Source organism: Syngnathus scovelli, chromosome 8 (genome assembly GCF_024217435.2).
Source record: "Syngnathus scovelli strain Florida chromosome 8, RoL_Ssco_1.2, whole genome shotgun sequence".
NCBI lineage: Eukaryota > Metazoa > Chordata > Actinopteri > Syngnathiformes > Syngnathidae > Syngnathus > Syngnathus scovelli.
This window is the reverse complement of record NC_090854.1, coordinates 3,263,570-3,335,658: the sequence shown is the minus strand read 5'-3', so window position 1 is coordinate 3,335,658 and position 72,089 is coordinate 3,263,570. Positions and strand designations below refer to the sequence as shown.

At 46.5% G+C, this 72,089-nt stretch overlaps 1 protein-coding gene across 3 annotated transcripts; it reads left to right on the top strand.

The window, feature by feature from the left end:
- The first annotated feature begins 28,527 nt into the window (after nt 1-28,527).
- Nucleotides 28,528-60,574, top strand: ndufv3 (NADH:ubiquinone oxidoreductase subunit V3). Of its 3 annotated transcripts, none has more exons than XM_049728443.2 (4): nt 28,528-29,064; nt 34,351-34,444; nt 42,813-43,874; nt 56,770-60,574. In XM_049728443.2, exons 1-4 carry the CDS (start codon nt 29,020-29,022, stop codon nt 56,934-56,936), a joined length of 1,368 nt encoding a protein of 455 aa, XP_049584400.1. In that variant the 5' UTR covers nt 28,528-29,019; the 3' UTR covers nt 56,937-60,574. The 3 variants fall into 3 exon arrangements, with proteins under 3 accessions (XP_049584400.1, XP_049584398.1, XP_049584399.2); XM_049728441.2 differs by having other exon boundaries at nt 28,936-29,064; nt 42,816-43,874; XM_049728442.2 differs by having other exon boundaries at nt 28,936-29,064; nt 42,813-43,868.
- The last annotated feature ends 11,515 nt before the right edge of the window (nt 60,575-72,089 follow it).

Below are 72,089 nucleotides of genomic sequence, written 5' to 3'. Positions count from 1 at the left end.
AACACTCCCGTGAAAGCCAAGGCACTCAATGGACAGGCACTCTTTGAGATAACTCACATAACAGAACCAGTCTCGCTGTCAATTGGTCCCCACCAGGAGAACATACGGCTACATGTCGTGACCTCTCCAATGAACCCTCTCATTCTCGGGTATCCATGGCTTCAACGCCACAACCCCGCTATAGACTGGGGATCAGGGGAAATAACGGGATGGGGGTCCGACTGTCATGATTCCTGTATCAAGTCTAACCCGCGCCCTGTGCCTCCTGCTCCAGACGCGCCAACCCCAGACCTAACCGGGGTCCCTGCGTGTTACCACCAATGGGCCGAGGTATTCAGCAAGGCCAAGGCTACCTCTCTGCCTCCGCAACGTCCGTATGATTGCGCCATTGACCTCCTGCCGGGTTCAACTATACCCAAGGGGAGGCTTTATTCTCTTTCGGGACCTGAGAAGCAAACCTTGAATGAATATATAGACTCCTCCCTGCAAGCAGGACTGATTCGACCATCGTCGTCGCCTGCGGGGGCGGGGTTCTTTTTCGTGGGCAAGAAGGACGGCACCCTACGTCCCTGCATTGATTATAGTTCCCTCAATCAGATCACCATCAAGAATCGGTATCCGCTCCCACTGATGTCGACCGTGTTCGACCAATTACAGCAAGGCCGGGTGTTCACAAAGTTAGATCTGCGCAACGCCTACCATCTGGTGCGCATCCGGGAAGGGGACGAATGGAAGACAGGGTTCAACACCCATCGAGGACATTTTGAATACCTCGTCATGCCATTTGGCCTCACCAATGCTCCCGCTGTGTTTCAGGCCATGATAAACGATGTTTTGAGAGACTGTTTGGACCGGTTTGTGTACGTATATTTGGACGATATTTTGATTTATTCCCCAGATCTGAAGACCCATAGGGTTCACGTCGAGACGGTGTTGCAACGACTCCTTGAACACCAACTATACGTAAAGGCCGAGAAAAGTGAATTCCACAAGAGCACCGTTTCTTTTCTCGGCTTCATCGTAGCCCCGGGCAAGGTAGAGATGGACCCGGCGAAAGTAAGCGCGGTAACGGAATGGCCTACCCCTGACTCACGCAGGAAGGTGCAGCAATTCCTGGGCTTTGCCAATTTTTATCGGCGGTTCATCAAGGGCTTCAGTGCCACAGCGGCTCCCTTGCACGCGCTCACGTCTCCTAAAGTCACCTTCCGCTGGTCAGCAGAGGCGGAGGCGGCCTTCCAGGAGCTAAAGAACCGTTTCAGCACCGCTCCCATCCTCACGCTTCCTGATCCGTCGCGGCAGTTTGTGGTGGAGGTGGACGCCTCCAATCAAGGAGTAGGTGCCATCCTTTCACAGAGGGCCAAGAGCGACAACAAGCTCCATCCGTGCGCGTTCCTGTCTCGACGGCTGACGCCCGCCGAACAGAATTATGATGTGGGGGATCGCGAACTGTTGGCAGTAAAGCTGGCATTAGAAGAATGGAGACATTGGTTAGAGGGAGCACAGCAGCCTTTTTTGGTCTGGACAGACCATAAAAATTTGGAATACATAAAGTCAGCTAAGAGACTGAATTCACGCCAAGCCCGCTGGTCACTTTTTTTCAATCGTTTTAACTTCACTCTGTCTTACAGACCGGGATCCAAGAACACCAAGCCTGACGCCCTCTCCCGTGTTTTCAACTCGGATCCAGAAATTAAGAAGCCCGAAACCATCCTGCCTCCTCATTGCCTGGTTAGAGCAGTGACCTGGCCTATCGAAGGCCGGGTACTGCGGGCCAATGGTAACAAGCCACCCCCTAGTGGTTGCCCTGAGAACCGGCTATTTGTCCCTGCTCAATTACGATCCCAAGTCATCCATTGGGCTCACACCTCCAGACTCTCCTGCCATCCGGGCATGCGCCGAACGCTGTTTGTCATCCAGCAGCGATTCTGGTGGCCCTCCATGAGGGCAGACGTCAATGAATACGTTGCAGCCTGCCCCGTCTGCGCCCGGAATAAGAACTCCCACGGCGCCCGTATGGGGTTGCTGCATCCCCTACCCATTCCTTCGCGCCCATGGTCAGAGATATCCATGGACTTCGTCACCGGGCTTCCGGCCTCGCATGGGCGAACCACCATACTCACAGTGGTGGACAGATTCTCAAAGATGGCTCACTTTATCGCCTTGCCCAAGCTCCCGTCCGCTAAACGAACGGCCACCGTGATGATGGACCACATATTCCGGGTTCATGGGTTCCCGAAAGACATTGTTTCCGATAGAGGGCCCCAATTCGTATCCAGGTTTTGGCGGGAGTTTTGCAGGCTCATAGGGGCAACCGTGAGTCTCACGTCAGGCTATCACCCGGAGGCAAACGGACAGACGGAACGTATTAACCAGCAGTTGGAGACAAGTCTCCGCTGCCTGGTCTCCCAGAACCCCTCCTGGGTGGAGTATGCCCACAACTCCCTGCCCACCACGGCTACAGGTATGTCCCCCTTCAAGTGTGTGTATGGCTACCAGCCCCCTGTCTTCCCTGACAGTGAGCCGGAGGTGACGGTGTCTTCAGCCCACGCCTTGGTGCGCCGCTGTCGTCGCGTCTGGTCGGCGGCTCGGGCCACGCTGGTCCGACAGGGGGACCGGGTCAAGCGGATGGCTGACCGGGGAGACGTCCGGCGCCCGTGTACCAGAGAGGTCAACGTGTCTGGCTATCCGCCAAGGATCTTCCCCACCGGGGGGACTCCAGGAAACTGGCGCCTCGCTTCGTGGGTCCGTTCCCCATCGCCAAGGTCGTGCACCCGGCCGCGGTGCGTCTCCGCTTGCCCAGGTCCCTTGCAGTCCACCCCACCTTTCACGTTGGGAAGGTCAAGCCGGTGGTGGACAGTCCGTTGGTGCCAGATCCTGCGCCCCCTCCGCCTCCGCGGACTGTGGGAGGTGGGACGGCCTACACCGTTAAAGAACTATTGGATGTGCGCAGAAGAGGCCGGGGCTGGCAGTACCTGGTGGACTGGGAGGGTTATGGGCCGGAGGAGCGGCAATGGGTGCCGCCTAGTTATATTTTGGACCCGGGACTTTTTGAGGACTTTTATGCGGCTCACCCTGGGGCTCCTGGGCCGTCTGGGATCCGGCCCTAGGGGGGGGTTCTGTCATGCGGTCGCGTTTATTTTTCCGGGTTTCTGTCTCGTCGATGTCGTAATTTTACTTCCGGTTTTATTTTGTCGTTCCTTCCGGTTCAGTTTGTGTTTCCTTCCTCGGTGTTGGTTGTCTTGTCTTCCCTGATCCCGATTGTGTGCACCTGCGTAATCGATACTAATTGTCATCACCTGTGTCCCCGCCCTTTTGTGTGTATTTAGTCTGTGTCTTCCCCTTGTCTTGTGCCAGTGTGTCTTGCCTCGTCCCGACCACCAGCGATCCCTTGATGTCCGAACTCTCTGTAAGAACCCTCCTTTTTGTCTCGCCACCGAGCGACGCTTTTGTTTGTGCCTTGGTCTCCAGCGCCTTTTTGTCTCGCCCCAGTGCGACTCCTTTAGTTGGTACTTTTTGCTACGCGTTTTCCCTCGTAAGAGGCGTTTTGATTTGTACTTTTAGCCTTTTGACTCGCCTCAGTGCGACACCTTTTGTTTGTACTTTTTGCCACGTGTTTTCCCTCGCAAGAGGCGATTTGATTTGTACTTTCGCTCTGTGTGCTTGCTGGAATAAATCCAAGATAGAAACGACTCTGCATCCGAGTCCTTCGCCTTGTTCCCGGCCTGACAGTCCCGTTATAAATAATTACACCCTGTCAGCAGGAGCAAAAATCACAAGTGTGCTCCTCACTGATGTGGACAGCTATTTTTTTAGCCTCCACGGGAATAAGCGGTCAAACCAACAACTGGTTTCCTATGGTTGAGCAAGCCGCAAAGATGGCTAACACCAGTTGCATTGCATGTATGGGTCCAAGACCTCTTTTGAAAATCCATCCATCCATCCATTTTCTGAACCGCTTAGTCCCCACGGGGGTCGCGGGCGTGCTGGAGCCTATCCCAGCCGTCATCGGGCAGTAGGCGGGGGACACCCTGAACCGGTTGCCAGCCAATCGCAGGGCACACAGAGACAGACAACCATTCGCACTCACACTCACACCTAGGGACAATTTGGAGTCTTCAATCGGCCTACCAAGCATGTTTTTGGAATGTGGGAGGAAACCGGAGCGCCCGGAGAAAACCCACGCGGGCCCGGGGAGAACATGCAAACTCCACACAGGGAGGGCCGGAGGTGGAATCGAACCCGCACCCTCCTAACTGTGAGGCGGACGTGCTACCCAGTGCGCCACCGAGCCGCCTCTCTTTTGAAAATCATACCTGCAAATATAGTTCCTAGGTGTGCTGTTGTTTTAATGTTAAACTCATCCATTTCACCCACTCATGATTGTTTTAATTGGGATAAGGTTTACCCTGTTGCCTCTATGACAAAACGTAAACCCCTTTTTTCTTCCGATGTAGCTAAGGGTGATTTTACATGCATTAGATTACCTGGTACCGGTGAGGAGCTCGGCGCCCTAGCTACTCCATGGTGTGGGTCCATGATTAATGTCACTGCCCCTTTTTTGCCTATTGCTCGTAGTGATATTTGGTTTTGGTGTAATAGTAACAAGATAATGACTGTGATAGGGCTCAATTACGACTGCACCGACATGGCAAAGTAGACGCAAGTGAGCTGAGTAAGGGATTATATGCTAAACAGTCCGCTGTAGAGTTATCAATAGGAGATTGTATCAAAAGCAGTACTAAGAGGTGAATGTGAAGATAACAGGAGGACGCAGATTTTCGGAGGTTTTATAAGGGCAGACTCCATTGGCAAAGATAGGATTAGAGCAAGTGGGAATGGGGACATTTTGGCATTTTAACAGGGATTGACAGCAAGGGAGATTGAGGATAGAAGATCTGGACAGCAATGACGTAAATTACATTTAAAACTGCTCATTCGAGGGAGAGGGCTTGGCGCTCCCTGTGTGGAGCTGCAGCTTTGCAGAGGGGGGCAGGCCCCGCGAGTGAGTGGATGAAAGGAGTGGTAATAGGCGATGACGTAAGGAAGCAGGGAGAGATGCTGTGTCAGGCAGGGGACAAGGCGAAGGACTCGGATGCAGAGTCGTTTCTTTCTTGGATTTATTCCAACAAGCACACTGATCAAAAGTACAAAGCAAAACGCCTCTTGCGAGGGAAAACGCGTGGCAAAAAGTACAAACAGAAGGCGTCGCACTGAGGCGAGAAAAAAGGCTAAAAGTACAAATCAAAACGCCTCTTACGAGGGAAAACACGCGGCAAAAAGTACAAACAAAAGGCGTCGCACTGAGGCGAGACAAAAGGGCTATGGGAATCCAGGCACAAACAAAAGCGTCGCTCGGTGGCGAGACAAAGAGGAGGGGTCTTACTGAGAATTCGGACATCAAGGAATCGCTGGTGGTCGGGACGAGGCAAGACACACTGGCACAGGAAAAGGGGAAGACACGGACTAAATACACACAAAAGGGCGTGGACACAGGTGCTGACCATTATTGTCAATTACACAGGTGCACACAATCGGGATCAGGGAAGACAAGACAACCAACACCGAGGAAGGAAACACAAACTGAAACGGAAGGGACGACAAAATAAAACCGGAAGTAAAATTACGACATCGACGAGACAGAAACCCGGAAAAATAAACGCGACCGCATGACATGCTGGATGGTGTGACAGGGAGGATTTTTAGGTAAAAAAAAAAAGGGGGGGGGGGAGTGAGACTCACCAAGAGGGGCAATAAAGAGAAGCAAACAACATATTTGAGCTAGACAACAGGAAAAAGGGGGAGATCCAAATGATGACGTAAAAAGCCAGAGGGAACAGTCTGACCCATTAGTCTGACCCATTTGATGGTTAGTTTTTATATACCTCACTATGTTACCTCGTTGTTTTGCCGTGTTTATTTACTTCGTTATGGTACCTCGTTTGTTCACCCCGTGGCATGTTTACCATACGACAATGCATTTTGACTGGTTTGTATTTGGGGTCGTGGTTCTGTTCGTTACTGTTTTTGGGGCTCATGCTACGCTTTGTGGAATGTGATGTGTGACGGAGCTCCCTTCAGCTGGCTGACGCCAGGTGAGAGGCGTCTCTGGGGGTGTAGAATGGGCCTCCCTCTTTTTCCTCGTCATTAGAATGGCCAGGTTTTTTCGACGGAGGGACGGCAACTTTTTGGGGCTTCTAACGGGCCACAGAAAAATTTTCCTGTCCAAATTGATGGCCTTGTTGATATAGTACTGAAGGGGGGTGTGCGGACGGCGTCAATCAGTTAGTGGGGTTGGGGGATTCAATCTTGGTCAAGTGTGGTTCCTGAGAGGCCTCAGATTGCTGTCAGGGAGGAATTCGATATTAAATTAGGTTGAGCTTTCCTAGTTAATGTAACCTTAAGTAGCATGCCTTGTGCGTGATTTAGGATGAGACAAATAGGTCCAAATTGTAGACGAAAACCATAAAATGGCTGGGGGAAGGTTTTTGGATGTACCGAGGTCATTTCTTGTTGGGTTGTTGTCGGGGCACTTGATGTTGCCCTGTCAGGGGGGAATGTGGTAAATTTTTATTCTGGTATCATGCAATGTATATCTCACTAGTAAGCCCAAGTGTGACCGGGTCATGTTCGGGTCAGGTTCGTGCGGGATTGTTTGGGGCTTGGTCCAGGAACGTAGACTCATTGGCACCAGACACATCTGGTTTCCATTAGCAACTGACAAGATATGCACTGTGTTGGGGAGGCTGAGTGGGGGGGTCATAGATCATCCAACAGCCCCGTGTGCGCGCACCCGAGTGAAGGGAAGCGCGGGGGTATAAGTTTTAGGGCGAGAGTAGACAAAGGGACTGGACATCTTGGCTAGGGGGCGAGACACTTCTCTTTGACATCAGTTGAATAAAATCTTTCCCCAATCAGCCATGTGTGACTGAAGTTTTCCTTCCCCATGCCAGCCACTTTTTCATCGTTTGTTTGGAAGACCAGCTGACCATCGAAGAGAATTTACCACAACAGCTAGGTGAGGAGAACAACAAAGGGAATGAATGCCGAACGATCCTCTGATTTTCCCTCTCCTTTATTTCACATGTGCAAAGCAGAAAGCTTTAAAACTAAACAGAAATACAACCATGTTTTTGCTCATATTGTCATTCAAATGATTTCCAAATAATATTTTACTTACACAAAACAGAACAGATTGACTACACTAGCAGTATGTACATTTCCTTGTCCGAATAATACATCCCTAACTTTCTTCAAGAAATATTCATCGTCAAACACATAGTTATTATTAGTCTAGGGCAGGGGTCTGCAACCTATATTATCAAAAGAGCCATTTTGACCCCTCGTCTGCCAAAAAAATATTGTAGGGAGCCGCACAAAATAACAGAACTTGTAAACTTTTAAAAGTTCTCATCTTTTTTTAATTTTAGCTGTTATAACCACTGAATACAACAAAAAGTAGCCCACTTTAAAATAAAACATTTAGCTGAGCTTTAAAAATAAACAAAATTAGGACTGTCCTTGACAAGTCCATGTCAGTGCCCTCTTGTCCTCTTCGGGTTTTTTGCTCAGCCAGCAAAAAACTGAAGCACCTGAACATACAAAAAAATCTACATCAGCTCAGAGTCTGATTTTTTTTTTCCAGGAAAAGTAATAGCTTATTAAATTCTATTTAATTCTTACCTGTTTAATGTGACTTCTGTGTCTGAACTTCGCTGCAGATCTTCCCGATGTCAGGGCTGGAGGATGTGACTTTGATCTTCATACAGGCCTGTAGGCTCTCATCTACGAGGCGGGAACGGTGTTTGTTCTTTATGAAGTTCATGCTTGAGAACAATTGCTCGCATAAGTATGTTGAGCCAAAGATGGACAAGACTCCAAATGCATTCTTTTTCATGTTAATATACATGTCAGGAATGGCACTCCATGTTTCAAAAACAAGTTTGGCGGGGTGGGGGAGTTTCTCCATATCACTCCATTTGTGCTCTTTAACGAGTGTAGCCTTCTGACGGGCGACTTCTTCAATATCCGCCGTCAGTGATTTGAACTTATTTACCCATAAATCTTTATCCGCTATGTCGGCCAGTTCAATTTCTAGATCAGGCTTACTTACTCCGGTAAATGCAACTGTGTTCAGCAGGGATGGGTCGATGTCCAGCGGTGTGACAGGCAAAGAGCATACAGGTAAGCCAGCGTTGTTGGCGGTGAATGCAAATAAATAAGTCCACGCTGAATTAAACTCTCTATTTTCTTCCGAAACTTTCCTTTTTTTTTTTTTTTCATGGCTATTCAAGGTTCACAACTTCGCACACAGGTTCACACAATCTAAAAGCTGCCAGCAGGTAAAGGCGCGGGATGTTGACGTTGATGTGACGTAGCCTATATTTTGTTGACAAATTATGAATTAGAAATAGGTCATGCTTTTTAAAAATTAGATCGCATCAACTCAAACTCCAAGATAACTGCGCAACAAAATAAAGTAATAATATGTGAATACAAATGAATAAAGAAATACTCTTTATTAATGTTCGTTTTTTTTTTTTGTCAAGGCCAAAGGGAGCCGCTATAAGGAGGCTGAAGAGCCGCATGCGGCTCCGGAGCCGCAGGTTGCCGACCCCTGGTCTAGGGTAACTTGCCAGCATTTCCCTCGTGGGAATGCACAACTGTGAAGCTTTCAAACAGACTTAACTTTTTCTCGCTGAGCTAACCGCTAGCTTCAACTGCCTCGTGACGTCTCACTGAACTCTCGTTCCAAATGGGAAGAGAACCGTAAATATACTCGCCAACATGTTAACAAAGTGGCCCAGAGATGTCGCTAACGCAGTGGTTTCTTGGCCCTGCATTGTCTCTTATCAAGAGGATGTCGCCTGAAGCTGCTGGTTTTCACTGCCCTCCCTGCCGTTCTCTGATGTCGGTGAGGGTGGCTTTGCTTTCCATGGCGATGGACGTGTTTGTCGCGCTGACATTCGGCACGTTATGGGTTTGTCACAGTTTCTTGCAATGTGTGTGGTGGAAGCACAACAGCTTCGACATACTCCTAATGAGTGAGGCTTTTCGTGGTTTGGGTGAGGTCTAAATTGTCAAGCTCACCTCTCTGGCAGGTTTCGGACACTTGAGTCTTGTGGACTGCAACAGGCTGGTTGAATTCACTCTGAAAACGTTTGGGCTTGTCTTGGGTTGTGGCAGGCGCAGGTGGCATGTTGATTCTGAAGCTGGGATTGTTTCTTGCTTTGGCTTGGGTCTGGACGAAGTTAATAAACACACTGAATGGAGGGAAGGACACTGTCAGGCAGGGGACAAGACGGAGGACTCGGATGCAGAGTCGTTTCTTTCTGGGATTTATTCCAGCAAGCACACTGATCAAAAGTACAAATCAAATCGCCTCTTGCGAGGGAAAACTCGTGGCAAAAAGTACAAACAAAAGGTGTCGCACTGAGGCGAGACAAAAGGCTAAAAGTACAAATCAAAACGCCTCTTACGAGGGAAAACACGTAGCAAAAAGTACAAACCAAAGGCGCCGCACTGAGGCGAGACAAAAGGGCAATGGGGATAAAGGCACAAACAAAAGCGTCGCTCGGTGGCGAGACAAAAAGGAGGGTTCTTGCAGAGAGTTCGGACATCAAGGAATCGCTGGTGGTCGGGACGAGGCAAGACACACTGGCACAAGACAAGGGGAAGACACGGACTAAATACACACAAAAGGGCGGGGACACAGGTGATGACAATTAGTGTCGATTACGCAGGTGCACACAATCGGGATCAGGGAAGACAAGACAACCAAACACCGAGGAAGGAAACACGAACTGAAACGGAAGGGATGACAAAATAAAACCGGAAGTAAAGTTACGACAATCGACGAGACAAAAAACTGGAAAAATAAACGCGACCGCATGACAGAACCCCCCCCTAGGGCCGGATCCCAGACGGCCCAGGAGCCCCACGGTGAGCCGCATAAAAGTCTTCAAACAGTCCCGGGTCCAAAATATAACTAGGCGGCACCTATTGCCGCTCCTCCGGCCCATAACCCTCCCAGTCCACCAGGTACTGCCAGCCCCGGCCTCTTCTGCGCACATCCAGTAGTTGTTTTACGGTGTAGGCCGTCCCGCCTCCCACAGTCCGCGGAGGCGGAGGCGGCGCCGGATCCGGCACCAATGGACTGTCCACCACCGGCTTGACCTTCCCGACGTGAAAGGTGGGGTGGACTGCAAGGGACCTGGGCAAGCGGAGACGCACCGCGGCCGGGTGCACGACCTTGGCGATGGGGAACGGACCCACGAAGCGAGGCGCCAGTTTCCTGGAGTCCCCCCGGTGGGGAAGATCCTTGGCGGACAGCCAGACACGTTGACCTCGCTGGTACACGGGCGCCGGACGTCTCCTCCGGTCAGCCATCCGCTTGACCCGGTCCCCCTGTCGGACCAGCGTGGCCCGAGCCGCCGACCAGACGCGATGGCAGCGGTGCACCAAGGCGTGGGCCGAAGTCACCGTCACCTCCGGCTCACTGTCAGGGAAGACTGGGGGCTGGTAGCCATACACACACTTGAATGGGGACATACCTGTGGCCGTGGTGGGCAGGGAGTTGTGGGCATACTCCACCCAGGAGAGGTTCTTGCTTCACGAGGAGGGGTTCTGGGAGACCAGGCAGCGGATACTTGTCTCCAACTGCTGGTTGACACGTTCCGTCTGCCCGTTCGCCTCCGGATGATAACCTGACGTGAGACTCACGGTTGCCCCTATGAGCCTGCAAAACTCCCTCCAAAACCTGGATACGAATTGGGGCCCCCTATCGGAGACAATGTCTTTCGGGAACCCATGAACCCGGAATATGTGGTCCATCATTACTATGGCTGTTCGTCTAGCGGACGGGAGCTTGGGCAAGGCGATAAAGTGAGCCATCTTTGAGAATCTGTCTACTACTGTGAGTATGGTGGTCCGCCCATGCGAGACCGGAAGTCCGGTGACGAAATCCATGGATATCTCTGCCCATGGACGCGAAGGAATGGGTAGGGGATGTAGCAACCCCATACGGGCGCCGTGGGAGTTCTTGTTCCGGGCGCAGACGGGACAGGCTGCCACGTATTCTTTGATGTCAGCCCTCATGGAGGGCCACCAGAATCGCTGCTGGATGACAAACAGGGTTCTGCGCATGCCTGGATGACAAGAGAGTCTGGAGGTATGAGCCCAATGGATGACTTGGGATCGGAATTGATCTGGGACAAAAAGTCTGTTTTCCGGGGAGCCACTAGGGGGTGGCTTGTTTCCATTGGCCCGCTGTACCCGGCCTTCGATTGGCCAGGTCACTGCTCTCACCAGGCAATGAGGAGGCAGGATGGATTCGGGTTTCTTGAGTTCTGGATCTGAGTTGTAAACACGGGAGAGGGTGTCAGGCTTGATGTTTTTGGATCCCGGTCTTTAAGATAGAGAAAAGTTAAAGCGATTGAAAAAAAGGGACCAGCGGGCTTGGCGGGAATTCAATCTTTTCGCTGACTTGATGTATTCAAGATTTTTATGGTCTGTCCAAACCAAAAAAGGCTGCTGTGCACCCTCCAGCCAATGTCTCCATTCTTCCAGTGCCAGTTTAACTGCCAACAGTTCGCGATCCCCCACATCATAATTTTGTTTGGCGGGCGTCAGCCGTCGAGACAGGAACGCGCACGGGTGTAGCTTGTTGTTGCTCTTGGCTCTCTGTGATAGGATGGCCCCTACTCCTTGATTGGAGGCGTCCACCTCCACCACAAACTGTCGCGACGGATCAGGAAGCGTGAAGATGGGAGCGGTGCTGAAACGGTTCTTTAGCTCCTGGAAGGCCGCCTCCGCCTCTGCTGACCAGCGGAAGGGGACCTTAGGAGACGTGAGTGCGTGCAAGGGAGCCGCCGTGGCACTGAAGCCCTTGATGAACCGCCGATAAAAATTGGCAAAGCCCAGAAATTGCTGCACCTTTCTGCGTGAGTCGGGGGTAGGCCATTCCTTAACCGCGCTGACTTTCGCCGGGTCCATCTCAACCTTGCCCGGGGCCACGATGAAGCCGAGAAAAGATACGGTGTCCCTGTGGAATTCACTTTTCTCGGCCTTTACGTATAGTTGGTGTGCAAGAAGACGTCGCAGCACCGTCTCGACGTGAATCCTATGGGTCCTCAGATCTGGGGAATAAATCAAAATATCGTCCAAATATACATATACAAAACGGTCCAAACAGTCTCTCAAAACATCATTGATCATGGCCTGAAACACAGCGGGAGCATTGGTGAGACCAAATGGCATGACTAAGTATTCGAAGTGTCCTCGATGGGTGTTGAACCCTGTCTTCCATTCGTCCCCTTCCCGGATGCGCACTAGATGGTATGCGTTGCGCAAATCTAACTTTGTAAATACCCGGGCTTGCTGTAGTTGGTCGAACACGGTCGACATCAGTGGGAGCGGATACCGGTTCTTGATTGTGATCTGATTGAGAGGACTATAATCAGTACAGGGACGTAGGGTGCCGTCCTTTTTGTCCACGAAAAAGAACCCCGCCCCCGCAGGCGACGATGATGGTCGAATCAGTCCTGCTTGCAGGGAGGAGTCTATATATTCGTTCATGGCTTGCTTTTCAGGGCCCGAAAGAGAATAAAGCCTCCCCTTAGGTATAGTTGAACCCGGCAGGAGTTCAATGGCGCAATCATACGGACGGTGGGGAGGTAGGGAGGTAGCCTTGGCCTTGCTGAATACCTCGGCCCATGGGTGGTAACACGCAGGGACCCCGGTTAAGTCGGGGGTTTGCGCGTCTCGAGCAGGAGGCACAGCGCGCGGGTTAGACCTGACACAGGAATCATGACAGTCGGGACCCCATCCCGTTATTTCCCCTGATCCCCAGTCTATGACGGGGTTGTGGCGTTGAAGCCATGGATACCCGAGAATGAGAGGGTTCATTGGAGAGGTCACGACATGTAGCCTTATATTCTCCTGGTGGGGACCTATCGACAACGAGACTGGTTCTGTTATGTGAGTTATTTCAAAAAGTGCCTGTCCATTGAGTGCCTTAGCTTTCACGGGGGTGTTCATCAGCTCAGTCTTTACCCCCCACCGGCGAGCAAATGCCCAGTCTATCAGGCTTTCATCTGCTCCTGAGTCTATTAGTACTTCGAGTTCTATTTCTCTTCCCAACTGTGTAATCCTGCCCTTGGGAAGCACTCGCTCCGGGGACGGAGCCGCAGAGAAGGCGCTCACCTTCAGGGTCCTCCTTACTGGACAGGAGAGAACGAGGTGTCCAAGCTCACCGCAGTAGTAGCATCTTCCCTCTCGGCGTCGCCGTAACTTCTCCTCCTCGGTCAACTTAGCTCTGCCCAACTGCCTCGGTTCTGGCTCCTGGCGCTGCCGATCCCCGTCCAGCCTGGAGTGGTGAACGTCAGGGCCGGCTACTGGGACGAAGGCGGGGGTGTTCCTGCTTCGGTGCTTCCTCCACTCTTGCAGCCGGTTGTCAGTGCGGATAGCCAGAGCGATGAGGGTGTCGAGGTCGGTGGGAACGTCTAAGGGGATTAGCTGATCCTGTATGGACCCAGAGAGGCCCCGGAGGAAGATGTCATATAGTGCCGTCGCGTTCCAACCGCACTCCGCGGCCAGCGTGCGGAACCGGATGGCGTAGTCCCCGACGGTGTCTTGTCCCTGTACTATCTGACAGAGTTGGCGAGCCTTTTCTCGGTCAGCGGAGATTGGATCGAACACCGTTCGCAGAGCCTTGATGAAAGCGGGGAGAGAGTGACAGGAGACGGAATCCCTGGCCCATTCCGCGGTGGCCCACGTGCGGGCCCTTCCCGTCAGGTATGAAACCATGTAGGCCACCTTGGAGCGCTCGGTGGGGAAATCTGCTGGGGCCCTCTCAAAATGCATCCCGCATTCTGTAATAAATGCCCGGCTAAGGCCGGGTTCACCGGAGTAGCGCTCTGGAGGAGCCAGTCTGGCACCGCCGGTCATGGGAGCTATGGCAAGGGGAGTAACTGAGGAAGCAGCGGGTGTACTGGAAGTCGCTGCTGGTCCCGCGTTCAAGAGCGAGAGCACGTCCTGCATTTGCTGACCCAGCTGTGCTACTTGGGTGGCGACCGCTCCTCTGAATTCTTCTTGACACTTAGCGATTCCTCGGATTTCTTTCCCCAAGTCGCCCACTTGCTTCTGGTGCTGGGCGAGCTATGAGGCATGGGAACGCACTGCGGCGCACAGGTGCTCCGACTCTGCCGAGTCCATGACTGGCCAGTGTGTACTGTCAGGCAGGGGACAAGACGGAGGACTCGGATGCAGAGTCGTTTCTTTCTGGGATTTATTCCAGCAAGCACACTGATCAAAAGTACAAATCAAATCGCCTCTTGCGAGGGAAAACTCGTGGCAAAAAGTACAAACAAAAGGTGTTGCACTGAGGCGAGACAAAAGGCTAAAAGTACAAATCAAAACGCCTCTTACGAGGGAAAACACGTAGCAAAAAGTACAAACCAAAGGCGCCGCACTGAGGCGAGACAAAAGGGCGATGGGGATAAAGGCACAAACAAAAGCGTCGCTCGGTGGCGAGACAAAAAGGAGGGTTCTTACAGAGAGTTCGGACATCAAGGAATCGCTGGTGGTCGGGACGAGGCAAGACACACTGGCACAAGACAAGGGGAAGACACGGACTAAATACACACAAAAGGGCGGGGACACAGGTGATGACAATTAGTGTCGATTACGCAGGTGCACACAATCGGGATCAGGGAAGACAAGACAACCAAACACCGAGGAAGGAAACACGAACTGAAACGGAAGGGATGACAAAATAAAACCGGAAGTAAAGTTACGACAATCGACGAGACAAAAAACTGGAAAAATAAACGCGACCGCATGACAGACACCTGTTACACACAAATGAAGAATGCGCCAAGCCTTGATGTCTATTCATATGCAAATGAGTTAGGGGTCATAAAATTTTATGACCTTTTTATGACTTGTTACGGTATCATAAATCACCCCCTTTTGGATTGGGGCGGGGTTGGGGGCATCAAGATGGCGCCAGTCATGACGGCGCCATCTTTGACTGTCGCCATGTTGGTTTGCTGGCGCCATTTTTAGATGTGGATATGTATGGGCATGTATTTTTATGAATCAAAACAGGTGTAGCATCTGAGCTAGCTTTGCCACCAGCCAGTACGTGTGGGTTGAAGGGGGCCGTTTTGTTGAGAAGACGAAGGGGAGGGGTGTTTGTGTCAGTGTGGGGGTCGTGAGAGTCGTCATTATTGGTGCCAAAGTTATCTGAAAGAGAGTCGCATGTAATTTGACAAACAATAGTTTAGCCAAAGTTATCTGAAAGAGAGTCGCATGTAATTTGACAAACAATAGTTTAGAGGATCAAGGGGGGTTTTGTTGAGAAAATCATTGAAGTGTCGTCAGCATGGTGCCAAAGTTATCTGAAAGAGAAAAAATCAAGGTGTTGTCCCATGTAATTTGACAAACAATAGTGGAGTCAGCATTATTGGTGCCAAAGATATCTGATGAGGTAGAGCCTGCTGGAATCGTTTAATTTTGGAGGGAGATAGATGAAGGCCTCTGTTTTTTATGAAAGTTGTCTAAGTTTAAAACATATCCTGATTAAAAAAAAAATACACGTGATACACAGAGGTGTGGTTTGAGAGAGGGGCTGGACCTGTTGTTGGTATATTACGCCAGAGTACTAGTTCACAGAAAAGAGCTAAGCTAAACCCCTCCGTGAGTCGTCACCTTATCGTGGTGGAGGGGTTTGCATGCCCCTATGATCCTAGGAGCCATGTTGTCGGGGGCTTCATGCCCCTGGTAGGGTCACCCATGGCAAACGGGTCCTAGGTGAGGGGTCAGACAAAGCACGGCTCACCCAAGCCCCTTATGACGAAAAACACAAATGGACTTTGTTTTCCTTCGCCCGGACGCGGGTCACCGGGGCCTCCCTCTGGAGCCAGGCCTGGAGGCGGGGCTCGAAGGCGAGCGTCTGGTGGCCGGGCCTTCGCCCATGGGGCCCGGCCAGGCATAGCCCGTAATGGAAACGTGGGTCCCCCTTCCCATGGGCTCACCACCTGTGGGAGGGGCCGAAGGGGTCGGGTGCAATGTGAGCTGGGCGGCAGCCAAAGGCAGGGACCTTGGCGGTCTGATCCCCGGCTGCAGAAGCTGGCTCTTGGGACATGGAATGTCACCTCTCTGGCTGGAAAGGAGCCCGAGCTGGTGTGCGAGGCAGAAAGATTCCGACTAGATATAGTCGGACTAGCCTCCACGCACAGTTTGGGTTCCGGTACAAGCCCTCTCGAGAGGGGCTGGACTCTCTTCCACTCTGGAGTTGCTCACGGTGAGAGGCGTCGAGCAGGTGTGGGTATACTTATTGCCCCCCGGCTGGGCGCCTGCACATTGGGGTTCACCCCGGTGAACGAGAGGGTAGCCTCCCTCCGCCTTCGGGTGGGGGGACGGGTCCTGACTGTTGTTTGTGTCTATGCACCAAACGGCAGCTCAGAGTACCCACCCTTCTTGGGGTCCCTGGAGGAAGTGCTGGAGAGCGCTCTTTCCGGGGACTCCATCGTTCTACTGGGTGACTTCAATGCTCACGTGGGCAATGACAGTGAGACCTGGAAGGGCATGATTGGGAGGAACGGCCCCCCCGATCTGAACCCGAGCGGTGTTCTATTGTTGGACTTCTGTGCTCAACACGGATTTTCAATAATGAACACCATGTTCAAACATAAGGGTGTCCATGTGTGCACTTGGCACCAGGACACCCTAGGCCGCAGTTCGATGATCGACTTTGTAGGTGTGTCATCGGATTTGCGGCCGCATGTTTTGGACACTCGGGTGAAGAGAGGGGCGGAGCTGTCAACTGATCACCACCTGGTGGTGGGTTGGCTCCGATGGTGGGGGAAGATGCCGGTCCGACCTGGCAGACCCAAACGCTCTGTGAGGGTCTGCTGGGAACGTCTGGCAGAATCTCCTGTCAGGAAGAGCTTCAACTCCCACCTCCGGCAGAGCTTTTCCCACGTTCCGGGGGAGGCGGGGGACATTGAGTCTGAGTGGACCATCTTCCGCGCCTCCATTGTTGAGGCGGCCGACCAGAGTTGTGGCCGTAAGGTCGTTGGTGCCTGTCGTGGCGGCAATCCCCGAACCCGCTGGTGGACACCGGCGGTAAGGGATACCGTCAAGCTGAAAAAGGAGTCCTATCGGGCCGTTTTGGCCTGCGGGACTCTGGAGGCAGCTGACAGGTACCGGATGGCCAAGCGGAACGCGGCTTCGGCGGTTGCTGAGGCAAAAACCCAGGCGTGGGAGGAGTTTGGTGAGGCCATGGAGAATGGCTTTCGGACGGCTTCGAGGAAATTCTGGTCCACCATCCGGCGTCTCAGGAGGGGGAAGCAGTGCAACGTCAACACTGTTTACAGTGGGGATGGCGTGCTGCTGACCTCAACTCGGGACGTCGTGAGTCGGTGGGGAGAATACTTCGAAGACCTCCTCAATTCCACCTACACGCCTTCCATTGAGGAAGCAGGGCCTGGAGACTCTGAGGCGGATTCTCCAATCTCTGGGGTCGAAGTCACTGAGGTAGTTAAAAAACTCCTCGGTGGCAAGGCCTCGGGGGTGGATGAGACCCGCCCGGAGTTCTTAAAGGCTCTGGATGTTGTGGGGCTGTCATGGCTGACACGCCTCTACAACGTTGCGTGGACATCGGGGACAGTGCCTCTGGATTGGCAGACTGGAGTGGTGGTTCCCCTCTTTAAGAAGGGGGACCGGAGGGTGTGTTCCAATTACAGGGGAATCACACTCCCCAGACTCCCTGGTAAGGTCTATTCAGGGGTGCTGGAGAGGAGGGTCCGTCGGGAGGTCGAACCTCGGATTCAGGAGGAGCAGTGTGGCTTTCGTCCTGGCCGTGGAACAGTGGACCAGCTCTACACCCTCGGCAGGATCCTCGAGGGTGCATGGGAGTTCGCCCAACCAGTCCACATGTGTTTTGTGGACTTGGAGAAGGTGTTCAACCGTGTCCCTCGGGAGGTTCTGTGGAGGGTGTTTCGGGAGTACGGGGTGCTGAGCCAACTGATAAGGGCGGTTCGGTCCCTGTATCACCGATGCCAGAGTCTGGTCCGCATTTCCGGCAGTAAGTCGGATTTGTTCCCAGTGAGGGTTGGACTCCGCCAAGGCTGCCCTTTGTCACCGATTCTGTTCATAATTTTTATGGACAGAATTTCTAGGCACAGCCGAGGCATTGAGGGGGTCCGGTTTGGGGACCTCAGCATCGTGTCTCGCGATGACGTGGTGCTGTTGGCTTCTTCAGGCCGTGATCTCCAGCTCTCACTGGAACGGTTCGCAGCCGAGTGTGAAGCGGTCGGGATGAGGGTCAGCACCTCCAAATCCGAGTCCATGGTCCTCGATCGGAAAAGGGTGGAATGCCCTCTCCGGATCGGGGATGAGATCCTGCCCCAAGTGGAGGAGTTCAAGTATCTTGGAGTCTTGTTCACGAGTGATGGAGCGTAAGATTGACAGGCGGATCGGTGCAGCGTCGGCAGTAATGCGGACCCTGTACCGGTCCATTGTGGTGAAGAGAGAGCTGAGCCAAAAGGCAAAGCTCTCAATTTACCGGTCGATTTACGCTCCTACCCTCACCTATGGTCACGAGCTATGGGTCGTGACCGAAAGAACGAGATCTCGGATACAAGCGGCTGAAATGAGTTTTCTCCGCAGGATGTCGGGGCTCTCCCTTAGAGATAGGGTGAGAAGCTCGGTCATCCGGGAGAGACTCGGAGTAGAGTCGCTACTCCTCCACGTTGAGAGGAGCCAGATGAGGTGGCTCGGGCATCTTATCAGGATGCCTCCTGGACGCCTCCCTGGGGAGGTGTTCCGGGCATGTCCCACCGGTAGGAGACCCCGGGGACGACCCAGGACGCGCTGGAGAGACTATGTCTCTCAGCTGGCCTGGGAACGCCTTGGGATCCCCCGGGATGAGCTGGATGAAGTGGCTGGGGAGAGGGAAGTCTGGGAGTCCCTCCTAAAGCTGCTGCCCCCGCGACCCGACCCCGGATAAGCGGAAGAAGATGGATGGATGGATGGAGCTAAGCTAAAGCTGTGGTGTTAAACTACAAACCTGAAGCTCAAATCATGATAGCAGAAACGCCGGTCAGTATCCATCTTTGCCGTAAAGGTCCTGATGGCTTGTTAGATGCCCCTACGAAGAAACAGATGTATCTAAAGCGTATGCAACAGAGGCCTACAGAAAAACTTGAGCGGAGCTGGCATCTAACACCGGAGACTCTATGGGGATTTACATTTTTTTTACGAGACTGGTGAGTTGTCTTTCTTTATGAGAAATCAAGAGAGCTCTGGATCAAACAACAGCAACTATGAGCAGGCCGGTGCGTATGGTACGTTGAACTCAAATGACTGGGGTGTTTTAAATCAACTCCTGCCCGAGGTTTTGACTGAATTTCTCAATGAATACGGGTTAGAAGGTGAGCTGAATGTAACTTGGATTTCAAGAATTACAGCCAGCGGAAGATGTTTTTTCCGGCTTAAAGTTTCTCCTCAAACTGTTGATGGGACAGAAGATGGGGAGCTAATCGATCTAATGTATCTAAAGCTAGAAGTGTTTAATAGCGAATGTGGAGTTTTCCAGACAATACTGAATATACCATTGACTGCCTGGTATGAAAGGATGCAAGCATTTGGTGAGAGTATTACGGGACTTTTTCTATCAAGCCGTGTCTGGACAAACGTCGTCGGAGTGAAACGTAAACTGACTTTAGATTAACCCTTACTAAAAAAATTAACTTTAAACTACCCCCTCCTCAGCACACTAGATTGTGCTCCTCCTAGCCCCTCTCGTTTTCTCACCTGCAGTCACAGAAAGGTGGAGTTGTAGTCATTAGCATAACTATCTAAAATGTATAAGAGCGGACTTGCAGACGCCTCTTTCACACACACACACAACAGAGAAAGAAGATGGCTCAAAAAACCCTAGCCAGACGACTTTTACCAAGTTTTGTACCTATGGCATCACATTCTGGTCCAGCCCTGACAACTCTGATGCAGAAACAGATGATGCGGACACGGCCTTCATAGCGGCACCACGGCCAAGCACGGCGGCTGAACAACCGGGACCAACGCCAGCGACAGGGGTGGAAAGGTTTGAGATTCTTCCATTGCCTACTCCCGACCCGAGCGAACGCATGTCACCGATCTGCTTCGGCGATCTGCAACCCGATTCTCTCTACGGAGCTTTGTCATCAACCTTTGATGTGTTTGAAACCCCTGAAACCTCGGGGTACAACCTAACAAGCACGATGGAGCAGCAACAGCAGCAGCACCAGCAGCAACAGCAACAGCATGAACCGTGGTCCTCGTCACGAGCCATCGAGCTGTTTGACGACGCATGCGCACGCTATCCTGAAAATGGCATGGATTTGCCCTGCTTGTCTGCTGCTGACATAAGAGTCATGCTCAGAGAGACAGAGACAGAGGTGCCCGGTGGTTTTGAGGAGGCTGACGACACGATCGTTGACAACTACCCCCCGCTGGACCTTGAGTTTGGCATCGTTCCTACGGTGATGTCGACACCTGTGAGAATCAACACACAACAGGACGCAGAATATAATATGACGGTAGAGCCTCTTAAATGGCTGGTGATTGAAGATAACACACGCCTGAAATTGATGGTGGCTAATCTTTTGTACGATGCCTTAATTGAAGCATGCTAAATTAACATGTGACGGATGTGCTCTTGACGATCTTAGCCAGATGCATCATACGTGCTTGTATGTTGAGGATTGAAGCTTTTATTTCTACGCGAATTATGAAGCAGTGACGGCTGAGTTGTGCAATGCTGACTTCCTCCATACGTTGTCGACAATGCTTTTCTATTTTAAAACCTCAGCATCTCTTATAAACATTCGCAATACTGTTTCTGCCATTCTACACGACCTAGCTCACGAGTGCAAGAACTTTACGCGGCTCCGTATGATAAAACAAGAAGCTCGTGACACTGTGTTGAGTAACAACGAAGTAGCGCTATTATTTAGAACGTTTGGAAAAACACAATGGGAAATATTGTGAAAAAAATGTGGGCCCAACTGGTGACTATCCTAACAGTGTTTCTAGATATAACCGGGGAGCAGCTAAAGAAGTTTAAAACTCTAATAGGGTCCAAAGTAACACCATCTATGTTATCTTCAGTCATGCGTTATGATAAACCTTAGGAGTTGTAGAAATTTTTTTTTTTTTACCATGTTTTTTTTTTACCATGGTTTTATTTTTACCATGTTTTTATTTTTACCATGTTTTATACCTGTTTCTGCTTATTAGTAATGTTTTTAAGAACTAGTTGAGTTTTTTCTGTAATAAACTATTGTGACCAGAAAAGCGATTGTTTCTCTGTGTTTATTCAATTAAGAATCACAAGACGTCATACCTGTTTGTTTCATTAACAGCGTCACACTCTGATATCCAGCAGAACTTACCTAACAATGGGTGGCGAGAGATGTCTTCAAAGACTCTATTATTGTGCTAAGAATCCAGTTAGTTTTGGTGGAGAGACACGCCTACACAGAACAGCGGGTGTTAGCTGTGAAAACACTAACATTAAAAAAGTGAAAGCTTTTTTATCCGATCAAGATGCTTACACTTTACACAAACCAGCCAGAATAACTTTTCCTAGAAATAAAGTTTTTGTTCGAGGTCCTATGAGACAATTCCAAGCAGATTTATGCGATATGCAATCACTAGCACGCTACAATGATGGATATAAATATTTACTAACCGTAATCGACATTTTCTCGAAACGTGCATATGTACGCGTTTTGAAAGCTAAAATAGGTACGCAGGTCACCAAAGCATTTGAAGATATCCTATCAGTTAGCGGTTCGCCAAACAGATAAAGGGGCGGAGTTTTTTAACAAACATTTCCAGAAATTAATGAGAAAGTACAATATTACACATTTTGCAACATCTTCCAATACAAAAGCGCAAACCGTTGAACGATTCAACAAAACGTTGAAGACGCGCATGTGGAGGTATTTCACAGCTAAGAACACGCAACGCTACATTGATGTAATTCAGGATTTTATTGTCAGTTATAATGACAGTTTTCACAGTAGTATAAAATGACACCAAATGCCGTAAACGAGGATAATAAAGATATTGTTTTTACCAACCTGTATACAAACAACCCTTTTCAACGCGGGGACAAGTTCTGATTCGCTCCAGGTGAAACTGTACGGCTTTCAAAGCTGAGAGGGGCTTTTGAGAAAGGTTATTTACAGAGTTATACAGATGAAATATTCAGAACAACAAAACGTCTCCATCGCGTTCCTCCTGTCTATAAAATATCGGACTTCGATGGTATGCCTATAGAAGACAGCTTTTACGAAGCGGAATTACAAAAAGTAAAAATAAAAAAATTTTCGCATACAGAAAATTATTAAATCACGCACCGTGTCAGGCAAACACGAGTCCCTCGTCTACTGGGTTGGGTGGCCAGCCAAATTCGACAGTTGGGTACCCGCAAAGAGTATTAAAAACATTTGACGATAAAACGGCCATTCTGTGAAAATTACAAGATAGGTGAAGGCCAGAGAGAATTCTACGTAACATTAGCGTCAAATGCTAGTATGCATCTTTTTAGCGAGAACAGCCTCACAGAATTTAAAACCAAACTAGCGCAACATATCGATTTAAAAGGTTCGTGGGAGGTCGGTTTATGTGAGATTTCATACATCAACTCAATCCCTAACGTTCCTGAGAAAAAACGGAATTTCTATCTGAAACAGCCTAAGATTCTGGTTCATAGAGGGGACGTGTTCCAAGATGAATCATAAGTGCGGACCATGCTTAAAACGCGAGGCGGGCTCTATAAAGATCATGAGTCATTAGCTTTGGACATTCAAACTCTATTAACTAAAGCGAGTAACAAAAAGATTGATGTCCAATTTGATCAACATAAACAGAGGTTTTTGTTTTCGGGCGAAGAAGGGTTGAGAATTATGTTCAAGAGCCCCCTAGCGTACATTGTTGGAATGAACCCTGAACATTGGCTCTCACTCAAGCCGGAAGGCGTAAACGCACAACATCCTGCCGACAGACGAGCCGGATCATATTTCATGTTCATCTACACTGACGTCATACATCATCAGACAGTTGGTGACGCCTACGCTCCAATGCTTAGGACCCTACCTATTGAGGGTAGTTACGGCGACGTTGTAAACAAAACTTTTAATTCTGTTTACTATTTAGATGTGTGCAGAAGCCATATTGAAACCATTTCGGTTTACCTGCGAACAGACCAGAACAATCCGATAGATTTCGAATACGGGAAAGTCATTCTCATTCTGCATTTTAGATCGAAATAATAAAAAATAATAATCGACAAAACGATACAGGTCGGGATGCGTTGTTGATGCCATCATAATTTTCAACCCGCCCCAATCCAAAAGGGGGTGATTTATGATACCATAACAAGTCATAAAAAGGTCATAAAATTTTATGACCCCTAACTCATTTGCATATGAATAGACATCAAGGCTTGGAGCATTCTTCATTTGTGTGTGTTGTTGTTTTATCTGAGAGTCGTAGGACATCCACTTCTCTTGTAGATTGTACGGAAGCTTATTGAGTGATGGGGGCTACTCCCCTAGCAGTGTCTAGGTAGCCAATCCTGGAAGAAATCCATCCTGCTTTGCTGCATACGATTCTTGTAGGAGGTCGGCGAAGTCGGCTAAGTAGCTTGGCTGGCTCTTTGTTGGTGATCTTCGGGAGGTTTTCCAGCCTGGCGAACAGCGCCCCTTCGATTGCTTCGGGGGTGCCGTAGCAGTCTTCAATGCGCTACCAGATGGCTCTGAGGGCACCTTACGGTTTTCTGATATAGGCCGCTTTGAGCCGGCGCGCTTGATCAGACGACTCTTTGCCAAGCCATGGACAACACCTCTCACCCCCTCCATGAGATTGTGCGGTCCCTGAGCAGCTCCTTTAGCGGGAGACTTTTGCACCCTCGGTGTAGGAAGGAACGGTTCCGCAGGTCCTTCATTCCCTCTGCTGTCAGACTTTACAACATGCGTGGCACCTGATAAAATGAATGTTTTTCGTCTCTACTTATTCACCACGTGGTGAATATATTCATTTGCACATGCCAGTGTGGGCCAAGTTTGATGGGTGATGAGTCAGGGGGTGTGGCAAGTTCACAGGAGAGGTTTGATTCCATGGGAGTGGGTGCTGGTTCGGTGAGAGCTGGTTCCGTGGGGGTGGGTGCTGATTATGGGTGATTCGGTGTGTGTGGGGGCTGTTGTTTTCCATCCCGTCTTTTGACCTTGGCGATCACCTTTGGCCGGGTTCTTGGTTGTTTTCCTCCTGCTGCTCTTCCTCTGGCACCTCTACCGGTTTTATCTCCATGTGTCCTTCCTGTAAACCAGGGGTGCTCAATACGTCAATCGCGATCGACCAGTCGATCGCCAAGCTACTACTGGTTGATCGCATGACGTTTAAAAAAAAGAAAATAAATTACTGTATGCTAGAATCTAGCCCATCGCTTGATTGACATACAGGTAGGCCTGTCGGGAGGCGATCACAGTGAACCGCACATGTGCAATAGACAGTGACTCCAACCCCTCACCGAAGCATGTTTAACGGCCGCGCACACACAAACCGCCAAAGTTTATAAGTTAATCAACGCACGCACTCGCTTTTTTCTTTTAAACAAAAGAAAGTTTATGACCATCAAAAATGAGTGGGGTTGCTGGACCAAGTAAGAAGCCAAAAACGTATCACTTTCATACGGAATGGGAGTTGGACTTTTTTCTCACAATGTCATTTTCTAAGTGCATTTCAAAAATACACGCACTATATTATATTATTTATTTATTTATTTATTTATTTATTGTAGTTGGTAGATCTTTGTGACTTGGTCATTTTAAAAGTAGCTCGTAAGCTCAAAACGTTTGAGCACCTCTGCTGTAAACCATTCTTGCACATACATCCACTTCGCCCACTGTCGCACACCGCCCATTCATCATTCTTTCAATTTTGTCATTTGGTACGGGATTATGTGAGCTTTTGGCTTTGACATCATCAATTTATTAATGTTCCCTGACCATGCAAAGTTTGTACTCACCACTTACCATGTTTTTGTTTGTTTGTTCTTTTGATACTCCATGTACTTGCTTACGTCATCATATTCTTAGTTTAGTCATGCTTCCAACCATATCTTTTCTTTGTTAGGCAAAATATTTCCCTCTGTCCAGAACGTTCAGTAGTAATTGAAAACTGGCGTCTAAGCATTAGTCAAAACATAAGATATAACCAAGTACTGAACATTTTTAGATGACTTTGGCAGTGTCCGTTATTTAGAAAATCATCAGGCATGCATTACACAGTTCCTTGAGGGTCATTAAGCTATTCAGACAATATATCAAAAACATTTGTTATTTCAAAGTGCTCAGAAATACATATCAGATCATAAAGTTATAAAAACCTTTGTCATTACCACCTATCAAAAATGTCTAGTTGTGTCTTCTTTATTGATTTGGTGTGTAGGTATAATTATATGCTTAAAATGTTTCTTTTATTGATTTAATATGTGAATATACATACTTGTCTGCTTATGTACTTTATTCAATGAGGTTTGAGCATAACTGTTTTTGTAGCTAGGCAGGACTTTTTGTATTTCGACCCCATTCCTTAACCGAAGGCCAAAACCTTTTTTACAATGACCTTTACATGTTTATATTACTTCACACAAACACTACATCCATCTGCTCCTGGTTCGGCCCTCCGGTCAAAATTTAGAACCCAATTCGGCCCGCAAGTCAAAAAATTTGCCTACCCCTGGTTATCTGTAAGGGGGAGGTGTAGTAGTAGTTAGGACTACTATTCCCATAATGCATTGTTTGTAATGTGGGCACGAGGTTTGGAAGTAATGAGAGCTCGAAGCAACACGCCAGTGTCTAGTGTGATCATTATATTATATATATTACACATACAGTGCCAAATCTGGCCTGCGTCTAAATTTAGATCGGCTCGAAGCATTGTGTCATAAAATCAATAATAAGTGGCCCGCTGGCACTGTCGCTGGGACCTGCGCGCCCCAGAGCGAGCCACATGGCCGAAACTCTTCTGAACGGGAACGTGAACATGAGCGAGCGCGTCTCCCCCGTCCGTCCCTTCCCAGTTCACACGCACTCAGGTGTCCGTTTGCAAGATAATCAGTGACACAGACACTTCCTCATTCAAATGTCCACACACCAAGGACTAAAGCGACGCTAAAATCAGACGCTGCAAGTGTTTTTTTAATTTTTACTTTAACAGATGCACTGATCGGGTGGCACTTTTAATTTCATTGTACATGTGATAATGACAATAAAGATCTATCTATCTATCTATCTATCTATCTATCTATCTATCTATCTATCTATCTATCTATCTATCTATCTATCTATCTATCTATCTATCTATCTATTCATCCATCCATCCATCTATCCATCCATCCATCCATCCATGTGACGCTGAACAGGGAAAGGCAAAAAAAACAAAAACACGCACTACTGGTGAGAGCTGTCTCCTTCGTACTAACTCGACGCACTACTATGCGTCCGCGCCGCCCACTCACAGTGATCGAAAACAACAAAAAACTATTTATTATTATTTTGTGATTATGATGTAATTTGTTGCGTATGAAGTTGAATTAAAAAATAAAATGGAGAATGATTTAATTTGGATTAAAAATCTGACAATAATAAAACAAAACTTAATACATCTAATAAAAACTGAATTCACCTTTAATAAAATTGTTCATTTGTACGTATTTAATTTTAATTTAATATTTAATTATTATTTTAATCTTTAACTTTTCTGGTAGTGCAATTGACAATAGATTCTCATTTGCAATATCAACCTATCTGCAGACAGCAAAGGATATAGTTACATATTTAAAGGCCTAGAGACATCCCCTTTTTTTTTTCAATTAGAACGGAATTTGATAGAATGTATAAAGTGAACACATTTGCCGCATTGGAAATTAAAAATGGACACCGATTACTAAGAATAAAGCTAAAATGAAATGCCAGTTTATCGATCGGGTCCCGCAAGAAGCCACACTGGCGGCGCCATTACTGTGACGTCACAAGTTGTACATCCGGATGTCAACAAACCCAAACAACATGGCAGATGATAGCGACAGCTCCGTTTCTAGCGGCAATATTAGCATCATTTTATCCGATTCAGAAACCTCTTTTGACGCAGAATATGATGAATCCAGCAGTTCACTTGGGCTGAGCTGAGCACATTTTCTGAATTGTGCCCCTCCCGTCACTCTGGTTAGGTTGGCATAGTAAAAAGTGCTCTTGGGGGCTTTAGTGTGCCGAGTTGATCTCGGCACATGAAGACATGACCACCTGCAACGTTTGGTTTAGGTTTTATAAGCATTTTTAATTTTATTGCTTAAATCGCATTTTCTCGACGAGCTGAGCACGTTTTCTGAATTGTGCCTCTCCCGTCACTGTGGTTAGGTTGGCATAGTAAAAAGTTCTCAGGGGGCTTTAGAGTGCCGAGTTGACCACTGCGCATGGAGAAATGAACATCTGCAGCATTTGGTTTAGGTTTTAGGCGCATTTTTAATTTTATTGCTTAAATCGCATTTTTTTCAACGAGCTGAGCACGTTTTCTGAATTGTGCCCCTCCCGTCACGCTTCGACATACTTTTCAAAGTCAAAGTCTCAAAGTATCCTTTATTGTCAATTCCTCCGCATGTCAAGACACACAAAGAGATCGAAATTACGTTTCTCACTATCCCAGGGTGACAAGACAGAGTTCACAACGCACATACAAGTAAACAACACAGGAAAATTAAAACAAGAAGATGAACAATAAGAGTGATAGCACGCTAGCCGCTCCCGATGCACAGCAGAGTCCGGAAAGATGACAGTCAACCAGGCCACTGTGAACACGAGCACACAGCAGGCACGCACTGTCCGGTTCGTGGATCCTATCAGGCGAACGCAACCCATCTTGTCGTCCCGCGAATGAACGTACGCCAGGAGAATGGAAGGCACGGCTAGGCGAGCTGGGTTGGCCGCAAACCTGGCCCGATGGTCTCCGCGCTGGCCCCTCTTCTCTTTTTGTTTACATTCACTGAAGCTAAACGCGTACAACTTGAGACGTCATGAGACGTCACTTCCGGCTGGCGGCTCGGTGCAGTCAAACTCGTCTGCGCGGCAAATTTAAATTCTATTTTTCAGAGTAACAGCTTCCTTTTCGTTGTTTCGATCGTCAATTTATATTTATAAGCCCATAAGCTAACTAAAACCGATTTATACATATACCGGTGTCACTGGGCCTTTAAAAGTTCAATTACAATGGTAATGGTTCAAGGAATGTCCATTTTCAGTGAACCAAATCTGCAAACAGTTTGGACACTTCTGGCCTGCACCATCGGCGACTCGCATCGCTCCGCCTGTTTTCGACCGGTTTTTAGACTAAAATACGTCACTTCCTCTGTGACTCGGCAGCACGTCACGTGACACACGAAAGCGGCCTTAAACAGGCCAGTTTCCTTGCATGGGTAACACATAAGTATCCCCACTCCGTTGTTTAAAAAAGATATTTGTGTCGGCAGCTTCGTAGCAGCTTTTGTGACGCCCACATTGGTCCACTTTCCACTACTGCAACGCATTTGACATTGCTTGACACGCGCACTCGTCCAGCCTTCGAACTGGCCATGGAGGACGCAGTCATTGAATTTGGACACGGCCATGGTACCTACACCGGAGCCCGGATTGTAATTTACTACTACTTTACTGTAGTTTTTAAAATTATTTTAAGCAACAAAACTGGCGAAACAGCAACCTTGCAGGTCAATGACGTGGCACGCTCTGTCTCAATTCTGCTAATTTCGTAGGCTTGTAGCCTGTGCTCCGAAATACGGTGTGCACTTCTATTGAGCATGTATATGTAGTTTGAGAATTTGGACAGGGCCTTCAAAAGAGGTGGAGGAGGAGCAGGATATTACGACAACGAGACACGCACGCGACAAGAAGGTCAAAAAAGACGAGGAAAATGTCGATCGCTATATTGCTTCTAAGGCAACGATGGACATCAAAGGTAATTGCCAATTCACGTCATCGTGTAATAACTTAATTTGTCAGTTGATATTCCCCACTAATCATATTCGGTTGATCAAGGCTTACATTCTTGGTCAAGTCCAATAAGATTTGCACTACTAATATGAATTAAAACGACCACAGATAACCGTACATCAGAGTTGTCCTCTTTCTGTCGCATGTCACACTCGCACGCTTTATTTTAATTTTCCACCCCAAGAAGTACAGCTGGATCAAAAGGTTTTGTCATTTTTAAAAAGGTAGGGTGTTGTTTCGGCGCTCTGATTGGTTGTTGCTGCTGCGTTACAATGTCGAACTCATTTTTGTCGCGGGCCACATCGTAGTCATAGTTTCCTTAGGAGGACCATGACTGTCAACGCCTGTTCTTATACAGTAAAATTAAAAACAGTAAAAACTTTTTTCTTTTTTAAGCATTTTAAAAAGATGAATGGTACTAATAATTCCCAGAATTTTTTGTAAAAGTGAAACAATTTATAATTATAATTTTAGTATTAACACATGAAGTCGTTGCACAATTTGTCTTCGCAGTCTACATAAAATGATGTGGTGGGCCTCATCTGGCCCCCCGGGCCTCGGGTAGAGTCTACAGTGTAGACATGGGCAAACTACGGCCCGCGGGCCACATCCGGCCCACCGGGCCGTTTAATCCGGCCCGCCAAACTTGAATAAATTGTATTATTGAACTTTTTTTTGGGTAATTTTCCCTGCAATTACTATGTTTCCCCAATAGATGGAGAAGCGCTCTATTTCCATTGGTGCCGAATTTCGAGTGTGGGCTGTGACGTCAGCATTCTCGTAATTCGCGCTCTGAGCTTTCAGATACAATTTTACGTTAATGCCACCCACAAACCTTCCCTTGGAATCCTTCCACTAAAATGAGTGGCCCGAGGAAAAGAAAGGTGGACGAGTGTTTAAAAAAAAAAAAAAAAGAGAGGACAATTTGGCTCGACCTACGTGTGTGAGCAGACGTTCAGCCACATGAACGTCAACAAAGCCCGTCACAGCTCTAGGTTAACGGACCGACACCTCGGCTCTATCCTAAGAATTACCACAACAAATTTTACTCCAGACCATGATGCACTAGCAAAATAGGGAGACCAACAATACTATTGATTTCTTTATTACTTTATTTAGAGGTATTCTTTCACCGATTCTTCAAGATGATGTATTTGGTCAGAATGTTTGCTGTTTGATGTGATTTCGCTTCATTAGATAAACATATTTCATAAATTTGACCTGCAGGCGCTGAAGTGATGGAAACTATTATTCATAATAACAGTGTTGTATTTAATGAGAATCAATGATAGTAGTTTTTGGGTGAAATATTTTTTTAATGCTGTTAATAAATGCATTTGTTTTCAAAAAGCTTTTTTTGAATATCTATGCTTTACTACCTACTAAAAGCACAAACCTTTTATGCAATGACCTTTACATGTCATTGCTATTACTTCACACAAACACTCCATCCATCTGCTCCTGGTTCGGCCCCCCCGATCAAAATTTAGAACCAAATTCGGCCCGCCAGTCAAAAGGTTTGCCCACCCCTGGCACTGTAGAGATTACAGTCTTCAATAGGGTTGGCTATCATTGGACGATTCCGGTTCCGATTCTGTTTCTTCAATTCATTCCGGTGTAGGTACCACATCTATTCGGATGTCACGGAGAAAACTTCTAAAAACAGTTCTAGATAATTTTATTCATGGTGTACAGTCTGGGATTATTTATTTACTGGACCCAATTAGTTAAATTGTTAATGTTTGGAAAAAATACGTCGCTATTGTGTTTATTTTTAATCAAGCAATCTACCATTGACTCACTCAAAACGTTTAAAGGGAGGGTAGCGAGCCCAACATTGGCTCTTTTGTGATAGAACATGTAATAAAGATGATGCCAGTGGTAGAATTCGCCCCTGAAAAATATCCAAAGAGATTCAACGGTATTTTGGAAAAGAAGGGCTTACTGATGTCTGCTTTTTGGGCAGAGTCTGCTTGATTTGATACATCAGCCTGACTACGTCACGGAAGGAAGAGATCACAAGTTCTCGCTTGGAAATCATTGTAGAGGCTAATCCTTGTCATATGTTGCAGTTGTCATAAATAGAAACCCATCCAGCCATCATCTGTACTGCTTGTCCCCATGGGGGTCGCGGGCGTGCTGGAGCCTACCTCATCTGTCATCGGAGAGTAGGTGGGGAACACCCTGAACTGGTTGCCAACCAATCGCAGGGCACACAGAGACAAATAACCATCCACATTCCCACTCAAACATTGCAATTTGGAGTGCTCAATTGGCGGCCTACCTATCATGTTTTGAGGATCTGGGAGGAAACCGGAGTTCCCGAGGAAAACCCACGCAGGCGGTGTTACTGTTCATCTGGCTTCCAGATTAACTGGTTCCCCATTCCCAATATGGCGGTTTGGGAAAAGTCTCATAATATATATATTTTTTCTGGTGATTTGTCACAAGCTATGTCAAAATTGTTCAACTGCACAACTGTTCAATTCTTCAATATACACGTGAAAGAAACCATCTAACCCCTAACCCTAACTTTTGACTGGCTGCAAGAAATTATACACATGGTAAAAATATAAATATAAGGTGCCGAGCGATTTGAACCCATGATGTTTTTCAAGGACATATTTTACACAATACAATATTAGTATATAATGAGTGTCTGATGGCTGAGTGGAAGAGCAGCGGAAATTAGCTGTTTCTTTATTCCTTAGCATCATTGGTTCAAACCCCAAAGCTGGTTTTGAGTTGTTTTATGTCTTCAAACCAACGTATGGCACCACAGCCGGTGTATCTGAATATGCTACTCTTTCTACATCAATCCATAATTCTGAAATTGATTTTCCTTGAGTTAATGAGCAGGTCAATCAATCAGGTGTTAGGACCTGCCCACCAAACTTTGATGGGCGAGATTGACAGTTAAAATAAATTCATGACACACTGCAACATTATTAACCATGTTAATATTAATGAAATAGAAAATAACCACATACTGTATATTTCTCGCCATAAACAATGGTAGTTTCAAGGCATTGACACACCCGAAAACTGTTGGCTTCCTGTCAACCCCTGCCGGGTTTTTATATGCATCCCAGTACAATGCATGACGATGCATAAGAGTCTAGTGACATGGAGCTAAATTACAACAATGCAAAAAAATAATGCAAAAGGAAAAAATGGCTCATACAGCGTGCAACTCTGGCCGTCTCTCTCCTTTAACAAGCCAATTCAAATGATCCAGGATTGTTATCAAGTTTCTGAAGCTCTTGCTGATGACCTGATGATTTGAACCAGGTGTGTTTGAGGAAGGAAATATCTAAAACATGCAGGAAAGTGTCCCTCAATTACTAATTTAGATGATCAGACTCATGAGCAAATTACAATATCTCACAAAAGTGAGTACACCCTTCTCATTTCTGCAATGATTTAATTATATCTTGTCATGGGACAACACTGAAGAAATGACACTTTGAGACAATGTTAAGTACCCTAATTTCCGGACTATAAGCCGCACCGGACTATAAACCGCACCAGCTAAAATTCGGGGATAGTTTAGTTTTTTTCTTACATAAGCCGCACCGGACTATAAGCCGCACGTGTACATGAGTTTTTTACAAAGAAAGACAGTACACAGAAAGCCATAAAAATCCATAAATACGCTGCGCCGCCATTTAAGCCTCAGGGTTCAAAGTAACCTTCTGAAAGAAATGCATTAAAAGTTCACATTCATTACAACTTCTTTTTGGTGAGCAAAATGTCAGAAGAATTTAATTGAAATGCTGATTGATTGGGTTTTAATACAATGCAGATGGTCCAAACAGCGCCACTGCTTTGTGTAATCTCTGAGTCACATGGCAGAGTAAGAGAAAGGGTTAAGAGCCCTTTGACGCAGGTCACCTAGCGTGCATTCCTACTAAAGCTCATAATAGTCACAAGCAACACAGCCAGAATAAGCAGCAGCCATAGTAGTGTTTCAAAATAGTATTTTTGTTGTTTTTTTTTTCTTCAAGATACCGCACAACAGTGGTCCACAGCCTTTTTACGAGTGTATAAAAGTGATCAAGTCATCACAAAAATCACGAAAAAAATCTTATATAAGCCGCACCTCCGCAGGGTTCAAAATTTTGGAAATAAGTCGCGGCTTATAGTCCGGAAAGTACGGTAGTCTACTTTAAGACAATGTTAAGTAGTCACTGTAGAGCACAGGTGTCAAACTCAAGGCCCGGGTGCCAGATACGGCCCGTCACATCATTTTATGTGGCCCATGAAGACAAATTGTGCATCAAATTCACGTCATTACTAGAATTGCAAATTATCTTCACTTTTAATAATATCTTTATTTTTTTTATTATATTTGACCAGTTTTTACTAATCTGATTTCAAAGTCAAAAGTCAAAGTCAAAGTCTGCTTTATTTTCAATTTCTTCACATGCCAAGACATACAAAGAGATTGAAATTACGTATCCCACTTTCCCACGGTGACAAGACATAGTACACAATATACATACAAGTAAACAACACAAAAAGTAAAAACAAGAAGGCACAAACAATGACTAAATAAGAGCGATGAATAAATAATAAATAAACAAACAACATAATAAATAAGAGGAGCAAAAATGGAGCAAGTGTGCATACAGCAGGCAGTCAGAACAGCGCAAAACTACAGGACGTTACGCAGGAGGGGGGAGAGAGTTCAGGATCCTAACAGCCTGGAGTATGAAGCTGTTGGTGAGTCTGGTGGTGCGGGAGCGCAGGCTCCTGTACCTCTTCCCAGAGGGCAGACGATCAAACAAAGAGTGAGCGGGGTGACTCACATCACACACAATCGTGGTCGCCTTGCGGGTGAGATGGAAGGTGTAAATGTCCTTCAGGGAGGGGAGCGAAGCACCAATAATCCTACCAGCTGTGGTCACTATGCGCTGCAGGGCCTTCATGTTGTAGTCAGTGCAGCTGATTTGAAACTTAGTTATTTGTCAGTTTGTTTTGTAGCTTTTACTGTATATAATGTGAGGTGCTCATACAATGAATGTGTAAAATGCTGGCAACAAAAGTGAGTACACATTAACTGAAAATGTCGAAATTAGACCCAAATGTCAATATTTAGTGTGAGGTACTGAATGCAGAATTTGAAGAAAATGAAAGACTTCGCATACTTTTTCCTCCCTCTATATAGTTGTGATTTAGCTGAAACTTGAAACTTTGTCCTAGATTAAAATATGTCCTACTTGTACCAATGTTTGCGCTTTTTTTGTAGTGTTATTTGTTGAAGAGCTGGGGCACACTGAGGACCTGCATGTCAGCGTTGTGCACCACTCAGACTGGAGAGGCTGTAAAGAGCACAGCAAAAGGTATGTTGGAAAATGAACTATTTTTCAAGTTTGCTTTGTGTTTGCATGAGGTTTTGAGTATTTTCCGTTTTTAGATAAAAACACACAATTTACATAATTTTTGAAGATTTGGTCTACAGGTCTAGGTTTGGTTTGATATTTTATTTCTTGCAATACAGTGGCACAAAAGGCCAATGATGTACCGTATATTCCGGACTATAAGTTGCAGTTCTTTCATAGTTTTGCCGGGGGTGCGACTTATAATCAGGAGCAACTTATATATGAAGTTATTAACACATTATTACTTAATCATTAACACAGTTTTTTTTTTGTTTGTTTGTTTATTTCGAACATTAAAAGAAATACAAGAAAAAAAGTAAAAAATACAGAAAATGATAACTCCATAGTACAATAGAACATAAAAAAAAAAGAAAAAAATGATATTGCATTATAATTTTCCCTTTATAGTAATTTCATATTTGTTCAAAAGGGAGTAGAAGGAAGCCTAAGCTTATCTTACTTATCGTACTTACTTACTAGTATAGTTGATCACTTCACATGTTATTTCCACTTTAAACCGCATGAGGTCGCACGAGGTCTGTGGAATAATTGGAACCGCAACTGACAATGAGTCTGAATCCATTCATTGACTTCCGGAGAAAAGAATTGTTTATAACACAGAGTACAGAGACACAGAGGACGAAGATTTCGATGGATTTAATAATTTGGAGTGACACAGATGGTTTGATAAACTTAATTATGTTATAGTTATTTGATTTATAGTTTATATCTAGTTACTATATAGGCCTGTGGAATAATTGGAACCGCAGGTGACGATGAGACTGACGTCAGCGCCGCATGTACTTCCTGAGTCCGCAGCGGTGTTTTTTGTAAGTGACATAGAGGACGAAGAATTACATGGATTTAATGATTTGGAGTGACACGAATGGTTCGATAAACTTGTTTTATATGTTATAGTTATTTGATATACACAGTGATCCCTCATTACTTCGCATTTTGTTTATCGCGGCTTCACTACATCGCAGATTTTTTTTCCAAATTAAAAAAACATTTAAAAGTCAAAATAAAACTTTCAAATTGAGGAAATGTGTCTAGCCTTTAGGACAATGTAGTATTGCTCCTAATGTTCGTTTACATTCCTTTAGAAGTCCGTTTTCGCGTGTTAGCACGATCGTGAATTAGCACGATCGCGAATTTGCATCTTTCCGCTACCTTGTTAGCCTGCCCAATACTTCTTGTTGGTGACCGTACTTCGCGGATTTCACTTATTGCGGGTGGTTTTTGGAACCAATTATCCGCGATAAACGAGGGATTACTGTAGTTTATATATCGTTATATAGGCCTGTGGAATAATTGGAACCGCAACTGACGATGAGTCTGACGTCAACGCCGCATGTACTTCCGGAGTCAGCAGCGGCGTGGTTTAGAAGTGACACAGAGGACGAAGATTTCAATGGATTTAATGATTTAGAGTGAAACGGATGGTTTGATAAACTTTATAGTTATTTGAATAACTGCTTATGTTGCATCAGGCACGTTCTCAGTTCCTCGTTTGTGTTTATGTAACGTTAGCATACCGTATCGTTTAGCCTGTTGTTGCCCATTCATGTCTGTTCTTGGTGTTGGATTTTGTCAAATAAAGTTCCCCAAAAATGCCATCCATCCGTCCGTCCGTCCGTCCATCCATCCATCCATCCATCCATCTTTTTCCGCTTATCCGGGGTCGGGTCGCGGGGGCAGCAGCTTTAGGAGGGACTCCCAGACTTCCCTCTCCCCAGCCACTTCCCCTCTGTGAGCCAAGTTGTCTGGGGCTTCATGCTCCTGGCAGGGTCACCCATGGCAAAAGGGTCCTAGGTGAGGGGCCAGACGAAGCACGGCTCACAAAAAACCCTTATGATGAATACTGTGAATGGAATTCACTTGGGATCCCAAGGCGTTCCCAGGGCAGCTGAGAGACATAGTCCCTCCAGCGCGTCCTGGGTCGTCCCCGGGGTCTCCTACCGGTGGGACATGCCCGGAACACCTCCCCAGGGAGGCATCCAGGAGGCATCCTGATGAGATGCCCGAGCCACCTCATCTGGCTCCTTTCAACGTGGAGGAGTAGCGACTCTACTCTGAGTCTCTCCCGGATGACCGAGCTTCTCACCCTATCTCTAAGGGAGAGCCCAGACATCCTGCGGAGAAAACTCATTTCGGCCGCTTGTATCTGGGATCTCGTTCTTTAGGTCACGACCTATAGCTCGTGACCATAGGTGAGGGTAGGAGCGTAAATCGACTGGTAAATTGAGAGCTTTGCCTTTTGGCTCAGCTCTCTCTTTACCACGACGGACCGGTACAGAGATGCTGCACCGAGCCGCCTGTCAATCTCGCGCTCCATCCTCCCCTCACTTGTGAACAAGACTTGTACTGACTGATTGTACTGATTAATGATTGTTTTTTTTATTTGACCTATACACCACAATTTCACATAGCTTAATATAAATATAAACAGAATAATTGTATTCTTCTAATTACCAGTACCATCCATCCATCCATCCATCCATCCATCCATCCATCCATCCATCCATCCATCCATCCATCCATCCATCCATCCATCCATCCATCCATCCATCTTCTTCCGCTTATCCGGGGTCGGGTCGCGGGGGCAGCAGCTTTAGGAGGGACTCGCAGACTTCCCTCTCCCCAGCCACTTCATCCAGCTCATCCCGGGGGATCCCAAGGCGTTCCCAGGCCAGCTGAGAGACATAGTCTCTCCAGCGCGTCCTGGGTTGTCCCCGGGGTCTCCTACCGGTGGGACATGCCCGGAACACCTCCCCAGGGATGCGTCCAGGAGGCATCCTGATAAGATGCCCGAGCCACCTCATCTGGCTCCTCTCAACGTGGAGGAGTAGCGACTCTACTCCGAGTCTCTCCCGGATGACCGAGCTTCTCACCCTATCTCTAAGGGAGAGCCCGGACATCCTGCGGAGAAAACTCATTTCGGCTGCTTGTATCCGAGATCTCGTTCTTTCGGTCACAACCCATAGCTCGTGACCATCGGTGAGGGTAGGAGCGTAAATCGACCGGTAAATTGAGAGCTTTGCCGTTTGGCTCAGCTCTCTCTTCACCACAACGGACCGGTACAGGGTCCGGATTACTGCCGACGCTGCACCGATCCGCCTGTCGATCTCACGCTCCATCCTCCCCTCACTCGTGAACAAGACTCCAAGATACTTGAACTCCTCCACTTGGGGCAGGATCTCATCCCCGATCCGGAGAGGGCATTCCATCCTTTTCCGATCGAGGACCATGGACTCGGATTTGGAGGTGCTGACCCTCATCCCGACCGCTTCACACTCGGCTGCGAACCGTTCCAGCGAGAGCTGGAGATCACGGCCTGAAGAAGCCAACAGCACCACGTCATCTGCAAAAAGCAGAGACGCGATGCTGAGGTCCCCAAACCGGACCCCCTCAACGCCTCGGCTGCGCCTAGAAATTCTGTCCATAAAAATTATGAACAGAATCGGTGACAAAGGGCAGCCTTGGCGGAGTCCAACCCTCACTGGGAACGAATCCGACTTACTGCCGGAAATGCGGACCAGACTCTGGCATCGGTGATACAGGGACCGAACCGCCCTTATCAGTTGGCTCGGCACCCCGTACTCCCGAAGCACCCTCCACAGAACCTCCCGAGGGACGCGGTCGAACGCCTTCTCCAAGTCCACAAAACACATGTGGACTGGTTGGGCGAACTCCCATGCACCCTCGAGGATCCTGCCGAGGGTGTAGAGCTGGTCCACTGTTCCACGGCCAGGACGAAAGCCACACTGCTCCTCCTGAATCCGAGGTTCGACCTCCCGACGGACCCTCCTCTCCAGCACCCCTGAATAGACCTTACCAGGGAGGCTGAGGAGTGTGATTCCCCTGTAATTGGAACACACCCTCCGGTCCCCCTTCTTAAAGAGGGGAACCACCACCCCAGTCTGCCAATTCAGAGGCACTGTCCCCGATGTCCACGCAACGTTGTAGAGGCGTGTCAGCCATGACAGCCCTACAACATCCAGAGCCTTTAAGAACTCCGGGCAGATCTCATCCACCCCCGGGGCCTTGCCACCGAGGAGTTTTTTAACTACCTCAGTGACTTCGACCCCAGAGATTGGAGAATCCGCCTCAGAGTCTCCAGGCCCTGCTTCCTCAATGGAAGGCGTGTAGGTGGAATTGAGGAGGTCTTCGAAGTATTCTCCCCACCGACTCACGAGGTCCCGAGTCGAGGTCAGCAGCACGCCATCCCCACTGTAAACAGTGTTGACGTTGCACTGCTTCCCCCTCCTGAGACGCCGGATGGTGGACCAGAATTTCCTCGAAGCCGTCCGAAAGTCATTCTCCATGGCCTCACCGAACTCCTCCCACGCCCGGGTTTTTGCCTCAGCAACCGCCGAAGCCGCGTTCCGCTTGGCCATCCGGTACCTGTCAGCTGCCTCCGGAGTCCCGGCCAAAACGGCCCGATAGGACTCCTTCTTCAGCTTGACGGCATCCCTTACCGCCGGTGTCCACCAGCGGGTTCGGGGATCGCCGCCACGACAGGCACCAACGACCTTACGGCCACAGCTCCGGTCGGCTGCCTTAACAATGGAGGCGCGGAACATGGTCCACTCAGACTCAATGTCCCCCGCCTCCCCCGGGACGTGGGAAAAGCTCTGCCGGAGGTGGGAGTTGAAGCTCTTCCTGACAGGAGATTCTGCCAGACGTTCCCAGCAGACCCTCACAGAGCGTTTGGGTCTGCCAGGTCGGACCGGCATCTTCCCCCACCATCGGAGCCAACCCACCACCAGGTGGTGATCAGTTGACAGCTCCGCCCCTCTCTTCACCCGAGTGTCCAAAACATGCGGCCGCAAATCCGATGACACGACTACAAAGTCGATCATCGAACTGCGGCCTAGGGTGTCCTGGTGCCAAGTGCACACATGGACACCCTTATGTTTGAACATGGTGTTCATTATTGAAAATCCGTGTCGAGCACAGAAGTCCAACAATAGAACACCGCTCGGGTTCAGATCAGGGGGGCCGTTCCTCCCAATCACGCCCTTCCAGGTCTCACTGTCATTGCCCACGTGAGCATTGAAGTCACCCAGTAGAACGATGGAGTCCCCAGAAGGAGCGCTCTCCAGCACTTCCTCCAGGGACCCCAAGAAGGGTGGGTACTCTGAGCTGCCATTTGGTGCATAGACACAAACAACAGTCAGGACCCGTCCCCCCACCCGAAGGCGGAGGGAGGCTACCCTCTCGTTCACCGGGGTGAACCCCAATGTGCAGGCGCCCAGCCGGGGGGCAATAAGTATACCCACACCTGCTCGACGCCTCTCACCGTGGGCAACTCCAGAGTGGAAGAGAGTCCAGCCCCTCTCGAGAGGGCTTGTACCGGAACCCAAACTGTGCGTGGAGGCTAGTCCGACTATATCTAGTCGGAATCTTTCTGCCTCGCACACCAGCTCGGGCTCCTTTCCAGCCAGAGAGGTGACATTCCATGTCCCAAGAGCCAGCTTCTGCAGCCGGGGATCAGACCGCCAAGGTCCCTGCCTTTGGCTGCCGCCCAGCTCACATTGCACCCGACCCCTTCGGCCCCCCCACAGGTGGTGAGCCCATTGGGAAGGGGGACCCACGTTTCCATTTCGGGCTATGCCCGGCCGGGCCCCATGGGCGAAGGCCCGGCCACCAGACGCTCGCCTTCGAGCCCCGCCTCCAGGCCTGGCTCCAGAGGGAGGCCCCGGTGACCCGCGTCCGGGCGAGGGAAAACAAAGTCCATTTTACAATGGAAGAAAATTGAGCAGGTTTAAGTTATCGTAGGTGTGGCCCTCTGACACAACTCAGGTTTTTCATGTGGCCCCTTGTAAAAATTAATTGCCCACTCCTGCTTTAAGAACTCCGGGCGGATCTCATCCATCCGCAGGGCCTTGCCACCGAGGAGTTTTTTAACTACCTCAGTGACTTCGACCCCAGAAATGAGAGAAAACGCCTCAGAGTCTCCAGGCCCTGCTTCCACAATGGAAGGCGTGTCGGTGGAATTGAGGAGGTCTTCGAAGTATTTTCCCCACCGACTCACGACATCACAAGTCGAGGTCAGCAGCATGCCATCCCCACTGTAAACAGTGTTGACGTTGCACTGCTTCCCCTTCCTGAGACGCCGGATGGTGGACCAGAATTTCCTCGAAGCCGTCCGGAAGTCATTCTCCATGGCTTCGCCAAACTCCTCCCACGCCCAAGTTTTTGCCTCAGCAACCCCCGAAGCCGCGTTCCGCTTGGCCATCCGGTACCTGTCAGCTGCCTCCGGAGTCCCGCAGGCCAAAACGGCCCGATAGGACTCCTTCAGCTTGACGGCATTCCTTATCGCCGGTGTCCACCAGCGGGTTCGGGATTGCCGCCACGACCAGCTGGGGGGCAATAAGTATACCCACACCTGCTCAACGCCTCTCACCGTGGGCAACTCCAGAGTGGAAGAGAGTCCAGCCCCTCGCGAGAGGGCTAGTACCGGAACCCAAACTGTGTGTGGAGGCAAGTCCGACTATGTCTAGTCGGAACTTTTCTGCCTCGCACACCAGTTCGGGCTCCTTTCCAGCCAGAGAGGTGACATTCCATGTCCCAAGAGCCAGCTTCTGCAGTCGGGAATCGGACCGCCAAGGTCCCTGACTTTGGCCGCCGCCCAGCTCACAATGCACCCGACCCCTTTGGCCCCTCCCACAGGTGGTGAGCCCATGGGAAGGGGGACCCATGTTTTCCTTTTGGGGCTGTACGGGCGAAGGCCCGGCCACCAGGTGCTCGCCTTCGAGCCCCAACTCCAAGCCTTGCTCAAGTGGGGGGCCCTGGTGACCTGCATCCGGGCAAGGGGAAAACGAATTCCATTCACAGTATTCATCATAAGGGTTTTTTGTGAGCCGTGCTTCGTCTGGCCCCTCACCTAGGATCCTTTTGCCATGGGTGACCCTGCCAGGAGCATGAAGCCCCAGACAACTTGGCTTACAGAGGGGAAGAGATCGACTCTTAGCTTTGTTTTATTTTGTGATGTCTGATTGCCTTATCCTAGTATCATTGGTGCCGACGTGTATCACTGTATGTGAATAGCTAATGTTATATGTCCTACGCTGGTGTCTAGTTATGTTGCAAGCCAGCTCCCTAAGGTTAGCTTCAATGTCGGTTGCTCTGGCCCCAGAATGCACATAACCTGGATTTTTAAGATTGTTTTGAGTAATGGCCTTATTTATGACTAAGATCAGACAGCCAGTAGACCACATGTGTCAAAGTCAAGGCCTGGGGGCCAGATACGCCCCACCACATCATTTTAAGTGACCCGCGAAGACAAATTGCGCATCGAATTCATATGCCAATTCCAAAATTTCAAATTGTTTTCACTTTTAAAAATAGAGATATTGTTAGCATTTTTTTATTACCATTCATTTTTTAAATAATTTTTAGTTTTAAATATTTGATTTGATTTCAATATTTCATATTTAAATATTTGAACAGTTTTTATTAGTCTCTGTTTTGAAAACTAGTTATTCATCAGTTTGATGTGTAGCCTATACTATATAGTATACAATATGAGACGTTCATACATTTATTTGGGTTGACAATTTGAATGGCCCTTTGAATCAAACTATGACGATGATGCGGCCCGCAACAAAAACAAGTTTGACACCCCTGCAGTAGACCGTGATGGATTACAATGGCTATGTATCTTCACAGGCCCATCATGGTTAGCAAGCCGCTTACCGCTAATGCTAACCTTTTTCTAACCAATTCACTGGAAGGGGCAGTCACCCTCCCCCATCTGCGGACCCGACTCAAGATTTTTCATTTCATCCTTTTTTTTTTTTCTTCTTACCCTCCAGGGGATGCTGCTAATATTTTTCACTGTGGAGATGTGAAGACCTTTGAGACATTTCTGTGATTCAGGGCTATATAAATAAGTTTGCCTTTACTTTAGTGTGGTTTTCTGGCCTTCCTGTTTGGAGTTTCTATTTTCTCTCCTTGCCTGCGAAAGCTTGTTTTGGGTACTCTGGTTTCCTCCCACATTGGTACGCTGTTTTTGAGACTATAATAATGAATGATGAAAGCTTCACAGTAACTTGCTGTCATTTCTTAAGAAAGTGTGTTTTAACTATCTTTTTTGGTATTTTTTTTTATCATACGCTTTAACCACGCACCGAATAAATGCAAGGTAAATGTTTAGTCCGAGGCTGGAACACAAATTTTTACATTCATTTGAGAAAGTTTGCAAATGTCTCAGATCGCAAATGAAGTCGGTAATGAATTAAATTTATGAAAAGTCCCACCTTGTGAAAATTCTCGTTTTTTTTTATGACGTAACGTTTCACTATTGTTTCATTTTGCTCAGCAGCAAACGAACCAGATGAGAGAGCAACCCTGCAAAGACACAAGACTGGAGTTTCCTTTCCTATTAAGGTTTTGAACCATGAAGCTTTTCCAATACAGCCTCTGGGAATGTCAATATCAATGCCCATTTCCACTGTAGACAGCGTAGTGAATGCATTTCCTGCCATTGATAATATTGAAATCACACCTATTAAGAAGGAAGCCTTGTCAGACTCAACTCCTCCCTTAGGTACTGATGTGATTATTACACATGGAGTTTTCCCTGTAGTAGATGATAATTTCAGTCCAGCCCCAGGTCAAGTAGCCACAACAAAGACACCCAATTCTGAACTTGGTGATCAAGCAAGTACCAAAACCCCTTCCTCATTGAGCAACGACACTTCCGATTCCGATTCTGACTCTGAAGATGACGAACATGAAATATCTGAGCAAGACGTATCAGAAGTCCCACAGAATACACAAGTAAAGTTCCAGCACATGACATCTCACGAAAAGGGTCATTCTAATGACCAAAATGACGAGATTTTACCAGAACTTGAAGCCAATAATGCCCCTGCTCCTTTGCCAGCAGAAGCTGCACATACAGAAGCCTCTAAAAATACCAGAGAGGTACAACATTTTAGTGTCGATGAAGAACGAATAAATTCTGCCCCACGATTCCAGGATGTGTCAGAAGATGTATCAGATATCAATGAGACTGACTTAGAAGGTGAACTATGTTCTTTTAAATTAATAGCGTGCCCAGGATCTCTCACTGTCCCTCTTAGTGTTGAAAATTCTGCAGTTAAATCTGTGATTGAGGTTTCATCTCCAGGACAGGACCTAGAAATCACAGAACATGTGTGTCCTGAAGTGAATACTGCACCCATGCTTGTAGAGGATGAATCAGCCCATCAAGGAACTGTTAAGCCCCCTTGCGGAACTGCTGCTTTCCAAGTAGATGGCGCTGTCCCCTCTGGAACAACGAGTGATATTCCAACTATGGTCTTCACCACATCGCAGAGTACCAGTGAGCAACTGCACACTATGAGAGGAGAACACCAGACACAGACTCCACGTGAGGGTAACACTACACCATCCAACTTAATAATTCTGTAATCATTCTATGAGAATCTTTCATCACCTAGAGATGGCCACCTCAGTAATCATAGCAACTCATTCAGCATACTATAACTTCCATGAGTTTTGGGGTGGTATAATTTTTGCATTTTTGGCATTGATATACCACCACAACCATATAAATGTGTAATTTGAAGTGTGCAATTTCTACTTAACAAAAAAAAATATATATGTATATATATATATTTGTTTGTTTGTTTCCTTTGTTTATTTCGAACATTTAAAGAAATACAAGAAAAGAAAGTAAAAAATACTGAAAATAATAACTCCATAGTACAATAGAGAAGAAAGAAAAGAAAAAAAAAACATTGCGTTATAAATTTTCACTTTATCATAAAAATCTTATTTGTTCAAAAGGGAGTAGAAGGAAGCCTAGGCTTATCTAGCTCTACCCCTTGTAACCACATGTTTGCTTGTCCATTTTCAGATATGTTAAAGATATACATATATATACATATACATACATACACATATACACGTACATATACATATATATATATATATATATATATATATATATATATATATATATATATATACATACATACATATATACATGCATGTACACATACATACATAGACACATACATATACACATGCATACATACATCATCCAACATCCAATGGCTCAAGATGGCGGCGCGTGCACACGCAGCGGCCACTCTCTGTCCCGTTCGGTGTTGTGTGAGTGTTTACTGAGTGTTTGTCCGGCAGTTTTGTGTGTGTTCGTCTCGTGTGATACGTCGTGCTACTAGTGCGGCGGGCATGTTCTGCTCAACATCGGCGGAAGTGGATTTTATGGCGTTCTGGACTTTGGTGCGGAGAGATTAAGGGCGCTCGGACTGCTTCGTCATGGAGCGACGCCGGACTGGCCTGCTCTTCCTCCCCCGGTTGGACTGTGTCGTGAGCTCGGACTGCTCTGTCCTGGAGCATTGTTGGGATGCGTCGGCAGTGGGTCTGCGAAGCAGCAGAAGAGGGGCCAGCACGGAGACGTCGGGCCAGGCTTGCGGCCAACCCAGCTCGCCCAGCGTTCCATTCTCCTGGCGTACGTTCGTTCGCGACAAGATGGGTTGCGTTCGTCTGATAGGATCCACGAACCGGACAGTGCGTGCCTGCTGTGTGCTCGTGTTCACAGTGGCCTGGTTGACTGTCATCTTACCGGACTCTGCTGTGCATCGGGAGCGGCTAGCGTGCTATCACGCTTATTGTTCATTGATGTTGACTTCTTGTGTTATTTTTCCTGTGTTGTTTACTTGTATGTGCGTTGTGTACTCTGTCTTGTCACCCTGGGATAGTGAGAAACGTAATTTCGATCTCTTTGTGTGTCTTGACATGCGGAGGAATTGACAATAAAGGAGACTTTGACTTTGACTTTGACTTTGACATACATACTACACACATATATACATATACACACATATATATATATATATATATATACATATATTTCAGGAGTGTAGCTTTCGTCCTGGCCGTGGAACAGTGGAGCAGCTCTACACCCTCAGCAGGATCCTCGAGGGTGCGTGGGAGTTCGCCCAACCAGTCCACATGTGTTTCGTGGACTTGGAGAAGGCGTTCGATCGTGTCCCTCGGGAGGTTCTGTGGGAGGGTGCTTCGGGAGTACGGCGTGCCGAGCCAACTGATAAGGGCGGTTCGGTCCCTGTATCACCGATGCCAAAGTTTGGTCCGCATTTCCGGCAGTAAGTCTGATTCGTTCACAGTGAGGGTTGGACTCCGCCAAGGCTGCCCTTTGTCACCGATTCTGTTAATAACTTTTATGGACAGTATTTCTAGGCGCCGCCGAGGCGTTGAGGGGGTCCGGTTTGGGGACCTCAGCATCGCGTCTCTGCTTTTTGCAGACGACGTGGTGCTGTTGGCTTCTTCAGGCCGTGATCTCCAGCTCTCACTGGAGCGGTTCGCAGCCGAGTGTGAAGCGGCTGGGATGAGGGTCAGCACCTCCAAATCCGAGTCCATGGTCCTCGATGGGAAAAGGGTGGAATGCCCTCTCCGGATCGGGGATGAGATCCTGCCCCAAGTGGAGGAGTTTAAGTATCTTGGGGTCTTGTTCACGAGTGAGGGGAGGATGGAGCGTGAGATCGACAGGCGGATCGGTGCAGCGTCGGCAGTAATGCGGACCCTGCACCGGTCCGTTGTGGTAAAGAGAGAGCTGAGCTAAAAGGCAAAGCTCTCAATTTACCGGTCGATTTACGCTCCTACCCTCACCTATGGTCACGAGCTATGGGTCGTGACCGAAAGAACGAGATCCCCGATACAAGCGGCCGAAATGAGTTTTCTCCGCAGGATGTCCGGGCTCTCCCTTAGAGATAGGGTGAGAAGCTTGGTCATCCGGGAGAGACTTGGAGTAGAGTCGCTACTCCTCCACGTTGAGAGGAGCCAGATGAGGTGGCTCGGGCATCTCATCCGGATGCCTCCTGGACGCCTCCCTGGGGAGGTGTTCCGGGCATGTCCCACCGGTAGGAGACCCCGGGGACAACCCAGGACGCGCTGGAGAGACTATGTCTCTCAGCTGGCCTGGGAACGCCTTGGGATCCCCCGGGTGTGGTTTGGGTGGCCGGTAAATTAGAACAGCATTGATCTTGGACGGAGGTTTTGATTTGAAGGCCAGATATTCAAAAGAGGACACTTCAGGTAGACGGGCGAGATGGAGCCGGTGTCGGGAGGCCAGACGCAAACAAGTTCTCTCCGTGATGCTCCAGCTCCAAGCTGCGCCAGGGTAGCAGGTCAGTCCACCGGAGTAATCAGAGGGACTGGCACCGGAAAGACGGGCTGGAACCAACGGCTACACACGAACCGAACAGGAGGAGAAAATCCGCAGCGCAGTTCAGCCAAGGAGGAGACTCTCAGGTGAGCTTTGAGGCGGACAATCACACTGTCACATCTCCCTCGTCTTCTAGAGCGCTTTCTCTGGGGGAGAGGGCATGACAGCCGGCGTCGGTGTTCGGAGCCGCAGGGTCCGTTGGAACGGGACTTTTGGTCGCGTTCCCTCCGGGGAGAGACATTAGATAGTCGGCGCAGGTGTTCAGGAATGTCCGCCAGCACCGTTGTTTGCTGATCGAAAAATGGGCGATCAGGTAGCAGTGGGGATTCAAACCAAGCCCCAAGGTCAAGGAGCGTTTGGCGATCATATGTCAGCAGAGCAGAAACATATCGGAAGGCAGCAGGAGCAGGGAAAAAGACTTAACAGCAAAGGAGCGAGGCAGACGGCTTGCCATCACGGGCGCCATCTTTTTTTCATTAGCTCCAATCCTGCTCCAAGCGTATTTTCCTTTCACTCTTGAGATCCTTAGTTTTGTTAATTCCACTCCACGTTCGTTTCTTTCACTCTTGAAACCGTCTGCGTGGTGAGCGTTAGCTGCGTGGCGAGCGTTAGCTGCGTTTATTAATGTCAGTACGTTTATAGGTATCAATATTTGAGCACATGTGCCACACTGTAATCTTCTAACTAATCTGTAAATTTTGGTCCATGGATTATATACTTACACCCCTCTGTTGCGATAGTGTTGGCTCATGGGATATAAACTTGACCCGCCTGGTCAGATCTTTTAGGATCTAAAATTTTGAGTTTGGCAATGAGGGACTTCCGGCCTTGGACAAAAGTCTAAGAGTTGACAACAGAGACCAGAGAGATGTAGACTATGCTTCAACAAGTGATGTGTGGACTCAAAAAGAAGATAGACAAACTTATTTGAGTCCAGCATGGGAGACAACGAGCTGTGATTGGTTGAAGCAAGGGCCGTCCGATGCTGGGGAGGGTGTCTGCAAGATTGTGACTCCAAATCTCTTGAAATTTAGTAATTTCTCATCGCTGTATTCAAATCAAACTTTCCAATCTATCAAACATTCAGTTAATTTATCATTGTTGTATTCAAATAAAATGTCACATTTTGTCCATTATTTTGTTTTTCTGTCTTTCTTCCTCTTTTTGGTCACGGTGGTATTATAAGTAACACCATGGAAATGAAATCAGTGTGTCTGGCAATGTAAATCCTTTGTTGAAATTGGGACTGGACTAGATAAGCAGAATTGCTTCAACCGTTTCCCTTTTTGACATGTCATATGAAAACACAACATGAAATGAGGTTGTAATGAATGTTGATTATGTGCCTGCCAAAATAAACAAATCAATTAAAAAAAAAAAATCAACATTAATGCAACATTCCTATTATGAGCGCTACTATAACTGCTCCGGGTCGGCAGTTGCTAATGCTCAATGCTATCTTGGTTCAACAGCTTTAAACAAGTCAGTGAACTTCATATTATCCAACATGTTTTGCTTGGTCACAGCAGCTTTTGCAAGCTCACTGCTTTTAAGTCAAAGGCAGTCGATTTTAACAAAACAAAAGAAATGGAGCTGCTGCATCTGTTGTAGAGGTTCCCTCCGGCCACTAGAGGGCACTGGGCTATTGTTGATGACGTCTTGGTGCGTCACCCTTTTCAGTATTTTTTTCCGGGTCATGTCTTCCCCGGAGCTTTACGTGTAGCTCGTATCGCATTGCCAACTTTACCCCTGTAAGTGGTCCCATTATTAGTTGTGTGTTGCAAGTGTTCCCTGCACATTAATTTTATTATGATTGTCGCTGAGATTCATACATGTCTGTATGTTTGCAGAGCTTCATCTCTGTCAATAAACGTTACGTTAATAAAAGGTATGCGTCCCCACAGAACCATCTCTTTCCGGACAATCTTCTTTGTATATATTCTCTTACTAATGGTAATTAAACATTAAAACACCTGCAGCTTATAGTCCGGTACGGCTTATATAGGAACAAAACAAGATTTTCCTCCAATTTTAGCTGGTGCGGCCTATAATCGGGTGCGGCTTATAGTCCGAAAAATATCTTAAAAATGAAAACCACTTGTTTGTTTCATGAAGTGAATACAACAGAAAAACTGAAAAAATACATTTTTATTTTATCTGAACAACAGGTTATTCGATAAAAATTCCAGCGTGATATCTGAATACCAAAATATTTTATAGCTTTAGCACTAGTACTTATAAAAATAGTCTTGTACCGATCCAGTCATTTTGGCCTGTAACGGATTTTATCCAGATCCAGTGGATCAGTCCCTATCACCCCTATTCTCTGCCAAGTTCCAAAATCTTATCCACGCCCCTGGCAGTCTATATAATAGGATATAATTTTTCAGAACAAATGAAATACACAAAGATTACCGAGCTTCCCGTTTGCCGTCAGCCAAAATCTCTGAAATATAGGAAGCAAAAAAAAAGAGAGAAAAAAAGTGCCTCCCCAGTCATGAACCTCACCGCACGTCATTAACACATACATATATACACATACATACATACTATATACACATACATAAATATATACATACATACATACATATATACACATACATACATATATACACATACATACATATATACACATACATACATGTATAAATTCACATAACATACATACACATGTACATGTACAATACATACACTTGCGTCTATCCATATACATTCACACGCTTAAATGTTTATACCCATATACACATATACCCACAAGTATACATATCCATGCATACATACATATCCATGCATATGCGCCGAGCTTTCGGATACAGTTTTACGCTAAAGCCACCCACAAACCTTCCCCTGGAATCCTTCCATTAAAATGAGTCGCCCAAGGAAAAGCAAGGTGGACACTGAGTGCTGAGTGTTTAAAAAGAGTGGCCAATTTGGCTCGACGTACGCGACGTGACGTTCAGCCACATGAACATCAACATCAACCCGTCACAGATCTAGGTAAACGGACCAACACCTCGGATCTCTCCTAAGAATTGCCACTATGACACACTAGCAAAAAAAAGGGAGACCAACAACACTGTTCCCACTGAAAATGAAGGGGAGGCTTTCAAGTTTGTTGTAAAAAAAATGCATTTTGAATATGATCTGTACAAATAGCAGGGATTGAAACTAGCGACCATTCTCATTTTCAAACAATGCAGGATGCTCAAGGACATTGATGCACCACCTGTTTGTGACTAATTTTAACCTTTAAAGTTCTTAAGGCTTACTTTAAGGAAGTGTTTCCCGTTTCCTCACCTCTGTTACCAGGTGTTTGTGAGTTAAAACTGCTCTGATTTTCAGATACCCCTCACCGTGTTGCCGTTTTGATTACTTTATTCGGATGTATGCTTTCACCGATTCTTCAAGATGATATATTTGGTCAGAATGTTTGCCGTTTGATGTGACCTCATAAGATAAACATCTTTCATTAATCTGACCTGCAGGCACTGAAGTGATGGAGACTGTTATTCATAATAACAGTGTCGTATTTTATGAGAATCACTGATAGCAATTTTTTAGGGATTTTTTTTTTAATGCTGTTAATAAATGCATTTGTTTTCCAAAAACTTTTTTTGAATATTTATGCTTTACTACCTACTAAAGGTCAAAACCTTTTATGCAATGACCTTTACAGGTTGTTTATATTACTTCACACAAACACTACATCCATCTGCTCCTGGTTCGGCCCCCCGGTCAAAATTTAGAACCCAATTCGGCCCGCAAGTCAAAAAGTTTGCCCACCCCTGAGTCAAACCATGGTTTTATTTTTTTTCATTTCCTCATTTAACACTGATTCCACTTGTTGGATGCTATTACCTGAACAAAAAAATATTGGTGTCATCTGCAAAATTGACGATTTTTAGTTCTCTCGATACTTTGCACATATCATTTATATACAAAATAAACAATTTAGGGCCTAATACTGACCCTTGTGAAACACCACATGTAATATCCAAATATTCAGAGCAGTGATTACCCAACTTTACAAACTGTTGCCGTTCGCTCAGATAATCTTTTATCCAGTCTAATACTGTTCCCCTTATCCCATATTTTTCGAGTTTATTGAATAATATGTTATGAGTAATTGTGTCAAAATCTTTTTTGAGGTCGATGAATACTCCTATTGCATGTCTTTTGTTGTCTATTGCATCTGTGATTTCCTTGATTGATTCCATTAATGCCTGTGCTGTTGATCCGTTAACCCTAAAGCCATATTGGTTTTCTGCAAATAATTTGTTTTTCCAAAAATCCATCTATTTTACTGTTAAAAAGCTTTTCCAATATTTTTGAGAGTTGTGGCAATATTGAGATAGGTCTGTAGTTTGTAAAGTTGTTTGCTCCCATTTTTATAAAGCGGAATGACCTTAGCAATTTTCATTTCCGGAAGTGACCCAAAATAAACCGGAAGTGACCCAAATAGACCGGAAGTGACCCAAATCAAACGGGAAGTGACCTTATTTCAACATTAATTACCTACATTTCCGCTAACTTTTGCAATTTTTGTCCGATTAAACCCGTTTCAACATTTTAACCCCAAAAGTGAACCTCCTGAAGCCGTTAAATTCCTTTTGTTCCAAATTTCCCAAAATTTTGGCGCAATTGTTTTTTCTTTTAATTCCCATTGTTTCTCTATGGGGATTCGAGATTTGCTCTAACTTCTACAGTTTTTAACTGATTCAACCCATTCCAACTTTCAACTGTTCATCGTTTGCCTTCCTATTCCACAACTTCCCACTTACCAAAAATTCTCTACAATTTTGTTTTTCTTCTCTAATTTCTACATATTTCAACCGATTCAACCCATTCCAACTTTATTCACTTTGTTCACCTTATGCTTACCATATTCACCCCCTTGACCCCCACTTCCAGTGTGGCGGCCATCTTGGATTGACCCTGAAGTGCCCCCAATGAACCCAGAATGAACCGGAAGTGCCCCAAATCAAACCGGAAGTGACCTTAGGTAAATCGGAAGTGACCCCAAATAAACCGGAAGTGACCTTTTTAAATCAGAAGTGACCCCAAATAAACCGGAAGTGATCTCAGCTAAACCGGAAGTGATCTATATTAAACCGGAAGTGCCCCTAATAAACCGGAAGTGACCCGTATCAAACCGGAATTGACCTTAATTCAACACAAAGTGCCCCAAATAGCTACATTTGCACTAACTTGCATTTTTTGTCCGATTAAACCCGTTTTAACATTTTAACCCCAAAAGTGAACCTTCTGAAGCCGTATGTTTCGTTCCAAATTTCAAAAGATTTTGGCGCAATATCTTTTCCTTTTAAATTCCCATTCATTCTCTATGGGGATTCAACATTTGCTCTAACTTCTACATTTTTCAACCGATTCAAGCCGTTCCAACTTTCAAGTGTTCATCTTTTGCCTACCTATTCCACAACTTCCCATTTACCAAATATTCCAAATTCGAAATTCAACCAATTCTCCAAAATTTTGTTTTTCTACTCTAATTTCTACATTTTTCAACTGATTCAACCCATTCCACCTTTCAACTGTTCATCATTTTCCTACCTTCCCACTTACCCAAAATACCACATTTGCAATTTTGAAATTCACACCCAATTTTCCAAAATTTCCTTTTTCCCTTCTAATTTCTACATTTTTCAACCGATTCAACTCGTTTCAACATCATTCTGCAGCATTCCCCAAGTATTCATTCAACTTCTTCACCTTCACACACAATTTCTTCAGGAATTGCAATTTCTACTTATTATTATTCTACTTATTCCGCTCACTTTTTTGACGCCTAACTACTTCCACATACTTCAACCGATTCACTCCGTTCCACTTTTCACTTATTCCAAATATTCATGACACGGCTGCTTACATTTCTTACATTTTCCGTTTTCACAAAATTCAAAAATTTCCGGCAAATTTTTCCCCATTCATTCTTAATGGCAGATTCAACATTTCACATTTACGTTGTTCCAGTTTGAAATCCACTTAATTCAACACAATCAAATCACATTGGGGACATTCCCAAACTTGCCAAATTCATAAATTTTACGTTTTATTCTTTTAAAATTTGCACAAAATTTTGCAAAATTTCACTAAATTTAGTTTTTCACTTCTAATTTCTACATTCTTCCACCGATTCAACTCGTTCCAACTTTCAACTGTTCATCTTTTGCCTACCTATTCCACACCTTCCCACTTAGCAAAAATTCCACTTTTTCAAGTTTGAAATTTAACCAAATTCTCCTAAATTTTGTTTTTGTACTCTAAATTCTACATTTTTCAACCGATTCAACCCAATCCAATTTTCAACTGTTCATCTTTTGCCTACCTATTCCACAACTTCCCACTTACCAAAAATTCCAATTTTGAAATTCAACCAAATTCTCCAAAATTTCATTTTTCTACTCTAATTTCTACATTTTTCAACCGATTCAACCCATTCCAACTTTCCACTGTTCATCTTTTGCCTACCTATTCCACAACTTCCCACTTACCAAAAATTCCAAACTTTCAAATTTTTTCAACTCTAATTTCTACATTTTTCAACCGATTCAACTCGTTTCAACATCATTCTGCAACATTCCCCAAGTATTTATTGAACTTCTTCACCTTCACACGCAATTTCTTCAGGAATTGCAAATTCTAGTATTATTTTTATTATCTTCTGATTTATTTTTATAGTATTCTTTTAAGCTTAATCTTATAATATTAATTTATTGTTATATCTTTTATATTTATCTTTTTATCAAATCTATTTTTCCCATTACAAATAATGGAAAAAAATTTAATCTGTTCCAAGACTTAAAAAAAAAAACGCCTTTTTTAAGCATTTTTTCATTCGTGCATTTTTAAAGTTAGTTAAAGTCCCAATGATCGTCACACACACATCTGGGTGTGGTGAAATTTGTCCTCTGCATTTAACCCATCCCCGTGTGATTTTGATCCATCCCCTGGGGGAGAGGGGAGCAGTGAGCAGCAGCAGTGCCGCGCTCGGGAATCATTTGGTGATCTAACCCCCCAATTCCAACCCTTAATGCTGAGCACCAAGCAGGGAGGCATTGGGTCCCATTTTTTATAGTCTTTGGTATGACTTGGCCGGGGTTTGAACCCACAACCTTCCAGTCTCAGGGCGGACACTCTACCACTAGGCCACTGAGCTGTCCGATTGCGCAACTGCAGCGCACCGCCGACCGCGCAACTGTAGCGTTCCGCTGACCGCGCAACTGCACCACGCTGGCCGCATTATTGTGACAGAGCCGTCGCTGAAATTAAGAAAATATTTCATGATTACATAAGTCCTGATGTACTTTCCAAAATTTAAGTGGACCTCAGTGCGCTGGGAGCTTAATTTGGTCCGATTGCACAACCGCAGTGCGCCGGGCGCTCACTGTCGCATTACTTTAAGAGTGTCTTTGTGTTTTAGGATGGTTTTACTGCTCCCACTTGCTGTCTTTGGAGGCATGATTAGGGGTTAATACAATCCTTAAAGTAACAAAAATACAATAACAACAAACAGAGTCAGTCGGTATCTGGGCCGCGCGGTCGGGTTTTCTCACGTCCTCACGGCTTGTCTCGCGAGGCTCGACCTCCCAATTTTGATTCGACAACCGAAGCAAAAAAAATAATCTCAAATTTTTCTTTCTAATTCCGATTTGTTCGAGAAACAGGACGTTCGAAAACCGAGGTTTGACTGTATATATATATATTTTTTTCTGTGCGGCTTGGCGGCCCGGTACCAAGTGGACCGGGGGTTGGGGACCCCTGTTTTAGAGTACTATTTTTTTCGTCTGTCCTAATTCTTTGTTATTTATACTCCCCTGTTTCAATTTTGAAATAATTGTCATATACTGTGAATACTGGAAGGTGGTCAGTAACATCAGTAATTAATAACACGCTTGTTGTCCTGTTTTCTATCACATTCGTGAATATGTTATCTGTGAGAGTAGCACTCTGATGTTCCTCTACTGGGTGTAGTGATTGTAGGAAAGAGACTAAGAGCTATGCATTAAATTTAAAAAATCATCAATATTTTGTTGCTTGTTTGGATTTAATATATCAATGTTGTAATCCCTGCAAATAAAGATATTTTTATTGCCTTTTTGTATTATCACACTTTCTATCCATTCTGTGAACTTGTCAATGCTATAACCAGGAGCTCTATAGACACAGTTTATAATATATTTTTTCTTTTCAACACAAATCTGTATTGTGAGACATTCAAGAAGGTTGTCCACCACCTGCGTCTACAATTGTGAAATTCATATTAAAATCAACATAGATTGCAACACCACCCCCACCTTACCTCTGTTATGTATGAATTCATAGCCTTCCATCTCAAAATGCATTCCCTTCTCAGTCGTAATTCTGGTCTCAGAAACAGTAATTATATCAAATGGTTGTTTGAATGTGTTTAAATAATCCCTAATGCTACTAAAATTTGTATATAGACTTCGGCTATTGAAAAGGATAATAGATAGCTTAGCCTTTGTTAAGCTGTTCCTATTATACTGATCATTGCTGTAGTAATAGCATGTGTTGTTCATGGTGGAGAAGAAGTTATTGTCTGGGTCGATGTCCTGTTCTATGTCCAAAGTGCTGCTTTCGCTGTAATCAAATGTTAGTTGGAGTTGTTCATGTTCCTGTATCCACTGTATTACTTGTCCATTTTTGCTTAATGTAGGTTGAGTACTGTCTCTGAGCATTATGTTTGCGTTTTGTGTTGTTACCTCCATTCAGTTCCAAGTCCAATCGAGTTGATATTCTATTGAGGATACTTATTCGTACTTTTCCAGTTCCTCACCATCAGTATATTGGCCTCTTCTGGTGATCCATTAAGCTTGATGTATATCTTACAATTTCTGGTCCATGTACTCTGTATTTTTTTCATTCTTCTCAGGTGACATGGTTTCTATGCAATGTCCACGTTGGTCTTTGCAAATGTTCATTTATGTATGTAGATGTCTGTGCCTTTGAGCAACTTACCCTGTTTTAGAAGTGCAATTTTGTGCTTCCTGTTGACAAATTTCAGAATGACTGCTGGCTTGTCGTTACTGTTTCGTCTGGGTAGTGGATGACAGGCTTTACCTGGTTGGAGTCCATAGTTATTCCTTTTGTTTGCAGAAATGCAGCTACTTGTTGCTCATCTGAACTTGCATCTTGCTCACAGCCATCGCTGCCTGCCGTCACTGCCCTTGCATAAGATATTGGTTTAATTGCTATTCCAGTGATGACAATGTCATTTATTCTTGTTTATTGCTCAAGGTCTGCAACCCAACTTTCCAGGTGGGCAAGCCGCTTGTCCTTCTCAGCATTGAGAATCATTACCTCTTCCACCAGTGCAAATATGTTTTTCTGCTGCATCCTCACAGCAGAAACGTCTTCCGAAAGGAAGTCAAGTGACTTTTTCATGTCCTCGACCTCCTCCGTGGACATGGTCAGGTTTTTTTTCAGCCCCATATTGCTTACGTTGGTCCGAACGATCTCTGACAGCTCAATCTGCTGTTCCCCGGTAGATCAGCTGTTAGCTGTCATCTAGCAAACTCGCCGTTTCACGATCTGCTTAGATCGGTTAAGTTTGCTTGTATTTTCTTTCTTTCTTGAAATCCTTGGTTTTGTTAATTCCTCTCCACGATCGTTTCTTTCACTCTTGAAAGCCTTGGTGGAGTTAGACAAGTTGGAACCAAGGTTTAATAATCACTGGCAAAAATACAACAACACAAATCCTCGCTGCGACGCAGCGGAACAAAGTAGCAAAATTAACAGCACAGGAATGGCTCGTCTGTGGCAACAAAATAACAACATAAACTGCACAGGAATGGACCGTCTATGGCAAGAAATTAGCAGCAAAAACTGGAAAAAGGATCACGACTTGCTGCTGTTTGGAGGCGTTAGCTGAGAGGCGTTAGTAGCTGCGAGGCGTTAGTAGCTGCCAATAATATGAATAATATGATATATATAATAATATTATAGAAATATTATCAGGACAAGATACATTATGCAAATGTACTCTAATTAATTTTATGCACTTTGCTTTCTTCTACAGAACCTGCAAAAATGGTACCTAAGCCTGAGGATGCTTCTGACAACAGCAAATATCAAAATTACCAACACCACAGCTACACCCCTTATACTTTTGCAGACATGGATTTAGAGATGGCAAAGTATCGTCTCCCTCAGCCTACCTCTGGAAGACCCTCACCCCGACACTAGAAGAATGGATGGATGTGTGTCTGTATGTGAGTGAGTGTTTGTGTTTGTATATGTATGTATATATGTATGTATATATGTATGTATATATATATATATATATATATATATATATATATATATATATATATATATATATATATATATATATATATATATGTGTGTATATATGTATATATATATATATATATATGTGTGTATATATATGTATATATATGTATATATATATATATATATATATATATATATATATATATATATATATATATGTATGTATATATATGTGTATATATATGTATATATATATGTATGTGTATATATATGTACACAATCAATATATATATATATATATATACATATATATATATATATATACACGCATGCGCGTGTGTGTGTGTGTGTGTGAATGTGTATGTGTGTGCGGGCGTGCGTGTGTGTGTGTGTGTGTGTGTGTGTGTGTGTGTGTGTGTGTGTGTGTGTGTGTGTGTGTGTGTGTGTGTGTGTGTGTGTGTGTGTGTGTGTGTGTGTGTGTGTGTGTGTGTGTGTGTGTGTGTGTGTGTGTGTGTGTGTGTGTGTGTGTGTGTGAACACAGTGTGAACTCGCTATGATGCGGTTCACCTTTCACGGCCTCGTTTCACGGATGTTTTTTGGGGGTGTCAATGTATCATGCTTTTATTCATTTACAGTAATCCCTTTTTTTATTGCAAGAGATGCATTCCAGAACCATCCACGAAATACAAACGATATATTTACTTACGTATTTATACACTATATTAAGGCCTCCCCCATGCTTTTATGCAACAAAAATCCTTTCCCATTCCTTTAATAACATTGCCACACTGCTCTGTGCATGTTGTGTACCTTTACAGTCAATAAAAGAACAAACATACTATTGTCACGCCCCGCAGGTTGCTATTTTTGCTTAATTTTGGATTTGAAAAGTTAAATGTGACAAGCATTTAGAACAGGCATGTCAAACTCAGTTTGGCTCTCGGGCCGGATCCAGACTTTCTGTTCTCAGGTGGGCCGGATCAGTAAAAGAATGTCAACTCCAAATATTTTGCTTTGTTTTTCAGTACTATGCTTTATCATTCAGCCTACATTTGTAGCCTACCCTACATATTATAATCACGGATGACAAGGAATCTTTTCTAAGCACAACACATTTTTTTTCACAAACAATGAAAAAAAATGATTTCATGGTTCACTGGTTTATTTTAACAATGAAGTGAATGCAGTTTTACACCTGAACCAACTCACCACACTTAACAAACTCAAGTGGGAGCTATGAAAGAAATATTCTCGCCTTAATTGTCGTACTGCTTTGAAATAAATTAAAAAAGAAATACAAAATAAAAGTTATAGCAGTGCATGCTTATACTACATCCGATCAAACTACTAGGCTGGGCCTACTGAAGCTGAGAATATACTGCACAATATTAACTGTCTTTAATATGAAACCAGATTAATCTTATTTTTAATGATCTGTATTAATGAGTGCAAACAAATTTCGTGTCATCACACTTTTTTTCTCTTTCACTGCACTCCTGCTGTCTACTTGCTGCTGCTGGCTCCTGAAACTTGGGATCTTTTTGCCTTCACAAGTGTATCAATATTGGGTGTTAAATCCTGAGTAGCAGCACATTTAACAATATCATTCAAGTGTTTATTTGTTAACCTTGAGTGCTGCTTTGTTTTATTATTGTTCATTACGTTGAAAACCTGTTCACAAAGATAAGTAGTCCCAAACATGGATAGAACGTTTACAGCCATGGCTGTTAATTCGGGGTAACCTGGCACGAGATATTGATAAAACGTATCCAATCCCACGGACCCAAATTTATCCTTCATAGCGGAATCGCACTACAAGTCAATAAGCTCGAGTTGAATGTCAGCTGGCATATCAGAAGGCTTCACTGTAAATGGCAAGCGAAAAAAGCCAAATTTGTTCTCAAGTTCACTGAATACCTGAAACCTCTCAAACTCTCGCAGAAAATCTGTTATGTTGTCTTTATATTTTTTCAAATCATTATCGGGATGGTCCGGTGCCTCCGGACGAACAGCTGTGAGACAAGAGAAATGCACAGAGTAACTTCTGTGAATAAATAATGCTCAGTCCATTTTTCCTTGAAAACTCTGCACTCCGTGTCCACTTTTCTTTTTTTTTTTTTTTTTTGACAGTGCCATTTTGGGAAGGGTGTGTTGACCGATAACTTGTGGTGAATTGTGAAGCAAGATTGACGGTTTGGTTTTTGTACTAACTCGTGTCAATGCCGCTGGACGTGAGCTCTTTTACACATTTACTGCCCTCCCATGGCCGGAGGGAGCACTTGGTTTGTATTTATTTGAAAAAATCATAAGGTTTGATAGAAATGAGCTAGAGACTCGCTTCTTTTTTTGACATACTCAGAAATTTATGCCGGGCCGGATTAAATGATCCAATGGGCCGGATCCGGCCCGCGGGCCGTATGTTTGACATGCCTGATTTAGAAGAAAGGGAACCATTTGGGGATGGTAGAGGGCTCTTAATTGAAAAACCTCTGGGCATTGGAGCGCGCTTCTATCACAGATCATATTTATTCTGCATTTTACATTGTAAAAATTACATTTAATCAGTCTAACAAATAATTAGAAGGAAGGGAATGGTTTGGGGGCTGCAAGGGGATTGTAATGAAGGTATAAATTACCTAAATAAAATACCTTAAAAAATATAATAGTCAATCTCAACTTCACGGATTTTGCCTATCTTGGGTTGTTATTGGAACGTCTGCCCCGCGAAACATGAGGGTTCCCTCCACACAATATGTATAATTTTAATGGGATACATAACTCATTTTGCCATTTTCAGTCGTCATTTTTTTTATTTTGCTGGAATTAATTTGATTACTTTCATTTCATTTTCATGCACAATTACCACCTTTAAAAAAAGCTTTTTTTTTGCCACTTGCTGTCAACTGAAAATGGCGTCACGTGTGCTCAGGGGTCAGGTAATAACCAAACATGGCTCAAGTTACGTTTGCAAACTGAGCCGTGATTGCCAAACTGTGTTTATAATGGTATTAATTGTACATGAAAAGTAACTAAGTTATAAAATTCATGAGACAAAATGTTAGTTTTGCTGCTGAAAAAGGCGAAATAACTTTAGTATCCCTTTAAGCTTGAAGAATTAACAAACAAAAAACTAAAATGCCCTATTAACATTTGTCTTGAATATAAAGTCACATGCATTTAATAAAATCTGTTTCTGTATTTTTTTCGATTTGCTGTTACTTTGCGACAAAAATTTGTCTCAATGAAGAAAAATGTCTCTTACATATGACTAGAAAGAATTTAGATCACCCTTGTTTCTTCAGTTTAATGTTCATTTTGAAAGCATTGTACAACTAATGGTACATGTGTTTGGACCAATATAACATTGAAAACAAAAACAGTCTATGAGAGTTGAGTTTGAAATGATCGAAACATGTTCCAAAGGTTTTTTGGTAATGGCCAAAATCATTAAGTTTTTACATAAATATCTTGGCATTGTAGGCTACTGTAAAAAATGGTTCCTTTAGGCATTTCATGTTTTCTTTTGCGGTGGTCACTTGATGTTCTTTTAGTGGTGCCAGACAATAAAATGAACAAGAATCTGACGAAAACATGGTGGTATCGTTCCATTTTTTTTCTCAATTGTTTTCTGAAAGCATGGCTCGTACTCCCAGAACTATAGACACAAATGGAAAAAAAAAGTTCTCAGTTCTCCTGCAAAATTTACTTGTAATTTGTTTTCAAATTACGCACACAAAACATCATATGTATAAACATTTATAAGAACCAGACCGCTGATGTGCCCCATGTAAAACACTATAATGAATGGGAAAAAAGTCTTCATGGATCATGGCTTAAGTCTTTTTTTGTTACACTTATTACAGACAGTTCATACAGTGGGGGAAATAAGTATTTGACCCCTTGCTGATTTTGCAGGTTTGCCCACTTGCAAAGAATGCAACGATCTATAATTTTAATCATATGTACATTCTAACAGTGAAAGACGGAATCCCAAAGAAAATTCCAGAAAATCACATCATATGAATTTATAAAAATTGATAACCGTCTGATGAGGAAAAACAAGTATTTGAACCCCTGGACAAACAGCATGTTAATATTTTGTAGAAAACCCATTATTGGCCAGCACAGATGTCAAACGGTTTTTATAGTTGGTGACAAGCTTTGTGCACATTTCGGCAGGGATGTTGGCCCACTCCTCCCTGCAGACAGCCTCCAAATCATTCAGGTTCCGAGGTTGTCGCCTGGCAACTCGAATTTTAAGCTCCCTCCAAAGATTTTCAATTGGATTCAGGTCTGGAGACTGGCTAGGCCACTCCAGAACCTTGATGTGCTTCTTCTTCAGCCACTCTTTTGTTGCTTTGGCGGTGTGCTTAGGATCGTTGTCGTGCTGAAACACCCATCCTCGACCCATCTTGAGCTTTCTCACTGAGGGAAGGATATGTTGGTCCAGAATTCTACGATACATGGCCCCGTCCATCCTCCCCTCAATACGATGGAGTTGTCCCGTCCCCTTGGCTGAAAAGCACCCCCAAAGCATGATGTTGCCACCACCATGCTTGACGGTCTGGATGGTGTTCTTTGGGTTGTACTCGGTGTTCTTTGCCCTCCAAACACGACAAATTGAGTTGAGGCCAAAAAGTTCTATTATGGTCTCATCTGACCACATCACCTTATTCCAGGCCTCTTCTGAGTCGTCCAGGTGCTGAATGGCAAACTTCATGCGGGCCTGTACATGTTTCTTCTTGAGCAGGGGGACCTTGCGTGCGTGGCAGGATTTCAATCCATGACGGCGTAGTGTGTTACCAACCGTTTCTTTTGCAACTGTGGTCCCAGCTGCCTTCAGTTGATTCATCAGTTCCCCCCTTGTGGTTTTGGGATGATTCCTCACCATTCGCATGATCAGGGAGACCCCACGAGGTGAGATCTTGTGTGGAGGCCCAGACCGAGGGAGGTTGGCGGTGGTGTGGTGCTTCTTCCATTTCCTGATAACTGCACCGACAGTTGATCTTTTCTCTCCAAGTTGCTTTCCGATTCTCTTGTAGCTTATCCCAGCCTTGTGCAGATCAACAATCCAGTATCCAGACCTGAATCCAATTGAAAATCTTTGGAGGGAGCTTAAAATTCAAGTTGCCAGGCGACAACCTCGGAACCTGAATGATTTGGAGGCTGTCTGCAGGGAGGAGTGGGCCAACATCCCTGCCGAAATGTGCACAAAGCTTGTCACCAACTATAAAAACCGTTTGACATCTGTGCTGGCCAATAATGGCTTTTCTACAAAATATTAACATGCTGTTTGTCCAGGGGTTCAAATACTTGTTTTTCCTCATCAGACGGTTATCAATTTTTATAAATTCATATGATGTGAATTTCTGGAATTTTTTGGGGGATTCTGTCTCTCACTGTTAGAATGTACATATGATTAAAATAGTAGATCGTTGCATTCTTTGTAAGTGGGCAAACCTGCAAAATCAGCAAGGGGTCAAATACTTATTTCCCCCACTGTACATACACGAGGGTGTGTTGTAAAATATTTTAGAAAATTCTTGTTATATTCTGAACACACAAATACATGTTAATATTTGCTCCAAAACAGAATAATTTAGAATGCCTTTATTGTTGTTGTACTATCACTCATTGGTGTCATCACTCACCTGGAAAAGCCCAAGTCCCATGTTAGTCTGGTCTTTGTGAACTTTTCAAGTGCATTTAACACCCTGCAACCACATCTCTCATGAGAAGTAAGGTGCTCCAGTGAACACCAACCCTCACCTCGTCTTTCGGGTTGTCTCCTTCCTCTTAGGAAGGGAGCAGAGGGTCAGGGGTAAATGGTAATCTCAGCTCAGTCAAGGCAATATCCACAGGTTCATCCCACGGTCATTTCTCCACTTCTCTTCACTCTGTACACTAATTGCAGGAGCACCACCCTCTCAATAACACACATCAAATACTCTGACATTGTTATCATAGACTCCACTAACACAGATGGACTTCTACAGGCTGAACTGGACACTTTTTCACTGTGGTCCATTGTCTGGATTCACATAGATGGAACTTTGGAGTATTTGATGAGTTGCTTTGCATCTAGGGTCACACAAGGTTGTATTTCCAATATTAGCAGCAACAGGTTGTGCTCTCGGGTCCAAGCTGACAGTCTCTCAACCGCATCCCTGTAGGCAGACTCGTCTCTTCCACTCTGAGATGAGCCCGACTACACCATCAATAAATTTGATATCATGGGCAAATTTGATGATGGTGTACAGTGCTTGTGGGTAGCCAGTGCTGATTGTTATGGTGTGGGAGTGGTGAGGCCCAAATTTGACAGTTTGTAGGCATTCTGTTTGGAAGTCTTTTATCCATCTGCAGATAGTGATAAGCTGGCCAAGGAGGATCAGTTTGTTGGTGAGGATTTTCGGGATATTGGTGTTGAATGCTGAACTGTCATCGATGAATAGCATTCTTATGAAGAGCTTACCTGTTGCATTTTATGCTAAAGCTCTGATTGCCAATTGTAACACCATGTGGCAGGTGTTTGTCCATGTGATGAGTCCGTGTGCAGGATAGGGCAATTCACTTTATAATTTTGAAAGACTGTTTTCTTTGTGAAAATGAGATTTTCTTCCTGAAATACTATGTGCCAAATGCAGTGAATTCTGTGTAGTGTTTTGAAAAATGTGTGTTTCAGGACTGCATTTTGAGTGTAAAGCACAAATAGTGCTAGTTTACCAGAATTGGCTGAGGGGTTTGGTGCATGTTACATGTTGTGATAATTGTGTCTCCAGTGCAAGTCAAGTCAGTCAAGTAAAGTTTATTTATATAGCCCTAAATCACAAGCAGTCTCAAAGGGCTTCACATAAACAAAACAAATCGACAATTATTCTCAAAGCATCCCCTGATCTTAAGCTCCCAAGAGGGCAAGGAAAAACTCAAAAAAAACCTACTAGGGGAAAAATGAAAAACCTTGAGAAGGGACCACAGATGGGAGGATCCCCCTTTCAGGATCACCAGGCTGCAATGGATGCAGAGAGGGCACATCAAATGTGTTCGGCCACCCGCTGACGGAGGGGGGATACCGTGGTTTTCGGCCATCCGCGGACGAGGGGTGGTGCTAACGGTGTGTTCGGCCATCCGCGGACGGGGGTGGGGGGGCGCGGCAATGACATACCAGCTCTGCCAAACCCCCTGAAGCCGACTCACCGAACCCCTGGGGTTCGATCGGACCCAGGTTAAGAACCACTGCTCTAGACTCTGCAGACATTTTTTTGGCCCTCGGGGTCAGTAAGAGACTAGCATTTTGTGAGCGGAGGTTACGAGACGGAACCTAAGGAATGTAAGGAACAACTATGTAGGTCGACGAGATATGAAGGCGCTAAACCATGCAATGATTTATAGGTTAATAGAAGAACCTTGAAGTCACATCTTTAATGGACCGGGAGCCAATGTAAGTTGGCTAATATTGGGGTAATGTGATCAAATTTTCCTGTCCGTGAGAGCAGCCTTGCCGCAGCATTTTGTACTAACTGTAGACTTTTGATACTGGATTTAGGAAGACCAGAGAATAATGCGTTACAGTAGTCCAGGCGCGACGTAATAAACGCATGTATAATAGTTTCCGCATCCCCGGTGGAGAGGATCGGACGAATCTTAGCAATATTACGACGATGAAAAAATGCAATTCTAGTTATGTTCTTAATGTGCTTTTGAAAGGAGAGCATTTGGTCAAATACTATTACCCCAAGATTAGTTACAGTATCGCTCCGAGTGATAGTACGATTATCAATAGTTATAGTGGTTTCCTTAAATCAATGGTGATAACGTGCTGGACCAATTAGCAACATCTCAGTTTTATCTGGGTTAAGACAAAGGAAATTAAGAGACATCCATTGCTCAATCTCCGCTACGCACGCCTCAAGATTACAACAGTCCCGCGGATCTGTCATCGATAACGGCATATATAATTGTCATCCGCGTAACATTGAAAACTAATATTTACGTATTGTGTCCCCAAGCGTAATCACTCAGTGGATCATCTGTGTGTGGTGAAATTTGTCCTCTGCATTTAACCCATCCCCGTGTGATTTTGATCCATCCCCTGAGGGAGAGGGGAGCAGTGAGCAGCAGCGGTGCCACGCTCGGGAATCATTTGGTGATCTAACCCCCCAATTCCAATATTGATCTCATCCTAAATGGATTCAATCTTTCGAGCGAAAAAATTCATGAACTCAAGTGGAAGGAGCTATCGGAGGTCGGCTGGCGTAGTGTTAGCTTTGCCACTGTATCAAATAAGTATTTAGGATTGTTTTTATTGAGATTAATAACTTGCGAGAAATAATTAGTTAAGGCTAAGATAAGCGCATCTTTATATTTCAGGAGGCTGTCATGCCATGCCTGATGGAAAACCTCAAGTTATCCGTCTATAGCGGATAATTGGTTCCACCCACTATAGGTGAAAATCCGTGATGTAGATATATATATTTGTCACGTCTCGTCCCCAACTGCTCCACTATGTGTCTGTTGTCTTGGTTTCTGTCTGTGTGCTCGCCCCTCCCCTCCTGTGTGCCCATGATCAGTGTGATTGTTCCCACCTGCCTCTCGTTACCTGTCGTGTATAAAAGTCCTGTCTGCCCCTCACTCCCGGTCGGATCATTGGTATTGGTTGCTGCTGGTTTTGGTTTTGGTTTTGGTTGCTGTCGTTCGGTGTTGTCGTCCTGTCTTGGTGCCGTCATGTCCTGCTGTCTTCTTGTTCCACTTCCCGGTCAGTCAGTCAAGTTATTGTTTAAGTCATGTCAGTTTACCGAGTCTGTATTTTGAGTTGCTTCAATAAACCCTGGTCCAAGCTGCACTTGGTCGTCCTGCTCCATGCTACACTCGAACCGTGACAGAATGATCCGACCATCACAACGACCAGCGCTTGGACCCCCCCTCCACCACCAGCTCCCGCTGCGACGCCCGATCGTCGTCCGAGCTTGTTCCAGCGCCATGGGCTTGCAGCTGCCATCGGATCTTGCTCCAGCGACGCCGGACTCACGGCCGCCATCGGAATTCCCCCCCGGCGCCATCAGCTCCGCGACCGTCATCGGACTTTGCTCCCGCGACGCCGGACCCGCGGCCGCCATCGGAGTTCCTCCCGGCACCATCGCCTCTGCGACCGTCGTCGGACTTCGCTGCCGCGACGCCGGACCCGCGGCCGCCATCGGAGTGCCTCCCGGCGTCATCAGACTCACGGCCGCCATCGGGCTCCACCCCAGCGTCGCAGGACCCGCGAACGTCGCCAGACATCCAAGCCAGCTGCGTCGGACCCGCGATCGTCCCTGGCTCCACTCCCACTGCTGCGGCGCGTGATGGCTCTTGCCGCCGCGCAGAGCCCCGCCTTCCGAATGTCGCCGATCACTGTACGGACTTTGTGAGTGGCCGCCGATCGCGGTACAGACTTCCCAAGTCGCCGCCCCAGTGCGGTTGTGTTTCCCCGAGTTTCCGCGGAGTGCGGTTCTGTTTCCCCAAGTCGCCGCCCGTGTGCGGTTGTGTTCCCCAAGTCGCTGCCCGAGCGCGGTTCTGTCCCCGAAGTCGCCGCCCGAGTGCGGTTCTGTCCCCGAAGTCGCCGCCCGAGTGCGGTTCTGTTCCCCAAGTCACCGCCAGAGTGCGGCTCTGTCCCCTAGGTCGCCGCCGGAGTGCGGCTCTGTCCCCTAAGTCGCCGCCCGAGTGCGGTTCTGTCCCCCAAGTCACCGCCAGAGTGCGGCTCTGTCCCCTAGGTCGCCGCCGGAGTGCGGTTCGGTCCCCTAGGTCACCGCCAGAGTGCGGATCTGTCCCCGCAGTCGCCGCCCGAGTGTGGTTCTGTCCCCGCAGTCGCCGCCCGAGTGCTGATCTGTCCCCGCAGTCGCCGCCCGAGTGCGGATCTGTCCCCGCAGTCGCCGCCCGAGTGCGGTTCTGTCCCCGAAGTCGCCGCCCGAGTGCGGTTCTGTCCCCCAAGTCGCCGCCCGAGTGCGGTGCGGTTCGGTTCCCCAAGTCGCCGCCCGAGTGCGGTTCGGTTCCCCAAGTCGACGGTTCGGTTCCCCAAGTCGCCGCCCGAGTGCGGTGCGGTTCGGTTCCCCAAGTCGCCGCCCGAGTGCGGTTCGGTTCCCCAAGTCGCCGCCCGAGTGCGGTGCGGTTCGGTTCCCCAAGTCGCCGCCCGAGTGCGGTGCGGTTTGGTTCCCCTAGTTTTTTTTTTTTTTGGGACGTCGGGAGACGTCCCTTGTGGGGGGGGTTCTGTCACGTCTCGTCCCCAACTGCTCCACTATGTGTCTGTTGTCTTGGTTTCTGTCTGTGTGCTCGCCCCTCCCCTCCTGTGTGCCCATGATCAGTGTGATTGTTCCCACCTGCCTCTCGTTACCTGTCGTGTATAAAAGTCCTGTCTGCCCCTCACTCCCTGTCGGATCATTGGTATTGGTTGCTGCTGGTTTTGGTTTTGGTTTTGGTTGCTGTCGTTCGGGGTTGTCGTACTGTCTTGATGCCGTCATGTCCTGCTGTCTTCTTGTTTCACGTCCCGGTCAGACAAGTTATTGTTTGTTAAGTCATGTCAGTTTGCCTTTTGAGTTGCTTCAATAAACCCTGGTCCAAGCTGCACTTGGTCGTCCTGCTCCATGCTCCACAACCGATCCTGACAATATTATATATAATATTGTTACAATATCCACAAAAGACTTTTATGAACTTTTATTGATTTTTCAAACACTGCATTGTACTTTTCAAATATTTTTTGTATTTTTAAACACATTTTTAAACATTTTAAAGTCAAACTGATTTTCAGAAATATTCTTACTTAATTAAATAAATAAGAAAATAAATAAGAGTAAACATATTGTTACAATATCCACACAAGACTTTTAGGAACTTATAGACTTTTTTTAAACACTTTTTTTGTATTTTTAAACACTTTTGTAAACATTTTAAAGTCAAACTGACTTTAAGAAACATTCTTATTTATTTCAGTAAATAAGAAGATAAATAAGAATAAATATATTGCTACAATGTCCGCACAAGACTTTTTATAAACCTTTTAAGAAGTGTAAACATGTCAGGCTCCTCTCTGCTCTTGCGTGCAGCCGGCTGATGCAGCCCAGCGTGAGGGCATCCGGACAAGACTTTTATAATTTTATTTTTAAACACTCTATTGTACTTTTTAAAAATACGTTATTGTATTTTAAACACTTTACCACCTCCGTAACATTAATCGCCTCCGTCCATCACTCACTCCACACAGCGCTGCTATCGTGGTCCACTCTCTTGTCACCTCCCGTCTGGGTTATTGCAACTCCATCCTTGTCGGTCTCCCCCACAAACTCGCATCGTCACAGGAACGCCTGTCCACCATCACATCACTCCCGTTCTACACCAACTCCTCTGGCTCCCCATAAAACAGCGCATTGACTATAAAATTCTCCTCCACACATTCAAGGCCATCCATAACCTCACCCCTCCATACCTGTCAGACCTCCTCCACATAAACATTCCCACCCGGTCTCTCAGGTCTGCCTCCACGATCACCCTCACTGTCCCCCCATTTTGTCTGTCAACTATGGGGGCCAGAGCCTTAAGTTGCTCTGCCCCTCACCTCTGGAATTCCCTCACCCCAGACATCAGAAACATTGACTCCTTCCACCTGTTCACATCCCACCTCAAAACCCACCTGTTTAGGCAGGCATATGTCTGAATTTATCACTCTGCCGCAGATGTTCTTTGCTTATAGACTCTTCTTTTTCTTTTAATTGTGATTGCTATTTTATGTGTGTACGGCTACATTGAGTGTCTCGAAAGGCGCCATATAAATAAAATGTATTATTATTATTATTATTTACTTACATTTTAAAGTGTAAACGTGTCTCGGCTCCGCTCTGCTCTTGCTGTGCTGGCCGGCTGATGCGCCCCCCCCACGGCCCAGTGAGAGGGCATCCGCACAAGACATTTATAATTTAATTTTAAACATCCATCCATCCATCCATCCATCCATCCATCTTCTTCCGCTTATCCGGGGTCGGGTCGCGGGGGCAGCAGCTTTAGGAGGGACTCCCAGACTTCCCTCTCCCCAGCCACTTCATCCAGCTCATCCCGGGGGATCCCAAGGCGTTCCCAGGCCAGCTGAGAGACATAGTCTCTCCAGCGCGTCCTGGGTCGTCCCCGGGGTCTCCTACCGGTGGGACATGCCCGGAACACCTCCCCAGGGAGGCGTCCAGGAGGCATCCTGATAAGATGCCCGAGCCACCTCATCTGGCTCCTCTCAACGTGGAGGAGTAGCGACTCTACTCCGAGTCTCTCCCGGATGACCGAGCTTCTCACACTATCTCTAAGGGAGAGCCCGGACATCCTGCGGAGAAAACTCATTTCGGCCGCTTGTATCCGAGATCTCGTTCTTTCGGTCACGACCCATAGCTCGTGACCATAGGTGAGGGTAGGAGCGTAAATCGACCGGTAAATTGAGAGCTTTGCCTTTTGGCTCAGCTCTCTCTTCACCACAACGGACCGGTACAGGGTCCGCATTACTGCCGACGCTGCACCGATCCGCCTGTCAATCTCACGCTCCATCCTCCCCTCACTCGTGAACAAGACTCCAAGATACTTGAACTCCTCCACTTGGGGCAGGATCTCATCCCCGATCCGGAGAGGGCATTCCACCCTTTTCCGATCGAGGACCATGGACTCGGATTTGGAGGTGGTGACCCTCATCCCGACCGCTTCACACTCGGCTGCGAACCGTTCCAGCGAGAGCTGGAGATCACGGCCTGAAGAAGCCAACAGCACCACGTCATCTGCAAAAAGCAGAGACGCGATGCTGAGGTCCCCAAACCGGACCCCCTCAACGCCTCGGCTGCGCCTAGAAATTCTGTCCATAAAAATTATGAACAGAATCGGTGACAAAGGGCAGCCTTGGCGGAGTCCAACTCTCACTGGGAACGAATCCGACTTACTGCCGGAAATGCGGACCAGACTCTGGCATCGGTGATACAGGGACCGAACCGCCCTTATCAGTTGGCTCGGCACCCCGTACTCCCGAAGCACCCTCCACAGAACCTCCCGAGGGACACGGTCGAACGCCTTCTCCAAGTCCACAAAACACATGTGGACTGGTTGGGCAAACTCCCATGCACCCTCGAGGATCCTGCCGAGGGTGTAGAGCTGGTCCACTGTTCCACGGCCAGGACGAAAGCCACACTGCTCCTCCTGAATCCGAGGTTCGACCTCCCGACGGACCCTCCTCTCCAGCACCCCTGAATAGACCTTACCAGGGAGGCTGAGGAGTGTGATTCCCCTGTAATTGGAACACACCCTCCGGTCCCCCTTCTTAAAGAGGGGAACCACCACCCCAGTCTGCCAATCCAGAGGCACTGTCCCCGATGTCCACGCAACGTTGTAGAGGCGTGTCAGCCATGACAGCCCCACAACATCCAGAGCCTTTAAGAACTCTGGGCGGATCTCATCCACCCCCGGGGCCTTGCCACCGAGGAGTTTTTTAACTACCTCAGTGACTTCGACCCCAGAGATTGGAGGATCCGCCTCAGAGTCTCCAGGCCCTGCTTCCTCAATGGAAGGCGTGTAGGTGGAATTGAGGAGGTCTTCGAAGTATTCTCCCCACCGACTCACGACGTCCCGAGTCGAGGTCAGCAGCACGCCATCCAGTGTAAACAGTGTTGACGTTGCACTGCTTCCCCCTCCTGAGACGCCGGATGGTGGACCAGAATTTCCTCGAAGCCGTCCGAAAGTCATTCTCCATGGCCTCACCGAACTCCTCCCACGCCCGGGTTTTTGCCTCGGCAACCGCCGAAGCCGCGTTCCGCTTGGCCATCCGGTACCTGTCAGCTGCCTCCGGAGTCCCGCAGGCCAAAACGGCCCGATAGGACTCCTTCTTCAGCTTGATGGCATCCCTTACCGCCGGTGTCCACCAGCGGGTTCGGGGATTGCCGCCACGACAGGCACCAACGACCTTACGGCCACAGCTCCGATCGGCCGCCTCAACAATGGAGGCACGGAACATGGTCCACTCAGACTCAATGTCCCCCGCCTCCCCCGGGACGTGGGAAAAGCTCTGCCGGAGGTGGGAGTTGAAGCTCTTCCTGACAGGAGATTCTGCCAGACGTTCCCAGCAGACCCTCACAGAGCGTTTGGGTCTGCCAGGTCGGACCGGCATCTTCCCCCACCATCGGAGCCAACCCACCACCAGGTGGTGATCAGTTGACAGCTCCGCCCCTCTCTTCACCCGAGTGTCCAAAACATGCGGCCGCAAATCCGATGACACGACTACAAAGTCGATCATCGAACCGCGGCCTAGGGTGTCCTGGTGCCAAGTGCACACATGGACACCCTTATGTTTGAACATGGTGTTCATTATTGAAAATCCGTGTCGAGCACAGAAGTCCAACAATAGAACACCGCTCGGGTTCAGATCAGCGGGGCCGTTCCTCCCAATCACGCCCTTCCAGGTCTCACTGTCATTGCCCACGTGAGCATTGAAGTCACCCAGTAGAACGATAGAGTCCCCAGAAGGAGCGCTCTCCAGCACTTCCTCCAGGGACCCCAAGAAGGGTGGGTACTCTGAGCTGCTGTTTGGTGCATAGACACAAACAACAGTCAGGACCCGTCCCCCCACCCGAAGGCGGAGGGAGGCTACCCTCTCGTTCACCGGGGTGAACCCCAATGTGCAGGCGCCCAGCCGGGGGGCAATAAGTATACCCACACCTGCTCGACGCCTCTCACCGTGGGCAACTCCAGAGTGGAAGAGAGTCCAGCCCCTCTCGAGAGGGCTTGTACCGGAACCCAAACTGTGTGTGGAGGCTAGTCCGACTATATCTAGTCGGAATCTTTCTGCCTCGCACACCAGCTCGGGCTCCTTTCCAGCCAGAGAGGTGACATTCCATGTCCCAAGAGCCAGCTTCTGCAGCCGGGGATCAGACCGCCAAGGTCCCCGCCTTTGGCTGCCGCCCAGCTCACATTGCACCCGACCCCTTCGGCCCCTCCCACAGGTGGTGAGCCCATGGGAAGGGGGACCCACGTTTCCATTTCGGGCTATGCCCGGCCGGGCCCCATGGGCGAAGGCCCGGCCACCAGACGCTCGCCTTCGAGCCCCGCCTCCAGGCCTGGCTC

Coding starts and splice junctions, on each gene's coding strand:
- ndufv3 (XM_049728443.2), top strand. CDS start 29,020: ATGTCGATCGCTATATTGCTTCTAAGGCAACGATGGACATCAAAG. Junction 29,065..34,350: donor GGCAACGATGGACATCAAAG/GTAATTGCCAAT, acceptor CTTTTTTTGTAG/TGTTATTTGTTGAAGAGCTG. Junction 43,875..56,769: donor GACACAGACTCCACGTGAGG/GTAACACTACAC, acceptor TTTCTTCTACAG/AACCTGCAAAAATGGTACCT.